This window comes from Triticum dicoccoides, chromosome 2B (assembly GCF_002162155.2).
Source record: "Triticum dicoccoides isolate Atlit2015 ecotype Zavitan chromosome 2B, WEW_v2.0, whole genome shotgun sequence".
NCBI lineage: Eukaryota > Viridiplantae > Streptophyta > Magnoliopsida > Poales > Poaceae > Triticum > Triticum dicoccoides.
Genome location: NC_041383.1, coordinates 369,069,902 through 369,141,990, shown reverse-complemented (window position 1 = coordinate 369,141,990; position 72,089 = coordinate 369,069,902).

The window sequence follows — 72,089 nt, the reverse complement described above, 5'->3', positions numbered from 1 at the left end:
ATTTACAAACTACCTTGTTGCATTCCTCTTTAGAAGAAAGTGAAGATGATTTTATGGATAGATTTTGGGGAGGATTAAACCGTGATATTCAAGTGATACTAATTCATGAAGAGTGTTATCCTATGGACCATTTGTTTCATCTTGCTTGCAAAGCTGAACAGGAAATAAAACGACGTGTTGGCCACGAGGAGAACAAGCGCACGGTGCACATTCCAAGAGTTGATATGATTGTTCCTTCAACTACTAGGCATACTATGACAACCACATCCGTTGTTGTCAGGACTACATCACCTCCACCATGTGACACATCGCCCCCGAGAGTGGCTACATCATCTGAGTTGATCATAAGAGGTAATGACAAAGGTACTGATCTTCCATCTCTACATGAGAATGGTGAATGCCTTGTCAATTTGAATGCACCATCTGATGAGCTACCCACTACTTTGATCACACCACCTATTTTAGAGGACTACGTTGATAATTTGACTTTGCCATGTGATCAAACAACTGAAATACCAACAATTTTGAGTGCACCCATTGAATTAACTATTGATGCAAAAGAACCAATGTTTAATCATTTTGATATGACCTCTAATCTTGGTGATGATTCTGTGTTGAATGAATTATTGCATGTTTGCTTATTTAAGCATGTTGTAGCATGTAAATTTGATGCAAGTAAGGTTTATTCACCAATGTTGGGATGGTTTAATGATGAACATTGTCAATCTTTTGAAATGAATAAGAGCTTCACTTATATGTGCAAACTGAGTTGCAATATTTTCATGCCTTCTACTTCTTGTGCTAATTTTTTGGCTTTAGATTTTATGAACTATGCAAGTTACTCATCTATTCATGTGTCATATATGCAAAAATCAAGGGAAGTAAAAATGGATGACATATACATATACATATACAACATGTACACCTTGTCTCTTTTGTTAGCCACATTTCAGATTAACCAACGCCGAGGACGGCTTTATTTTCAAGAAGGGGAGGATGATGAGGACATGACTACCTTGGATATGACCAAAAATATTGCATATATGCATATTTGTCAGGTGATTTCTAGTGCAAACTATTCAATAATCTATTTATGTTATCCAGAACAAAAATACTTCACACACTTTTGTGTTTTGTCTAATTGCAGGTGTATGGGACATTTGTACAATCCACATATGAAGATAAGGAAGAAAGAGATGTTTATTTGCTGTCCAAAAAGTTCTCTCACGTCACTTTTGGCCCAAGAGAAGATAGAGTCCAAGTCTCTCACGTTCTGGATTCAGATTCGGACTGCACAGACACACCTGACTCAAAACGGACACAAGTTTTTCATACGGACTCCGAATTGGGTGATTCTTTTTTTGTTGGAAACTAGATTTCGTGCACTTTCCAACCCAATTAGAATCACCTTCAAATTCGTCCGGAGCGTTGAGTTGTGGACGAAACAATCTGATGCTGCAGCAGAATCCGAGTCAAACTACAAGTCCAAAGGTGTTACATCACCTCCACTTGGGCCCATTGGCCTTGTACGACCTAGATTTAGTTTTAGGCTGCCTTGGGACGTCCTCCCACCTCCTTGGCCGCCACCCCTTGCTCCTATATAAGTAGATCCATCTAGTAGCTTTTCCTTGGAATTTGTTTAGTTAAAAGTTAGCCATTGCAACTTCGTGTACTTCGTTTGTGTCCAACGACCTGACCAAGACCGCTTACGGATCCCCACCATTATCAATACCTCATATATATTTGCAATATTCAGATTGCTTTATCATATTCTTGCTCGTTCTTCGATTGCTTGCAGGAATAGACCTTCGTGGTCAGGCTGACCGTGCTTCCGGCATCGTCAGTAACCTCAGGAGATTGGTTTAGCGATTGCTAAGGCGCAACGTCGTGCACGTTTGTAGTCGGATCGTCAAAGTCGTCTCCACCAAATCGATAGTTATCATCTCATCGAAAGATCGGGACACCCCGCCTCTATCAAGTGGTATCAGTTTTCAGGTTGCTCGGTGAGAATTTCCAGTTTTTCCTAGATTAGATTTATTTTCTTACCTATTGTCCAAGAAAAATCCACAAAAAAGAGTTAGATCTATTCATCCTTTGTCCAAGCCAGTCTGAGCCTTTGCAATTTTCTTTTCATTGCTTGCATAGTTGAATTATCGGTTGCATCGTCGTGTCGAGTTGCTAGTCTTAGTGTCTAGGTCGTTTAGAGTTTCGAGTTCTGTTCACATTAGTCACGTCGCCGCTGCATCGTTATCCCTTCCGCTGTCCACCACCCATACATCAATTTCCTCCACGTGCTACCCACCGTTCATTGTCATAATCATAGTTGAGATTGTTCCCATCTTCGCTTGATCCAATCTACATCTTATCTAGTTTGTTTTGGAAAGAGGGAGAGAGAAAAAAAGATAGAGAAAAAAACAAGAGAAAAAAAAAGTAAAAAAAAAGTCAGAGAAAAAAAAGAAAGGAAAAGAAAAAAAAGTGTGAGAAAAAAAAGAGAGGAGAAAAAAAAATAAAATTCGGATCTATCTAGACTCAATCTCGTAGTTGAATTCGAATTGGAATCTGTTTTGTGCACTGTTCAGTAAAACAGGCATAACTTCCTCATATGAAGTCTGTTTTGGCTCCGCGAGTACTCAAATGAAAGCTAGCGATGAGACACATCTAAATAGTTGCAGAAGCTAGTTCAGTATTTGGCACCTCAACATCAGCTTCTAAATAGGTCTACTGCTATTGTGATCTTCACTTATATCTTGCTGTCCAGGGCTACTTCATATCCTTTGTTGATGCTAGTTGTGCTACGACGTGACCTCATTAGTGTTCTAGGCTCGCGTCTCTAGTTTGGTCTAGCCTAGGACCAGCACAGTACCGTCGTTGAGCGTTTATTCAACATTGCATCTTTGAATTGATTATTGCTAATCTTTTGCTACCATATATAGCCAACCCAGCTCCACATATTTCTACACCGTGTATACGTACGCTCCCCTGGCAATCGCTTTACTCAATATTCGGAGTTACTTGACACCGCAGGTTGCCGATCACCGCCTGCCGCATGGTAAGAACTTGTAAGACATTGATATTTGCTTTACTGTGAGCGTTTTACCACCACATCCTAGTAGTTATAGGCACATTATTTTTGGATTTTGTTTCTTGTTCTACTAATCATGACAGGATCCAGAGTCAATTCATGGGCTTTGTCGATCACGGGAGACGTGCCACCACCTTTGCAAATACCACAACCGTCACGAGAGGTGCACAAAGATCCAAATGCACATGATCAGGTTAATGTATCTATACCACCATTTAATGGCCGTTTTAAACCTGCTTTATATATTGAATGGGAGTTCGACATAAAAAATATATTTGCTTCCCATAATTTCGATGAACATAAAAAGGTTAAGGTTGCGGTTGGTTCTTTCACTGGTTATGCTTTCGTTTGGTGGAGTGAATATTGTCGGTTACACCCTGATTATATACCTACTACTTGGGATGATTTGAAACTTGCCATGCGACATACTTTCGTCCCTGCTTATTATACTCGTGACATGATTAAGAAGTTGCAACACTTAAAACAAGGTAGTGAAACTGTAACAAAATATTATGATGATTTACAAACTACCTTGTTGCATTCCTCTTTAGAAGAAAGTGAAGATGATTTTATGGATAGATTTTGGGGAGGATTAAACCGGGATATTCAAGAGATACTAATTCATGAAGAGTGTTATCCTATGGACCATTTGTTTCATCTTGCTTGCAAAGCTGAACAGGAAATAAAACGACGTGTTGGCCACGAGGAGAACAAGCGCACGATGCACATTCCAAGAGTTGATATGATTGTTCCTTCAACTACTAGGCATACTATGACAACCACATCCGTTGTTGTCAGGACTACATCATCTCCACCATGTGACACATCGCCCCCGAGAGTGGCTACATCATCTGAGTTGATCATAAGAGGTAATGACAAAGGTACTGATCTTCCATCTCTACATGAGAATGATGAATGCCTTGTCAATTTGAATGCACCATCTGATGAGCTACCCACTACTTTGATCACACCACCTATTTTAGAGGACTACGTTGATAATTTGACTTTGCCATGTGATCAAACAACTGAAATACCAACAATTTTGAGTGCACCCATTGAATTAACTATTGATGCAAAAGAACCAATGTTTAATCATTTTGATATGACCTGTAATCTTGGTGATGATTCTGTGTTGAATGACTTATTGCATGTTTGCTTATTTAAGCATGTTGTAGCATGTAAATTTGATGCAAGTAAGGTTTATTCACCAATGTTGGGATGGTTTAATGATGAACATTGCCAATCTTTTGAAATGAATAAGAGCTTCACTTATATGTGCAAACTGAGTTGCAATATTTTCATGCCTTCTACTTCTTGTGCTAATTTTTTGGCTTTAGATTTTATGAACTATGCAAGTTACTCATCTATTCATGTGTCATATATGCAAAAATCAAGGGAAGTAAAAATGGATGACATATACATATACAACATGTACACCTTGTCTCTTTTGTTAGCCACATTTCAGATTAACCAACGCCGAGGACGGCTTTATTTTCAAGAAGGGGAGGATGATGAGGACATGACTACCTTGGATATGACCAAAAATATTGCATATATGCATATTTGTCAGGTGATTTCTAGTGCAAACTATTCAATAATCTATTTATGTTATCCAGAACAAAAATACTTCACACACTTTTGTGTTTTGTCTAATTGCAGGTGTATGGGACATTTGTACAATCCACATATGAAGATAAGGAAGAAAGAGATGTTTATTTGCTGTCCAAAAAGTTCTCTCACGTCACTTTTGGCCCAAGAGAAGATAGAGTCCAAGTCTCTCACGTTCTGGATTCAGATTCGGACTGCACAGACACACCTGACTCAAAACGGACACAAGTTTTTCATACGGACTCCGAATTGGGTGATTCTTTTTTTGTTGGAAAATAGATTTCGTGCACTTTCCAACCCAATTGGAATCACCTTCAAATCCGTCCGGAGCGTTGAGTTGTGGACGAAACAATCTGATGCTGCAGCAGAATCCGAGTCAAACTACAAGTCCAAAGGTGTTACATCACCTCCACTTGGGCCCATTGGCCTTGTACGACCTAGATTTAGTTTTAGGCTGCCTTGGGACGTCCTCCCACCTCCTTGGCCGCCACCCCTTGCTCCTATATAAGTAGATCCATCTAGTAGCTTTTTCTTGGGATTTGTTTAGTTAAAAGTTAGCCATTGCAACTTCGTGTACTTCGTTTGTGTCCAACGACCAGACCAAGACCGCTTACGGATCCCCACCATTATCAATACCTCATATATATTTGCAATATTCAGATTGCTTTATCATATTCTTGCTCGTTCTTCGATTGCTTGCAGGAATAGACCTTCGTGGTCAGGCTGACCGTGCTTCCGGCATCGTCAGTAACCTCAGGAGATTGGTTTAGCGATTGCTAAGGCGCAACGTCGTGCACGTTTGTAGTCGGATCGTCAAAGTCGTCTCCACCAAATCGATAGTTATCATCTCATCGAAAGATCGGGACACCCCGCCTCTATCAATAGACTTAGGTGTTTAGGTAGGTCGTGGTCTACACCCACGTCGGCTTTCGCTTGAAGTCCGCCGAGCACATGTCGTGTGCAGACGCTAAGTGGTGGAAACATGTATGAAGAAGTACATCCCTGCTGGGTTAACATGATCTATTCGAATAGCCGCGTCCGCGGTAAAGGACTACTTGGTTTCCTATACAGTTCATAGACAAGTAAATGGATACTACTAAAAATCCCAAGATAAGCGTGAGTGCCGAGGATGGCTCTTCCGTAGGATGACGGAGGTGGATCCTCGGTGGTGTATTGAACTGGTGTGTAGTGGACTCGTGTGCGCAAAACCATTTCAAGTTGGTGTCTCGTAGGATAGCTTAGCCAAGAGTCAAAGCTGGCTTGCTGTAATAACCCCACCAACCCTTCTTGATAATGTGCATGTATGTAGGATCTGATGTATGTCTTGCTGAGTACCTTTGTACTCATGTTGCTTTAATTTACATTTTTCAGAAGACGCTGCAACCCCTTCTGATGGGTTCTTCGTAGACGTTGACATCGATGAGTAGACTGAGGCCCAGGTGGTGACCCTGAGCTTGTGAAGGACCACGTAGTATAGCCAGGCTTTCCCAAGCCTCTTTTATTTTACTAGTTGTCTGTACTCAGACAAGTTACTTCCGCTGTTGGCTTGTATATCTGTATGACTTGAATGATGGGTCGTGTGACCCGTACTTGTGTGTATGATATGTATGGCTCTCTGAGCCCTTAAATAAAGTACTTGTGTTGTAGAGTCATGTTGTGATGCCTTGTTGTATTTGCACATATCGAGCATATTGTGTGTATGATTGAAATGCTTGGTATGTGTGGGGTCTAACTACCTAGTTGTTTATTCTTAGTAGCCTCTCTTACCGGGAAATGTCTCCTAGTGTCTCCACTGAGCCTTGGTAGCTTGCTACTGCTCCGGAACACTTAGGCTGGCCGGCATGTGTCCTTCTTCGTTCCTGTGTCTGTCCCTTCGGGGAAATGTCACGCGATGGATACCGGAGTCCTGTTAGCCCGCTACACCCCGGTTTACCAGAGTCCTGCTAGCCCAGTGTTACAGCCCGGATTCACTTGCTGATGACCGACACGTTCGATGCCGGGTCATGGATGCCTGTCCCTGTAAGTCTGTGCCACTTTGGGTTTACGACTAGCCATGTCAGCCCGGGCTCCCTACCATATGGATGCTAGCGACACTATCATATACGTGTGCCAAAAGGCGCAAACGGTCCCGGGCAAAGGTAAGATGACACCCGTGGGAATACCGTGCGTGAGGCCGCAAAGTGATATGAGGTGTTACATGCTAGATCGATGTGGCATCGAGTCGGGGTCCTGACACTGGAGGAAATAAAAGCCCTCTTAGCCACCAACCCAATTCTGGCAGCGCCAAATGTCGGCGAACCCATGTTGCTATACATAGCTGCAACACACCAGGTTGTAAGCGCAGTGCTCATCGTCGAACGAGAGACAGATGGACATAAATTCCCATTACAAAAGCTGGTATACTACGTATCTGTCACACCCTAGCTAGTTCATGCATTAGAGTGTTGCATCATGTTTACCTTTCATCAGAAACTTGAAATGGGGATAACAGAACCCCCAACCCCCCTAAAACCAACTAGGGTTTACTAAAAATAATTTCAATGAACCTGAAATGCCCTTCTAAAATGTCCATCATTTTTGTCTTGGTCCAGAACCTCTGCCAAAATTGGTTCATATTTTTCTACAACACATAAGGTCACTGGATTAAATCATTACAAATTTGCATTTGGGCATTTAAATGCTATAAAATAATTCAAATGCCCAAATAATTCTGGATTTAAGTGAGGGTTGTTAGGAATAATCCCAACAGAGCCCACAATTATTTTCAAGATTCATGGAAACGTTTTAGTATTTAAAAAAAGCCAAATAGTTGTTGAAAATTAGAAAAACAATTTAAATGAAAAAGAGAGAGGGAGAATGATGAGGACATGACTACCTTGGATATGACCAAAAATATTGCATATATGCATATTTGTCAGGTGATTTCTAGTGCAAACTATTCAATAATCTATTTATGTTATCCAGAACAAAAATACTTCACACACTTTTGTGTTTTGTCTAATTGCAGGTGTATGGGACATTTGTACAATCCACATATGAAGATAAGGAAGAAAGAGATCTTTATTTGCTGTCCAAAAAGTTCTCTCACGTCACTTTTGGCCCAAGAGAAGATAGAGTCCAAGTCTCTCACGTTCTGGATTCAGATTCGGACTGCATAGACACACCTGACTCAAAACGCACACAAGTTTTCCATACGGACTCCGAATTGGGTGATTCTTTTTTTGTTGGAAACTAGATTTCGTGCACTTTCCAACCCAATTGGAATCACCTTCAAATTCGTCCGGAGCGTTGAGTTGTGGACGAAACAATCTGATGCTGCAGCAGAATCCGAGTCAAACTACAAGTCCAAAGGTGTTACATCACCTCCACTTGGGCCCATTGGCCTTGTACGACCTAGATTTAGTTTTAGGCTGCCTTGGGAAGTCCTCCCACCTCCTTGGCCGCCACCCCTTGCTCCTATATAAGTAGATCCATCTAGTAGCTTTTCCTTGGGATTTGTTTAGTTAAAAGTTAGCCATTGCAACTTCGTGTACTTCGTTTGTGTCCAACGACCAGACCAAGACCGCTTCCGGATCCCCACCATTATCAATACTTCATATATATTTGCAATATTCAGATTGCTTTATCATATTCTTGCTCGTTCTTCGATTGCTTGCAGGAATAGACCTTCGTGGTCAGGCTGACCGTGCTTCCAGCATCGTCAGTAACCTCAGGAGATTGGTTTAGCGATTGCTAAGGCGCAACGTCGTGCACGTTTGTAGTCGGATTGTCAAAGTCGTCTCCACCAAATCGATAGTTATCATCTCATCGAAAGATCGGGACCCTCGCCTCTATCAAGTGGTATCAGTTTTCAGGTTGCTCGGTGAGAATTTCCAGTTTTTCCTATATTAGATTTTTTTCTTACCTATTGTCCAAGAAAAAGCCACAAAAAAAGTTAGATCTGTTCATCCTTTATCCAAGCCAGTCTGAGCCTTTGCAATTTTCTATTCATTGCTTGCATAGTTGAATTATCGGTTGCATCGTCGTGTCAGTTGCTGGTCTTAGTGTCTAGTTCCTTTAGAGTTTCGAGTTCTGTTCACATTAGTCACGCCGCCGCTGCATCATTATCCTTTCCGCTGTCCACCATCTCATCTATTAATTTCCACCACGTGCTATGCACTGTTCATTGTCATAATCATAGTTGAGGTCATTCACATATTCGCCTGATCCAATCTGCATCTTATCTAGTTTGTCTTGGAAAGAGGGAGAAAAAAAAGATAGAGAAAAAAAAGAGAAAAAAAGGAAAGAAAAAGAGAGAGAAGAAAAAAAAAGAGTGAGAAAAAAAGAGAGAAGAAAAAAAAATTGGATCTATCTAGAATCAATCTCGTACCTGAATTCGGATTGGAATCTGTTTTGCGCACTGTTCAGTAAAACAGGTGTATCTTCCTCATACGAAGTCCGTTTTGGCTCCGTGAGTACTCAAATTGAAGCTAGCGACGAGCCGCATCTAAATAGTTGCATAAGCAAGTTCAATATTTGACACCTCAAAATCGGCTTCTAAATAGGTCTTTTTGCCCTCCGAAGTTCGTGAACACAGCTTGTTCTAATTTTTCAGGCCAGTTTTAGAATTCTTTAACTCCTCATATCAACTCGGAATTGAGTGATTCTTGTTGCATTGGAAAACTTGAGTTAGTAGCATTCTTTGAAAGAATTTATCAGAAAATTGGCTCAAACTTTTCAAGAGGAAAGTTGGAGAGAGTTGTTGTATATCCTGCTTGGCAGTTGTTTTTCATCATTACCTTCACTACCGTTGTGATCTTCACTTATATCTTGCTGTCCGGAGCTCCTTAGTATCCTTGATTGATTCTAGTTGTGCTATGCTGTGACCTCATTAGTGTTCTAGGCTCGCGTCTCTAGTCCGGTCTAGCCTAGGACCAGCACAGTACCGTCGTTGAGCGTTTATTCAACATTGCATCTCTGAATTGATTATTGCTAATCTTTTGCTACCATATATAGCCAACCCAGCTCCACATATTTCTACACCGTGTATACGTACGCTCCCCTGGCAATCGCTTTACTCAATATTCGGAGTTACTTGATACCGCTGGTTGCCGATCACCGCCTGCTGCATGATAAGAACTTGTAAGACACTGATATTTGCTTTACTGTGAGCATTTTACCACCACATCCTAGTAGTTATAGAAACATTATTTTTGGGTTTTGTTTCTTGTTCTACTAATCATGACAGGATCCAGAGTCAATTCATGGGCTTTGTCGATCGCGGGAGACGTGCCACCACCTTTGCAAATACCACAACCGTCACGAGAGGTGCACAAACATCCAAATGCACATGATCAGGTTAATGTATCTATACCACCATTTAATGGCCGTTTTAAACCTGCTTTATATATTGAATGGGAGTTCGACATAAAAAATATATTTGCTTCCCATAATTTCGATGAACATAAAAAGGTTAAGGTTGCGGTTGGTTCTTTCACTGGTTATGCTTTCGTTTGGTGGAGTGAATATTGTCGGTTACACCCTGATTATATACCTACTACTTGGGATGATTTGAAACTTGCCATGCGACATACTTTCGTCCCTGCTTATTATACTCGTGACATGATTAAGAAGTTGCAACACTTAAAACAAGGTAGTGAAACTGTAACAAAATATTATGATGATTTACAAACTACCTTGTTGCATTCCTCTTTAGAAGAAAGTGAAGATGATTTTATGGATAGATTTTGGGGAGGATTAAACCGTGATATTCAAGAGATACTAATTCATGAAGAGTGTTATCCTATGGACCATTTGTTGCATCTTGCTTGCAAAGCTGAACAGGAAATAAAACGACGTGTTGGCCACAAGGAGAACAAGCGCACGGTGCACATTCCAAGAGTTGATATGATTGTTCCTTCAATTACTAGGCATACTATGACAACCACATCCGTTGTTGTCAGGACTACATCACCTCCACCATGTGACACATCGCCCCCGAGAGTGGCTACATCATCTGAGGTGATCATAAGAGGTAATGACAAAGGTACTGATCTTCCATCTCTACATGAGAATGATGAATGCCTTGTCAATTTGAATGCACCATCTGATGAGCTACCCACTACTTTGATCACACCACCTATTTTAAAGGACTACGTTGATAATTTGACTTTGCCATGTGATCAAACAACTGAAATACCAACAATTTTGAGTGCACCCATTGAATTAACTATTGATGCCAAAGAACCAATGTTTAATCATTTTGATATGACCTCTAATCTTGGTGATGATTCTGTGTTGAATGACTTATTGCATGTTTGCTTATTTAAGCATGTTGTAGCATGTAAATTTGATGCAAGTAAGGTTTATTCACCAATGTTGGGATGGTTTAATGATGAACATTGTCAATCTTTTGAAATGAATAAGAGCTTCACTTATATGTGCAAACTGAGTTGCAATATTTTCATGCCTTCTACTTCTTGTGCTAATTTTTTGGCTTTAGATTTTATGAACTATGCAAGTTACTCATCTATTCATGTGTCATATATGCAAAAATCAAGGGAAGTAAAAATGGATGACATATACATATACAACATGTACACCTTGTCTCTTTTGTTAGCCACATTTCATATTAAGCAACGCCGAGGACGGCTTTATTTTCAAGAAGGGGAGGATGATGAGGACATGACTACCTTGGATATGACCAAAAATATTGCATATATGCATATTTGTCAGGTGATTTCTAGTGCAAACTATTCAATAATCTATTTATGTTATCCAGAACAAAAATACTTCACACACTTTTTGTGTTTTGTCTAATTGCAGGTGTATGGGACATTTGTACAATCCACATATGAAGATAAGGAAGAAAGAGATGTTTATTTGCTGTCCAAAAAGTTCTCTCACGTCACTTTTGGCCCAAGAGAAGATAGAGTCCAAGTCTCTCACGTTCTGGATTCAGATTCGGACTGCATAGACACACCTGACTCAAAACGCACACAAGTTTTCCATACGGACTCCGAATTGGGTGATTCTTTTTTTGTTGGAAACTAGATTTCGTGCACTTTCCAACCCAATTGGAATCACCTTCAAATTCGTCCGGAGCGTTGAGTTGTGGACGAAACAATCTGATGCTGCAGCAGAATCCGAGTCAAACTACAAGTCCAAAGGTGTTACATCACCTCCACTTGGGCCCATTGGCCTTGTACGACCTAGATTTAGTTTTAGGCTGCCTTGGGAAGTCCTCCCACCTCCTTGGCCGCCACCCCTTGCTCCTATATAAGTAGATCCATCTAGTAGCTTTTCCTTGGGATTTCTTTAGTTCAAAGTTAGCCATTGCAACTTCGTGTACTTCGTTTGTGTCCAACGACCAGACCAAGACCGCTTCCGGATCCCCACCATTATCAATACTTCATATATATTTGCAATATTCAGATTGCTTTATCATATTCTTGCTCGTTCTTCGATTGCTTGCAGGAATAGACCTTCGTGGTCAGGTTGACCGTGCTTCCAGCATCGTCAGTAACCTCAGGAGATTGGTTTAGCGATTGCTAAGGCGCAACGTCGTGCACGTTTGTAGTCGGATTGTCAAAGTCGTCTCCACCAAATCGATAGTTATCATCTCATCGAAAGATCGGGACCCTCGCCTCTATCAGAGAAAGGCCAGAGGCCACTTACTTGTACTGGGCCGGCCCGCCTGGCCCGCACCAGTCACCACCCACCTTTGCTAGTAGGCAGAGGATGGACACTGCGACGCCGCCGAGCTTGCCACGCCACCTTCCTGCCTACCTGCGTCGCCCGCACCAGCGCGATGCCTCGAAGGGCCTCCTCGGCGCCGCCCCGAGCCCCTGGACATCTCACTCCCCCCTGTCCTCTCTCTCGCTCTCTCCCGCCATGGCCTAAGCAGCTGCCGCCGCACCAACGTTGTAGCCACGCCCACCGTCGTCCTCGCGCCGCCACGAGCTCCGTCTTCGTCCGCTACGCCGAGCCAGCCAAGCACCGAGCGCTCGCACACTCTGCACCGCCTCCATCGACCCCGTCTTTGTCGATCACCACCGGAGATCCACTTCGCCGTCACCACTGCAGCAGCTCGTCTCCGACCCTGCCGTCTGCTCTGCCGTGACCACCGTGAGCCTAGCTACCTCCCCATCTTCTCTGTTCCCTCTCTCGAGCACCGTAGCGACCGCACGAACCTCACCCGCATGCACTATCGCCGAGCTCGTCGCCGACGAGACTCCGGCCACGCAACGGCCACGCCACCCTGCCCGTTAGCCCTACCGCACCTCCAGGAGGCCGCATCACTACTCCATGCTCCTCGCGGTGCCTCCTAGCGACGAGCTCGAGCTCACCCGAGCTCCGGCAGCCGCCAAGGTCGTCGCCAGCGCCGTTTCCGGTGACCCCGAGCCCAACCACCACCAACACTGGACGCGGCTCGTCCCCAGCTACACGTAGATGCCCTTCGCCGCCTTTTTGGTCGCCGGAGCACAAATCCCGCACTGCCCCAGCGCGTTTGGCATCACCGGCGGCTAAACGCCGGTGAGTTTGACCCCGCTGACCGTGTTTGACCCCGGGTGGGCCCAGTTTGACCCCCCTGGGTTAATGACAGGTGGGGGCCAGCCCTGCTAATTAACCTAGGATTAGTACTACCTAAAATTAGTTAGTCTAATGACACTGACATGCGGGACCCACTGGTCAGGTTTGACCTGGACCATCCCCGTTGACTGCTGATGTCACCCTGAGGCAATGTTGACGCAATAATTCATTTACTGGATTTATTCTTATACGGGAAATTCCAGAAAATACTACAAACTTCAAAAATTCATAGAAATTAATCTGTAGCTCCAAATTCAAAGTGTTATATATGAAAAAAGATCAGAAAATTTGAATCTATCCATCTGTACTGGTTTCATGCATGCTTAAGCAAGTTAACCTGCTATTTAGAGCAGAACATGATAAAGCACTATTAAGGGCCATATATGCGATTGGAACTTGAATCTTTGATTCAAAATGGTTCAAGCCCATCTGGTCTTAGTTGCATTAGACCAACACACTCATTTTTACATGTCTCATGTAGCATCATATTGTTGCACATTGTTTGGTGATGATTGTATATCGGTGCTCTCTACGGCAGGTTCTGCCCCCGAAGAGTATCGGGAGTATCCAAACGAGGATCAATACCAGTCCATGGACCCGCAAGGCAAGCAACCAACCATTTGATCATATCGATACAATCCCATGTTCTTGCCTCTGCTCTCTCTTACTGCATTAAGACAATGCGTTGCAAACTGCTGTGTGCTACGGTAGTTGAACCCATTTCCTCTGCATGACCTGTCATTGCCACAATAACTAGATGAAACCCACTAGCATGTGCAGGAGTTGATTGAGCCATGTGTATGTGTTTCCTACCTTGCTATGCCTGCTATGATTAGAGTCGTTTCAGGTCTGGTTCATCTGAGTGATGCGATAGAGTGAAATGATCATCTCGGTAATGAGAGTGATGTGTTGAACATGATTTGGTAAAGGTATCGATGAGAGGCGATGTAGGAGTACATGGTGGGTTGTTTCATTGGAACCGTCCTTAAGCACCGAGATCTGTATACGTGATTTAAGATTCAGCTACTACCATGCATTGGGCCCTGAAATATGACCCTGCTCGACTTCTTATCCACCCTAGTCCTCTGTCCAGGAGTTGCAAGTAGTTTCTGGTGTTTGTAGCTTACTGGAGGTCGTGGGCAGCGCTGACCCACGGGGTGGGCTGTGATGCGGTAGGTACGTGGCATGGTGTACCGGATGCCCGTTTGGTATCTCGGGAACCCTGCACACATCGTTCGGGGCCGTATGTGGAAACCTCGGTCGGACTCCCTGCGGATGGAACCTGGATAGGTGATAAACCTGGACTAGAGACTTAGGTGTTTAGGTAGGTCATGGTCTACACCCACGTCAGCTTTCGCTTGAAGTCTGTCGAGCACATGTCATGTGCAGACGCTAAGTGGTGGAAACATGTATGAAGAAGTACACCCCTGCAGGGTTAACATCATCTGTTCGAATAGCTGCGTCCGCGATAAAGGACTACTTGGTTGCCTATACAGTTCATAGACAAGTAAATGGATACTACTAAAAGCCTCAAGATAAGCGTGAATGCCGAGGATGGCTCTTCCGTAGGATGACGGAGATGGATCCTCGGTAGTGTATTGAAGTGGTGTGTAGTGGACTCGAGTGCGCAAAACCATTTGAAGTTGGAGTCTCGTAATATAGCTAGCCAAGAGTCAAAGCTGGCTTGCTGCAATAACCACACCCACCCTTCTTGATAATGTGCATGTATGTAGGATTTGATGTAAGTCTTGCTGAGTACCTTTGTACTCATGTTGCTTAATTTACATTTTACTGAAGACGCTGCAACCCCTTCTGATGGGTTCTTAATAGACGTCGATGTCGACGAGTAGGCTGAAGCCCAGGTAGTGATCCTGAGCTCACGATGGACCATGTAGTATAGTCAGGCTTTCTCAAGCCTCTTTTATTTCCTAGTTGTCTGTACTCAGATAAGTTACTTCCGTTGTTGGCTTGTATGTTTGTATGACTTGAATGCTGGGTCGTGTGACCCATACTTGTGTGTATGATATGTATGGCTCTCTGAGCCTTTAAATAAAGTACTTGGGTTGTAGATTCATGTTGTGATGCCATGTTGTATTTGCACATATCAAGCATGTTGTGTGTAGGATTGAAATGCTTGGTATGTGTGGGATCTGACTATCTAGTCTTACCGGGAAATGTCTCCTAGTGCTTCCACTGAGCCATGGTAGCTTGCTACTGTTCCGTAACACTTAGGTTGGCCGGCATGTGTCCTTCTTTGTTCCTGTGTCTGTCCCTACGGGGAAATGTCACGCGATGACTACCGGAGTCGTGTTAGCCTGCTACAACCCGGTTTACCGGAGTCCTGCTAGCCTAGTGCTACAGCCCGGATTCACTCGTTGATAACCGACACGTTCGTTGTTGGGTCATGTATGCCTGTCCCTGTAAGTTTGTGCCACTTGGGGTTTATGACTAGCCATGTCAGCCCGGACTCCTTATCATATGGATGCTAGCGACACTATCATATACGTGTGCCAAAATGCGCAAACGGTCCCGGGCAAGGTAAGGAGACACCCGTGGGAATACCGTGCGCGAGGCCGCAAAGTGATATGAGGTGTTACATGCTAGATCGATGTGGCATTGAGTCGGGGTCCTGACAGCGTTGGCATCAGAGCCTGACTGCCTGTAGGTTCTCCAAGCCAAACAGGTCGATGTTGAGTCTAGAAATGCTTTAGTTATATGTAGGGGAATTGATTGTGGGATGGAACGTAAGGTTCTTTTTACTCCTTTACCTCGTGGCATTATGATCTAAGTCAGTCCATTCTTTCCACCGGGGGTTAAGGATTACGATCTCTTCTCTATCAGGTTCACGTGTTACTAATCAGTAGTACCTTATAGGTTTGATGGATACAAGCCTAGTTCAGTTCTACTACCCCACTATGTTGATAAGATGGACCTAGAACCTTGACATGATGTTGTTGAGTGTCTATGCAATCCTTCACAAAGTGTCTCAAAATCTTTTTTGAGCATTTACAGCCGTTATGCTGTCTAATTTCTACTAGAAATTCTAATGCCTTTGCATTACATCGTGTTTCAGATGGCCTCCCGCACCCAGAATCAAGTTGTTCGTCTGACTCGGTGTCTCGATGTACCTGGCCATACTGCTATGTTGGTTCGTGTAATAATTGAGGCTGGTTACTGATGGTATCCCGAGTACACCGTTGAGGAGCAGTATAGAGATTTCAATCAAAGCCAATATCTCTGCACGAACAGGATATTCCCTTCCTATCCTGGATCCACTGAACCCCTCCATTGCTCATATGGACTTGGGGTTACCATCAATATGTCCGTGCAGGACGCTGCTTATTCGATGATGACTATTATGCAGGCTAGAACTGCCTTCCTTCGGAACATTGACTTCCGCTATATGCCAGCGTCACTCCCTGGGGCAGAAGGTTACTTCACAGCTATTTACACTGACTCTTCTCATGAGGATTCGTTGCTCCGCACTACCGCACAGATGCTTGAGGATAAGGACCGCGAAAATCGTGCCTTGCGATTCGAGCTTTTCAACTCCCGCTCTAATCACTGGGACACTTTGACTTGGTTTGCACCTGTTGTGCAGGCTGGGTATATGGATATGCGGGATCTGTACCACGGGCGGTCTAGTCTGTCGGATCGTATGGATTGGCGTGATGTAGGGGGCATCACTCCTCCTCATGGACCTTATCTGCCGCCGTTTGTTGGACCCAGGCCACATCCGAGTCCTTATGGACCGGAGGCTCCACATGATCGACTGTTTCCAGATGATCACGTCCAGCTTCCAGGACATGGGGGTAATCTCTATGAAGATTACTACGGAAATGTCTGAGCTGATGGTAGCACCAATAGTATTGTAATAGTTATATCATCCACTGTCCTGCGTGACTCGTGGGATATGACTTAGTGTGTACCACATTCCGGATGTGTAAAAAATAATGTATAGGAGCTTGGGATGCCTCCGACGAGATGTAATCTTCCTTCCACTGCAGTTGTACTCAGTTTGGTCTTGTATTAAACCTTGTATGGTGTGTATGACGATGGAATAAATGTAGCAGTTTCTGTACTTACCATGTCATACAGATGATCATCTTGCATTCCGAGTTATCCCTTACATTCTGCATTTCTATGTCAGAATCTTATCATTCTGGACTAAACCATTGTCTTGTTTTCCTAGGATGGTCAACACCCGCAACAACCCTGCTCCCCCGGAGCAGGCTGAAGGCAGTGGAGCTAGAGATGTGAACCTGCCTCATACTCCTTCTCTGGCTGAGGTCAAGCTGGAGGCCGAGAGGAACAAACGGGAGACTAACCATTTGCTGGAACACATCGAATAGAACACAGCTCTCCACTAGAGGAATAACTTGGTGTCTCTAAGTGACTTCATCAAGTTACATCCACCCACCTTCCATCACTCCGTCGAGCCCCTCGACGCTGATGATTGGCTTCATAGCATTACCCACAAGCTACATTCTGCACTCATAGCTGAGGCTGATAAGGCCACTTCTGCTGCTTATCATCTTGAAGGCCCCTCCAGTCTCTGGTGGGAGAACTATGAGGCCATGCGCCCAGCTGGCCAGGTCACTACTTGGGCAGAATTGAGTGAGGCTTTCCGTGAACATCACATTCCGGAAGGTCTTATGGATCGTAAGCGTGAGGAGTTCTGCAGTTTCACCCAAGGTAGACTCTCTGTGTGTCAGGACCCCGACTCAATGCCACATCGATCTAGCATGTAACACCTCATATCACTTTGCGGCCTCACGGACGGTATCCCCACGGGTGTTGCCTTACCTTTGCTCAGGACCGTTTGCGCCTTTTGGCATACGTATATGATAGTGTCGCTAGCATCCATATGATAAGGAGTCCGGGCTGACATGGCTAGTCGTAAACCCCAAGTGGCACAAACTTACAGGGACATGCATACATGACCCAGCAACGAATGTGTCGGTCATCAGCGAGTGAATCCGGGCTGTAGCAACTGGGCTAGCAGGACTCCGGTAAACCGGGCTGTAGCAGGCTAACAGGACTCTGGTATTCATCGCGTGACATTTCCCCGAAGGGACAGACACAGGAACGAAGAAGGACACATGCCGGCCAGCCTAAGTGTTCCGGAGCAGTAGCAAGCTACCATGGCTCAGTGGAAGCACTAGGAGACATTTCCCGGTTAGAGAGGCTACTAAGGATAAACAACTAGATAGTCAGATCCCACACATACCAAGCATTTCAATAACATACACACAATATGCTCGATATGTGGAAATACAACTTGGAATCACAACATGACTCTACAACTCAACTATTTTATTCAATAGGCTCCAAGGAGCGAGATATTACAAACATGGGTCTCACGACCCAACATTCAGAGCATACAAGTCAAAGCACAAGCGGAAGCTTAACATGTCTGAGTACAGACATCTAGAAATGAAAAAGGCTGAGAAGCCTGACTATCTATCAGATCCTGCCGAGGGCACAAGATCATAGCTGAGGTATCAAGCTAAACGTCGAAGTCCACGTGGAACTACTAGCGAGACCGAAGTCTCTCTGCAAAAACATAAATTAAGCAACGTGAGTACAAATGTACCCAGCAAGAGGATGGTGGGTTTAACTGCAGCAAGCCAGCTTTGACTCGGTGGCTATCCTGAACTACGACTGCAAGTAACTCTTTTGAGGTGGCGCACACGATTCCACATATTCACCATATCAATACACCACTATGGATTCGCGCCCGTCTCCCTACGAGAACGCCATCCATAGCACTCACGCTTATCTTGCGTACTTTAGAGTATCCACTTTCATTTGTCTATGAACTGTACAGGCAACCCATAAGTCCTTTACCGCGGACACGGCTATTCGAATAGATCATATTAACCCTGCAGGGTTGTACTTCTTCACACACGCTCTCGCCACTTACTGCCATGTACACGTCATGTATCTCGGCAACCTGCAAGCGGAAGCCTGGCGAGGGAGTCGGCCACGACCTGACTAACCACACAAGTCTCTCGTCCAGGTTTATCGCCTATTCGGGTTCCATCCGCAAGGAGATCCAGCCGGGGTGTCGCTCACAGCCCCAAACAATGTGTGCAGGGTTCCCAAGCCCACCTCGACGGATGGATCTACGCTTGGTACACCATGCCATGGTGCCTAGTCTGTCCCAAGCTTACCTGTACTGGGTGCCACTTGGTAGACTACTAACACAACCTACAAATACCAGAAACTAGTTACAACTCCTGGATAGAGATCGGGTTGATTAATAAGTCGAGAGGGGCACTTAAGCATTCCAATGCGTGGTAGTAACTGTTCATGGATCACAAACACAGAACTCAGTTCCTGAGGACGGTTTCAATGAGACAACCCACCATGTACTCCTACACGGCCTCTCACCGCTACCTTTACCAAATCGTGTTCACACACTTAGCTCTCAACAGTAGGGCATGTTCACACACTTCCAATTCATCCCCGATGAATCAGACCTGACTCAACTCTAAGCAGTAGCAGGCATGACAAACAAGCATGAATGAGTAGGCACATCAGGGCTCAAACAACTCCTACTCATTCTAGTGGGTTTCATCTATTTACTGTGGCAATGATAGGTCATGCAGAGGAAAGGGGTTCAACAACCGCACCATGTAACAGTTGAATCGTTGTTGTCCTAATGCAGTAAAAGAGAGCAGGAGCGAGAGAGTGGGATTGTATCAGAATGAACAAGGGGGGTTTGCTTGCCTGGCACTTCTGAAGATAGTATAGTTCTTCATCGGTGTCATCGATCACATCGTCGATACACGTCTATCGAGAGGGGACAAATATCGGCAAACAAAGAAGAACACAATCAATGCAATGCAACAATATGATGCATGATCATGACATGTAATTATGCTGTGGTTTGAGCTAATGCATCTAGCAGCAGGTTAAATGGGGTTGGTTTGAACCCTAGGTTCAAATTCAAACTCCATATGTGAAGGTTTAAATGTCATTCATATGATTTGTCCTAAACAGCAGCTATAAGTTGTTCTAACATGCATGAAAATGGTACAGATGGATAGATTGGATTTTTCTGATCATTTTCCATATATAAATTATTTCATTCTGAGCTATAGTTATTTTTCTATGATTTTTAGAAGTTTGGGGTATTTTCTGAAATTTCCTGAATTAAAATTAATCCAGAAAATGAGTTATGGCGTCAGCAGTGCGTCATGCTTGCATCAGCAAGTCAACAGGGCTGCCCCGGGTCAAACCTGACCAGGGGGTCCCATGAGTCAGTGCCTTAGGGCTCGTTTAGGTCGCTGGCAGGTGGGCCCAGTTAACGACCACGTCAGCATTGTCAGAGCTGACGCGTGGGCCCACTGATTTTATTTAATTAACCTGATTATTTTGTTATCCAGTAAACTAACAAAGCGGGTCCCACTGTCAGCGTCTAGTGTTAAACTAATAGGGTTAGTTAGCCCCTAACCCAATGACGGCCACGTCGGCTAACCGACGATTAGCCGCCGGCGCTAAGCAAGACACGTCGGAGGTCCTCGTCCGGCCGTTTCCGGCGATGAAAGGTCGTGCGGATGGGTTCTGTGGAACCAGCGCGACGAGGCATGTAGGACGGTGGCAGCTGCGGGTGCTGGGGTGGCGTGTAACGGCGGCGGCGACGAGCCGGGCGATGGCCGAAGCTCGGAACACACGGGCGCGATTGCTGCAGTGCGTTAGCGAGCGGGATTAGGTGCTGGGCGGACTCCACATGGCTCCAGTAGCAAGCGAGACTCGATGGTTTGAGCAACGGAGCACAGCAACTAGGTTCCCAGCGGCCATGGCGGTTGGCGGTGCTCGGGCACGCGGGTGAGGATAATACGGCACGGGAATGAGCGAAATGAAAATGGGGAAACGGGAAGGAGCTCACGGTGAGGATGATGAGCAGGTCAGTGGGCACGGGGGAGGCCGGACGGCGTCGGAGCATCTCCGGCGATCTTGGAGCCGAAGGTTGAAGATGACGGCGTCGGCGTCACTACAGGGCTCCCGGCGTCGTTGGGCGCGGTGAGGAGGAAGAGTAGGTCGAGGCGGAGCTTTGGGACGCGTCGGGGAGGTGAGCCAGTGGCCGTGGCCGCGGTGGTACTCATCGGCAACGACAGCTGCGCTCGGTGGTGAGAGGGAGAGAAAGCAGAGGAGGGGAGAAGCACGGGAGAGAGTGAGAGGGGGGCAGTGGGGCTGCATGGCACTCTGTGGCATCATCTAGGAGCACCGGGGAGGAGCCAGGCAGGCAGGCAGGGAGGAGGTGGCCACGGGTGGCTGTGCGCGCCGCACGCAGCTGCTTCTCCTCCTAGCAGAGGAGGAAGACGACAGGAGCTGCGGTGGTGGGCTGGGTTGCCAGAGAGGCCTGGCCAGGTGGGCTGCTACAGTGCCAGGCCAGGTGGGCCTTGCCAGGTAAGTTCCTTTCTTTTTATTAATTCATGTTTTCTATTATTTCTATAACTTCAGGGCTTTATTAAAAATGTCAGGGCATTTCCAAAAATCATAAAACTAATCATGACTACCGTTTGGAATATATCCAACAGTAAACATTTTAGTTTATGATTATTTGAGCATTTAAAATGTTTAATAGCATTTAAATGCCCAAATGCAAATACTATAAGATTTAATTCAGGGCCCAAATATGTCATGGAAAAATGTGCAACACCTCTGGTTATTGCTTCTAGCATTTTCCAGAAATGATGAACATTTTTGAAAGCCATTTGGATTCACTGAAATTATTTTAGTTGAACCTAGTGAATTCCTTTGATGCTAGGGTTTAGGCAATCCCCATTTCAGGTTTAAAAGAAATTTAAACATGATGCAACGCAAGACTAACTAGACCAGAGCATAACCGATCTAGGGATGTGACAGCTCACCCCACTAAATAAGAATCTCGTCCCGAGATTCAATGATAAGAACATGACTACCTTGGATATGACCAAAAATATTGCATATATGCATATTTGTAAGGTGATTTCTAGTGCAAACTATTCAATAATTTATTTATGTTATCCAGAACAAAAATACTTCACACACTTTTGTGTTTTGTCTAATTGCAGGTGTATGGGACATTTGTACAATCCACATATGAAGATAAGGAAGAAAGAGATGTTTATTTGCTGTCCAAAAAGTTCTCTCACGTCACTTTTGGCCCAAGAGAAGATAGAGTCCAAGTCTCTCACGTTCTGGATTCAGATTCGGACTGCACAGACACACCTGACTCAAAACGCACACAAGTTTTTCATATGGACTCGGAATTGGGTGATTCTTTTTTTGTTGGAAACTAGATTTCGTGCACTTTCCAACCCAATTGGAATCACCTTCAAATTCGTCCGGAGCGTTGAGTTGTGGACGAAACAATCTGATGCTGCAGCAGAATCCGAGTCAAACTACAAGTCCAAAAGTGTTACATCACCTCCACTTGGGCCCATTGGCCTTGTACGACCTAGATTTAGTTTTAGGCTGCCTTGGGACGTCCTCCCACCTCCTTGGCCGCCACCCCTTGCTCCTATATAAGTAGATCCATCTAGTAGCTTTTCCTGGGGATTTGTTTAGTTAAAAGTTAGCCATTGCAACTTCATGTACTTCGTTTGTGTCCAACGACCAGACCAAGACCGCTTCCGGATCCCCACCATTATCAATACCTCATATATATTTGCAATATTCAGATTGCTTTATCATATTCTTGCTCGTTCTTCGATTGCTTGCAGGAATAGACCTTCGTGGTCAGGCTGACCGTGCTTTCGGCATCGTCAGTAACCTCAGGAGATTGGTTTAGCGATTGCTAAGGCGCAACGTCATGCACGTTTGTAGTCGGATCGTCAAAGTCGTCTCCACCAAATCGATAGTTATCATCTCATCGAAAGATCGGGACACCCCCGCCTCTATCATTCAAGACGTGAGGTAAGAAGACAGAAGGGGCACGAAGCTAGCACAAACTTCATGATTCAGGTTGCACTTCATAAGAACGTTGATTTGATCCTCATATTAGTCCGGACGTCTTGCTCTGAGAACTCCAACCAACATGACAACGAGAAGAAAGGAAAAACTCTAGAAGAATCGGTCTTCTCGAAGATCGAACAACTCAGGATCAACTCACGGAATGAGACATAGCAACATCTCTCGAGCTGAGACACGAAGCATACGCCCGAAGGGATGGAGTGAAACGGATGACGAAGGTTCACTAGATAGACAACAATTCCACACTTGAGGAGATGGTGAATGGTTTCAAGATAGAGATGAAATAATAGCCATGATTCCATAACGGGGCACCTTAGAGAAGGTGACTCGTAGAATTATTCCCTTAAGTGGCAAAAAGGATTACTTTTGATGCATGGATCATCAAAACTCTCTAAACCAACCCAACGAAAATCACAAACGGTGACTTGAAGGAGTTCAAAAGAATGACATGCTTGGACTAGAATGGATGATGTGGATTACCTTGTTGAAGACAACGCAAGGGATGATTTTGCTTGCGCATTCTCTCAAGAACTTGAGCATTTCCATATTCATCAAGGTTTTACCAACATCCGTGTCAAGGATCCTGGCAACACAACATACTACCGTGATGGATAGTGATGGACGATGCCGATGCATAGGAAGATAACAGCTTCTCAGATTTCACCTTAGCAAGGCCAAGGAAACAAAATCTGGATGATCGACTGAGAGACATTTAGCACTCCCCTTCTAATGTTCTCCTTGATGTGCTAGCGTAATCCATAGATAATTATGGTTTGATATCTAGAACATCAAGTAAAAGGTCGGACTTCGAGAACACAAAAATCATAAGGAATAACTGCGGAAGTAAATTCATATGAAATCCTCATGGGGAGGTGGCCAACTTCCTTAATGAAGATACTACAATAATAGGTCTTCCGGCTGGGTGTGTTGGCCACGACATCCACTTAACCGGTTACAGAGAGACCATTATTATAGTTCTTGGGAAATGTTCCAACCATCATATTTGCCTGAGATTCAGATCTAGTTGGTGTCAGAATAATCCAGACTCATCGAGTCTAGGAAGAAGAATGAAAGTTTGCAACACAAATCGACGAGATGACGTTGCGAGATTATCGGGAAATGAACTACGATAGCAAGCTCCAAAACACGAGTTGGTTCTGCTACAAACCTGTGAACACGTTGTCCCAGACAAGCATGGCCATGTAGTAGTCTTATAGTTAAACGCTACCGAGTTCAGGTGGGGAACCATCATCGAGGATATTCAAGTCCTTGATTAAGCCCGGGTTAGCTCTTAAAGGGAAATCCTTCTCCTGGAACAAATCAGTCAGTGGCTTGGTGTGCTAGGGAATACATATGGAGTGGAGGTAATTAATCTACCAAACCATAGAATACATTCGCACATGCATAACTAACTTGGGATGGTACCAGAGAAAACAAAAACAATCTTTCTCGAACTCACGGCGGCAACTTGCACCAAATGCACGTGAATCAGAGGAAGTCACTTCTTCCATCTAAAATATTCTTCATGAATGGGGCATGAAGAAATTGCTTACACAAGTTTCCAACACCAGCTGGATGTTCAACACGAATCATGGAGGAGATAAAATGCTGCTGATGGGCTCAACAACAAGTCATCGAAATTTCCAAATAGATGAAATTCCACAATTATGTGAACAGGTAATAGCATTGGTCAGAACAGAAGATATAATGGAGTATGCTCGAGGAGGAACCACGAGTAAGACAACATTACGAACATCGTTGGTTCTAACTCGATTTGACAATGGCCCACACTCAAATCAAGGTTTGGGCAAGACGATAGGTTCAACAACTGATCACGAGGACCAATCGATGAAGAAATCATCTTTCTACAACAAACACACAAACACAAGATATCCCTTTGCAAATGAACTAAGTTAGACAAGCTTTTATCTTCCAACTCTCCAAGTTGTTATTTAGCTTAACCAACTAGCTCAGGGGTATCCAACACAGATTCTTGGAGAAGGGGTGGTTTATAAGAAAACCAACTAGATCACGAGCTCAATATAACAGTCAGGGGATAACCTGGTAACACTTCTGAAAAGATATTCGGAAAATCACGAACCACCGATATGCTACTAAGCTCGAGATCAATCTTGCTTCCGAGGCAAGATGATATGATCAAAAGAGCGAGGGATTGACAAGATCCTAACTCACCAACCGAAGAGTGCGCCGGAGATAGGGACTAGGTAGCACGATCAACCTTAGGACGGTGATTCAATAACCAAGACACTAAGGATGATGTTATTGTCCTTTAACTACCAAGCAATAGGGTTGCTAGGAGTATTGATTTCACACATCATAGTTCATCTGTCGGCATCCCGGTTGCAATAACACGGGAGCCGAGAAATGAATAATGAGGGCGAGAAGTATCACTATATCAAGAGTTCATAAGAGGGTGTGGAATTCTCACGACATTCCGGACATAAGACGGTAATACTTTAGGGTAGAACAGAATCAAGGCTGGATTGGCATTTTGATCTGTGGGATACAACTACTTTGACCCAATCCTGGATATGGAAGAGGTACTGGAGTTTGTTTCTCCTAGTCATTCCAGAATAGAATGGCTTGACGGACCACAAGAGTAGTGGGCATCGAGGAACATGAAAGCATAACTACTCCTGTCTATCAATTGATAGACGAGGACCAGAAAACAACGAAAGAGGGACAACTCATAGAACATATAACTTTCTGAGTTGTGGATGCATGGATTAGTATGTCGAACCAACTTCAGCACGTTTCTTCCGGAAAACCCATGCAGGAAGGTATAACTGGCAGAGTCACAATATAGAGTAGAGAACTCATCGAGAACACTCTCGTTGTGATCTTTCAGTTCAACGAGGAACTTCTGCCATGAGCAGTTCATGGTATTTGGAAGAAAGATATGGCACGAACCTCGAGGACTAATGCAAAGGTTGCTAATATCCTAAAGGAACGATCAAACACTATCAACATGTGTAAGTAGGGTGAATCTCGGGTTCAGGAACCCAGGAGTAGAATACCTACTGACTAAATGGCATCACGGGATGCTTTCGAGAATAATGGCCGGAATCATCAGACTGGAAACACAAAACATGGCTAAGTTACTAGGTGATACTCTAGACACCTAGGGTCATAATAATAGCTCCAACATAAATGCTGAGGCAATGAAATACCTCAACACACTAGTTAGTGTGGTTGGTCTGGCACAAAGGATCTTCAGAACGGTAAAAAGGAATTTGCAAATGCATCAGACTATTTAGAAACCTGGGATGACTCGGACAGCATAACGGCTGTAAATTCTCACAAAGATGTGAGACATGCTACAGAATGGTGGCATAACCACTTGATCATCATAATATCAAGGTTCCGGGATCAACAATGAATACACAGAGATAGTAGGAACTGAACTGAGGCTTGAAACCGACAATTCGAAGATTCTACGGATTAGTAACATGTGATCCTGATAGAAAGAAGAGAAAGCCTAGTTCCTTAACCCCGTAGGAAAGATAAGATGACTCGGATCAGAGGGCATGAGGTATAAGGAGTAAAAAGAGCCTTACGTTCCATCCCACAATCAATTCCCCTACATATAACTAAAGCATTTATAGACTCAACTTCGACCAGTTTGGCTTGGTAATCCTACATGCAATCAGGCTCTGATACCAAAGTTGTCAGGACCCCGACTCAATGCCACATCGATCTAGCATGTAACACCTCAAATCACTTTGCGGCCTCACGCACGGTATCCCCACTGGTGTCGCCTTACCTTTGCCCGAGACCGTTTGCGCCTTTTGGCACACGTATATGATAGTGTCGCTAGCATCCATATGATAAGGAGTTTGGCCTGACATGGCTAGTCGTAAACCCCAAGTGGCACAAACTTACAGGGACAGACATACATGACCCAGCAACGAACGTGTCGGTCATCAGCGAGTGAATCCGGGCTGTAGCAACTGGGCTAGCAGGACTTCGATAAACCGGGCTGTAGCAGGCTCACAGGACTCCGGTATTCATCGCATGACATTTCCCCGAAGGGACAGACACATGAACGAAGAAGGACACATGCCCGCCAGCCTAAGTGTTCCGGAGCAGTAGCAAGCTACCATGGCTCGGTGGAAGCACTAGGAGACATTTCCCGGTAAGAGAGCCTACTAAGGATAAACAACTAGATAGTCAGATCCCACACATACCAAGCATTTCAATAACATACACATAATATGCTCGATATGTGCAAATACAACATGGCATCACAACATGACTCTACAACTCAAGTATTTTATTCAATAGGCTCTGAGGAGCGAGATATTACAAACATGGGTCTCACGACCCAACATCCAAAGCATACAAGTCAAAGCACAAGCGGAAGCTTAACATGTCTGAGTACAGACATCTAGAAATGAAAAAGGCTGAGAAGCCTGACTATCTAACAGATCCTGCCGAGGGCACAAGATCGTAGCTGAGGTATCAAGTTAAACATCGAAGTCCACGTGGAACTACTTGCGAGACCGAAGTCTCTCTGCAAAAACATAAATTAAGCAACGTGAGTACAAATGTACCCAACAAGACTTACATCAGATCTAACTACATATGCATCATTATCAACAAAGGGGATGGTGGGGTTTAACTGTAGCAAGCCAGCTTTGACTCGGTGGCTATCCTGAACTACGACTGCAAGTAACTCTTTTGAGGTGGCACACACGAGTCCACATATTCACCATATCAATACACCACTATGGATCCGTGCCCGTCTCCCTATGAGAACGCCATCTGATGAGGACATGACTACCTTGGATATGACCAAAAATATTGCATATATGCATATTTGTCAGGTGATTTCTAGTGCAAACTATTCAATAATCTATTTATGTTATCCAGAACAAAAATACTTCACACACTTTTGTGTTTTGTCTAATTGCAGGTGTATGGGACATTTGTACAATCCACATATGAAGATAAGGAAGAAAGAGATGTTTATTTGCTGTCCAAAAAGTTCTCTCACGTCACTTTTGGCCCAAGAGAAGATAGAGTCCAAGTCTCTCACGTTCTGGATTCAGATTCGGACTGCATAGACATACCTGACTCAAAACGCACACAAGTTTTTCATACGGACTCCGAATTGGGTGATTCTTTTTTTGTTGGAAACTAGATTTCGTGCACTTTCCAACCCAATTGGAATCACCTTCAAATTCGTCCGGAGCGTTGAGTTGTGGACGAAACAATCTGATGCTGCAGCAGAATCCGAGTCAAACTACAAGTCCAAAAGTGTTACATCACCTCCACTTGAGCCCATTGGCCTTGTACGACCTAGATTTAGTTTTAGGCTGCCTTGGGACGTCCTCCCACCTCCTTGGCCGCCACCCCTTGCTCCTATATAAGTAGATCCATCTAGTAGCTTTTCCTTGGGATTTGTTTAGTTAAAAGTTAGCCATTGCAACTTCGTGTACTTCGTTTGTGTCCAACGACCAGACCAAGACCGCTTTCAGATCCCCACCATTATCAATACTTCATATATATTCGCAATATTCAGATTGCTTTATCATATTCTTGCTCGTTCTTCAATTGCTTGCAGGAATAGACCTTCGTGGTCAGATTGATCGTGCTCCAGCGTGGTCAATAACCTCTCGGAGTTGGTTTAGCGATTGCTAAGGCGCAAGGTCGTGCACGTTTGTAGTCGGATCGTCAAAGTCGTCTCCACCAAATCGATAGTTATCATCTCATCGAAAGATCGGGACACCCTCGCCTCTATCAAGTGGTATCAGTTTTCAGGTTGCTCGGTGAGAATTTCCAGTTTTTCCTAGATTAGATTTATTTTCTTACCTGTTGTCCAAGAAAAAGCCACAAAACAAAAGTTAGATCTATTCATCCTTTGTCCTAGCCAGACTGAGCCTTTGCAATTTTCTTTTCATTGTTTGCATTATTGAATTATCGGTTGCATCGCCGTGTTGAGTTGCTGGTCTTAGTGTCTAGTTCCTTTAGAGTTTCGAGTTCTGTTCACATTAGTCACGCAGCCGCTGCATCATTATCCCATCCGCTGTCCACCATCCCATCCACCAATTTCCACCACGTGCTACGCACTGTTTATTGTCATAATCATAGTTGAGGTCACTCACATCTTCGCCTGATCGAATCTGCATCTTATCTAGTTTGTCTTGGAAAGAGGGAGAAAAAGAATATAAAGAAAAAAAAGAGAGAAAAAAGGAAAGAAAAAAAAGAAAAAGAGGGAGAAGAAAAAGAAAAAAAAGCGTGAGAAAAAAAAAAGAGAGAAGAAAAAAAATTGGATCTATCTAGAATCAATCTCGTACCTGAATTCGGATTGGAATCTGTTTTGCGCACTGTTCAGTAAAACAGGTGTATCTTCCTCATACGAAGTCAGTTTTGGCTCCGTGAGTACTCAAATTGAAGATAGCGACAAGCCGCATCTAAATAGTTGCAGAAGCTAGTTCAATATTTGACACCTCAAAATCGGCTTCTAAATAGGTCTTTTTGCCCTCCGAAGTTCGTGAACACAACTTGTTCCAATTTTTCAGGCCAGTTTTAGAATTCTTTGACTCCTCATATCAACTCGGAATTGAGTGATTCTTCTTGCATTGGAAAGCTTGAGTTAGTAGCATTCTTTGAAAGAATTTATCAGATAATTGTCTCAAACTTTTCAAGAGGAAAGTTGGAGAGAGAGTTGTTGTATATCCTGCTTGGTAGTTGTTTTTCATCATTATCTTCACTGCCATTGTGATCTTCACTTATATCTTGCTGTCAAGAGCTACTTAGTATCGTTCATTGATGCTAGTTGTGCTACGCCGTGACCTCATTAGTGTTCTAGGCTCGCGTCTCTAGTCCGGTCTAGCCTAGGACCAGCACAGTACCGTCGTTGAGCGTTTATTCAACATTGCATCTTTGAATTGATTATTGCTAATCTTTTGCTACCATATATAGCCAACCCAGCTCCACATATTTCTACACCGTGTATACGTACGCTCCCCTGGCAATCGCTTTACTCAATATTCAGAGTTACTTGACACCGCTGGTTGCCGATCACCGCCTGCTGCATGGTAAGAACTTGTAAGACATTGATATTTGCTTTACTGTGAGCGTTTTACCACCACATCCTAGTAGTTATAGGAACATTATTTTTGGGTTTTGTTTCTTGTTCTACAAATCATGACAGGATCCAGAGTCAATTCATGGGCTTTGTCGATCGCGGGAGACGTGCCACCACCTTTGCAAATACCACAACCGTCACGAGAGGTGCACAAACATCCAAATGCACATGATCAGGTTAATGTATCTATACCACCATTTAATGGCCGTTTTAAACCTGCTTTATATATTGAATGGGAGTTCGACATAAAAAATATATTTGCTTCCCATAATTTCGATGAACATAAAAAGGTTAAGGTTGCGGTTGGTTCTTTCACTGGTTATGCTTTGGTTTGGTGGAGTGAATATTGTCGGTTACACCCTAATTATATACCTACTACTTGGGATGATTTGAAACTTGCCATGCGACATACTTTCGTCCCTGCTTATTATACTCGTGACATGATTAAGAAGTTGCAACACTTAAAACAAGGTAGTGAAACTGTAACAAAATATTATGATGATTTGCAAACTACCTTGTTGCATTCCTCTTTAGAAGAAAGTGAAGATGATTTTATGGATAGATTTTGGGGAGGATTAAACTGTGATATTCAAGAGATACTAATTCATGAAGAGTGTTATCCTATGGACCATTTGTTTCATCTTGCTTGCAAAGCTGAACAGGAAATAAAACGACGTGTTGGCCACGAGGAGAACAAGCGCACGGTGCACATTCCAACTACTAGGCATACTATGACAACCACATCCGTTGTTGTCAGGACTACATCACCTCCACCATGTGACACATCGCCCCCGAGAGTGGCTACATCATCTGAGTTGATCATAAGAGGTAATGACAAAGGTACTGATCTTCCATCTCTACATGAGAATGATGAATGCCTTGTCAATTTGAATGCACCATCTGATGAGCTACCCACTACTTTGATCACACCACCTATTTTAGAGGACTACGTTGATAATTTGACTTTGCCATGTGATCAAACAACTGAAATACCAACAATTTTGAGTGCACCCATTGAATTAACTATTGATGCAAAAGAACCAATGTTTAATCATTTTGATATGACCTCTAATCTTGGTGATGATTCTGTGTTGAATGACTTATTGCATGTTTGCTTATTTAAGCATGTTGTAGCATGTAAATTTGATGCAAGTAAGGTTTATTCACCAATGTTGGGATGGTTTAATGATGAACATTGTCAATCTTTTGAAATGAATAAGAGCTTCACTTATATGTGCAAACTGAGTTGCAATATTTTCATGCCTTCTACTTCTAGTGCTAATTTTTTGGCTTTAGATTTTATGAACTATGCAAGTTACTCATCTATTCATGTGTCATATATGCAAAAATCAAGGGAAGTAAAAATGGATGACATATACATATACAACATGTACACCTTGTCTCTTTTGTTAGCCACATTTCAGATTAAGCAACGCCGAGGACGGCTTTATTTTCAAGAAGGAGAGGATGATGAGGACATGACTACCTTGGATATGACCAAAAATATTGCATATATGCATATTTGTCAGGTGATTTCTAGTGCAAACTATTCAATAATCTATTTATGTTATCCAGAACCAAAATACTTCACACACTTTTGTGTTTTGTCTAATTGCAGGTGTATGGGACATTTGTACAATCCACATATGAAGATAAGGAAGAAAGAGATGTTTATTTGCTGTCCAAAAAGTTCTCTCACGTCACTTTTGGCCCAAGAGAAGATAGAGTCCAAGTCTCTCACGTTCTGGATTCAGATTCGGACTGCACAGACATACCTGACTCAAAACGCACACAAGTTTTTCATACGGACTCCGAATTGGGTGATTCTTTTTTTGTTGGAAACTAGATTTCGTGCACTTTCCAACCCAATTGTAATCACCTTCAAATTCGTCCGGAGCGTTGAGTTGTGGACGAAACAATCTGATGCTGCAGCAGAATCCGAGTCAAACTACAAGTCCAAAAGTGTTACATCACCTCCACTTGGGCCCATTGGCCTTGTACGACCTAGATTTAGTTTTAGGCTGCCTTGGGACGTCCTCCCACCTCCTTGGCCGCCACCCCTTGCTCCTATATAAGTAGATCCATCTAGTAGCTTTTCCTTGGGATTTGTTTAGTTAAAAGTTAGCCATTGCAACTTCGTGTACTTCGTTTGTGTCCAACGACCAGACCAAGACCGCTTTCGGATCCCCACCATTATCAATACTTCATATATATTCGCAATATTCAGATTGCTTTATCATATTCTTGCTCGTTCTTCAATTGCTTGCAGGAATAGACCTTCGTGGTCAGGTTGATCGTGCTCCAGCGTGGTCAATAACCTCTCGGAGTTGGTTTAGCGATTGCTAAGGCGCAAGGTCGTGCACGTTTGTAGTCGGATCGTCAAAGTCGTCTCCACCAAATCGATAGTTATCATCTCATCGAAAGATCGGGACACCCTCGCCTCTATCACCATCCATAGCACTCACGCTTATCTTGCGTATTTTAGAGTATCCACTTTCACTTGTCTATGAACTATACAGGCAACCCAGAAGTCCTTTACCGCGGACATGGCTATTCGAATAGATCATATTAACCCTGCAGGGGTGTACTTCTTCACACACGCTCTCGCCACTTACCGCCATGTACACGTCATGTATCTCGGCAACCTTCAAGTGGAAGCCTGGCGAGGGAGTCGGCCACGACCTGACTAACCACACAAGTCTCTTGTCCAGGTTTATCACCTATTCGGGTTCCATCCACAAGGAGATCCGGCCGGGGTGTCGCTCACGGCCCCAAACGATGTGTGCAGGGTTCCCGAGCCCACCTTGACGGATGGATCTATGCTTGGTACACCTTGCCATGGTGCCTAGTCTGTCCCAAGCCCACCTGTACTGGGTGGCACTTGGTAGACTACTAACACAACCTACAAACACCAGAAACTAGTTGCAACTCCTGGACAGAGATCGGGTTGATTAATAAGTCGAGAGGGGCACTTAAGCATTCCAATGCATGGTAGTAACTGTTCATGGATCACAAACATAGAACTCAGTTCCTGAGGACGGTTTCAATGAGACAACCCACCATGTACTCCTACACGGCCTCTCACCGCTACCTTTACCAAATCGTGTTCACACACTTAGCTCTCAACAGTAGGACATGTTCACACACTTCCAATTCATCCCCGATGAATCAGACCTAACTCAACTCTAAGCAGTAGCAGGCATGACAAACAAGCATGAATGAGTAGGCACATTAGGGCTCAAACAACCCCTACTCATGTTAGTGGGTTTCATCTATTTACTGTGGCAATGACAGGTCATGCAGAGGAAAGGGGTTCAACTACCGCAGCATGTAACAGTTGAATCGTTGTTGTCCTAATACAATAAAAGAGAGTAGGAGCGAGAGAGTGGGATTGTATATGAATGAACAAGGGGGGTTTGCTTGCCTGGCACTTCTGAAGATAGTATAGTTCTTCATCGGTGTCATCGATCACATCGTCGGTACACGTCTATCGAGAGGGGACAAATACCAGCAAACAAAGAAGAACATAATCAATGCAATGCAACAATATGATGCATGATCATGACATGTGAATATGCTGTGGTTTGAGCTAATGCATCTAGCAGCAGGTTAAATGGGGTTGGTTTGAACCCTAGGTTCAAATTCAAACTCCATATGTGAAGGTTTAAATGTCATTCATATGATTTGTCCAAAACAGCAGCTATAAGTTGTTCTAACATGCACGAAAATGGTACAAATGGATAGATTGGATTTTTTGATCATTTTCCATATATAAATTATTTCATTCTGAGCTACGGTTATTTTTCTATGATTTTTAGAAGTTTGGGGTATTTTCTGAAATTTCCTGAATTAAAATTAATCCAGAAAATGAGTTATGGCGTCAGCACTTGATGAGGACATCAATACAATTGTTACACCCACAGCCCCTGCTGCTATACATACTGGACCAATTACTAGAGCTCGTGCACGCCAACTAAATTTCCAGGTACTTTCGTTTCTTGGTAATGATTCTAATGTTCATGAGAATATGATGCTGCCTAAATTGGATACATTTGTTTTGCTTACAAATGAAGGGCCTAGCTTGGAGAAGGATGAACATTGGAGCAAGAACAAGCATGGAGATGATGGCATGCGCAAGGGGAACAAGAACGGAGTTACAAGTGATGATTTCAGGACTTTGAAGCCACCATAATGGGTGCATGAAGCCTTGGACGAAATATACAAGATGCCACTTCACAAATTTCGTCCCAAGGCTATTTTAGGTGCTGCGTCACCTTATTATTGGGCCAGGCCCATGTAATTTCGAAATACATAAGTATAGGCTATTTTTAGAGTCCGTATGTGTGGGGAAACAAGAGATAGGGTTGATTTCGGACCTCTCCACCAAGGGCCACGAAATTCCCCCCCTCTTCCTCCATATATACAGCCCTTAGGGCATCGTTTAGACTTTGGGTTTTGTTTAGATTAAAAGTTCGCCATAGCTGCAACTTCGCGTACTTCGTTTGTGTTCAACGACCAGACAAAGGCGTCACAGAACCCCACCTTGATCAATAAAGCTTTCATCTTATATTCGCAATATCCAGATTGCAATCTCAGTTTCTTGCTTGTTCTTCGTTTGCTCGCAGGAAACAGACCCTCGTGGTCAGGTTGATCGTGCTCCGGCGTGGTCAATAACCTCTCGGAGTTGGTTTAGCGATTGCTAAGGCGCGACGTCCTCGCACGTTCGTAGTCGGATCGTCAAAGTCGACTTCCAACAAAGCGATATCCATCATCTCATCGAAAGACGGGACACCTTTGCCTCTATCAAGTGGTATTAGATTTCCAGGTTGCTCGGTGAGATTTTACAGTTTTTCGTAGTTTAGATCGAGTCTGTTCTTCATACCTACAGTCCACGAAAAAGCCACACACAAAAAATTAGGGTTAGTTCATCATATCCGAACCAATCTGAGCCTTTGCATAATCTTTGGTTTTGCTTTGTTGAATTTGCGGTTGCATCGTCGGTCTAGTTGCTGGTCTTAGAGTCTAGTCTTTTAGAGTTTCGAGTTCTGGTCATAAGTTGTCACGCCGCCGCCGCACCATCATCATCGCCCCTGCCATCTACCACCACCGCTCCGAATCCGTATCCATATACCACCACCAATACGTGCCTATATACCACCACCGATCCATATCCATATACTACCACCGCTACCACCACCGCTGCCATATACCACCACCATATATCCACCACCAATCCGAGTTCCTTGCTTATTAGGTTTGTTTTCGGGATCCATCTAGATTCCGATTCGTGTTTCCTTGCCGGAGTAGGTTTCGAAAAAAAAAAGAGTCGGGTAGCCACGCTCCGTTTAGGCCCAAAATTTTTCGAAAATGCATTTTTCGAAAAAATTTCTGGCTATCCTATTTTTAGGTGTTTCTGAGTGTTTTGAGACAGGTGCCATTATAGGAAGTTTTTTTTGACCCGTTTCCAGTTTTTGGGTCCGGGCAGTCGAAAAAAAAAATTGGTCGAAAAATTTCGTGCCCATCCTGTCAGTTTGAGCTAGGAAGAGTTTTGAGACACTCGCCATTATAGTGATTTTTCGCAAAAAAAAAAGCAGCGCAAAAAAAAAGAGCGCAAAAAAAAGAGCGAAATAAAAATTCAGAGTGTGCTTTTCCCTTGTTTACGTGCCGCGCCGTGATTTTGTTGGTGTTCTAGGCTCGCGTCTCTAGCACAGTCTAGCCTAGGACCAGCACAGTACCGTCGTTGAGCGTTTATTCAACTTTGCATCTCTGAATTGATTATTGCTGACCCTTTTTGCTACCATACTATAAGCCTTCCCAGCTCCACATACATCTACGTCGTGCGTTTGACTCTCCCTGGTAATCGCTCTATCCAAGCTTTGAGAGTTTTGACTACAACGGTTGCCGATCACCGCCTGTTGCTGGGTAAGAACTGGTAAGAATTTGAGTTTTGCTTGACGGATTTGTGACACCCACCACCACCACTTGTTCGTAGTCTGTAGGATCATATTCTTGTGTGTTTCTATTGCTGCTAACCATGCCAGGATCACAAGCCGACGAGATTGACTAGGAGAATTTATCGAACAAGGAGCTTCATGATAAGTTTCAGCAAATGATGACTGAACAGGTGCAAGATGTGCTGAACAATTTTGAAGAGGCCATGGAGAAGATCACTGGCCTTGAGAAGACGTTCGAAACAAAGCTCGATAATAGATTTAATGAATTGCTCGCGCGTCTTCCACCACCACCACCCGCTGCACCTAACGCACCTCTCCGACAACAACAACAACGACTACCTCCGCGTCGCGAAATAGACCTTCGCCGAGCGAGCCGTGTTCCTCTTGCGTTTGGCCAAACTGTTGGTGCTGCTGTTGATACTTCTGTGGCTCCTGCTACTGCTGTTGCTGGTACCCAGGAGGATGATGAGTATGCGGGCGATTATGAGGATGAGGTTGATCAAAATCAGATCTACGAGCAGCCACCAGCACCACCACCAGCAGGTCGACCTCAGGTATATATTCGTAATGGTAGGCCTGCACCACCACCTCCGGTACGAGATGATGTCCATATTCCTAAACTGAAATTGAATATTCCACCATTTGAGGGTAGATATGTTCCTGATATATATCTTACTTGGGAGTTAGAAACTGAACAACGATTTACATGTTTACAATATCCTGAGGAGAGACGAGTTGCTGCTGCTGTTTGTGCTTTCACTAGTTTTGCATGTGTATGGTGGTCTGAACATTGTAGATTATATCCTATTCCAACTACTTGGGCTGCTTTGAAAACTGCTATGCGTACGCGTTGGGTTCCACCATATTATCAACGTGAATTGCTTCAAAAATTGCAGCGTTTAAGACAAGGAAAAAATTCTGTAGAAGAATATTATCAGGAATTACAAACTGGCATGATTAGATGTGGTATTGTTGAGGAGAATGAAGCTATGCTTGCACGTTTTCTGGGTGGATTAAATAGAGAGATTCAGACCATTCTAGACTATAAGGAGTATACTAATATCACTCGTTTATTCCATCTTGCTTGTAAAGCTGAACGTGAAGTGCAGGATCGACAAGCATTGCGGCGAACTAACTTTCAAAAAGCTAAGGCATATATAAACCATGAGGATTGAGTCGTGACTTAGCTTTTTGACATGTAGTGCAGCGAGCAATAAAACGCTCAACATCCCGTCTCATCTTTGGCCAAAAGAAATGTGTAGCAAGTACGTCCTCCGTCTTCTTCACGCCAAAGTGTCCCATTAATCCTCCTCCATGCGCCTCCTGCAACAACAAAAGACGAACGGAGCTAGCTGGAATGCATAGCTTGTTAGCACGAAACACAAATCCATCGTTAACAACAAACTTGTTCCACATTCTTCCTTCTTTACAATTCTGCATTACATCTTTAAAATCAGCATCATGCACATATTGATCTTTGATGGTCTCCAAACCAAATATTTTGAAGTCAAGTTGTGAAAGCATAGTATAGCGACGAGACAATGCATCAGCAATAACATTTTCTTTTCCCTTCTTGTGTTTAATGACGTAAGGGAAAGTCTCAATGAATTCAACCCATTTAGCATGTCTACGATTCAGTTTAGCTTGACTTTTAATATGTTTCAAAGATTCATGATCAGAATGTATAACAAATTCTTTGGGCCATAAATAATGTTGCCATTTTTCTAAAGTCCGAACAAGAGCATATAATTCTTTATCATAAGTAGAATAATTCAGACTAGGCCCACTCAATTTTTTAGAAAAGTATGCAACAGGTTTGCCATCTTGTAATAACACACCTCCTAATCCAATTCCACTAGCATCACATTCAAGCTCAAAAGTCTTATTAAAATCAGGAAGTTGGAGTAAAGGAGCATGTGTCAACTTATCTTTCAATACCGTGAAGGCTTCTTCCTGTGCGGTACCCCAAAGAAAAGGCACATCTTTCTTTGTAAGCTCATTGAGAGGTGCAGCAATGGTGCTGAAATCTCTCACAAAACGCCTATAGAATCCAGCGAGGCCAAGAAAACTCCTCACCTGTGTGATCGTTTTGGGTTGCGGCCAACTCTCAATAGCTTCAATCTTGGCTTTATCAACTTCAATTCCCTGTGGAGTAACAACATAGCCAAGAAAAGATACTCGGTCGGTGCAAAAGGTGCACTTCCCAAGGTTACCAAACAAACGTGCATCACGTAGAGCAATAAAAACAGCACGTAAATGTTCCAAATGTTCTTCCAAAGATCTGCTATAAATCAATATGTCATCAAAGTAAACTACCACAAATCGTCCAATGAAAGCACGTAAAACTTCGTTCATTAATCTCATGAAAGTACTAGGTGCATTAGTTAACCCAAAAGGCATGACTAACCACTCATATAATCCAAACTTAGTTTTGAATGCTGTTTTCCATTCATCTCCCAATTTCATACGAATTTGATGGTATCCACTACGTAAATCAACTTTGGAGAATATTGTAGAGCCACTCAATTCATCAAGCATATCATCTAGCCTAGGAATAGGATGACGATAACGAATAGTAATATTATTAATGCCTCTACAATCAACACACATACGTGATGTACCATCCTTTTTTGGCACTAGAATAATAGGAACAGCACAAGGACTAAGGGATTCACGTATGTAACCTTTGTCGAGAAGCTCTTGTACTTGACGCATAATCTCCTTCGTCTCCTCTGGATTGGTACGGTATGGTGCACGGTTTGGCAGTGAAGCACCGGGAATTAAGTTAATCTGATGCTCAATCCCTCGAATAGGCGGTAATCTCGGTGGCACGTCTTGTGGAAAGACGTCAGCGAACTCCTGCAAAATGTTAGTGACAGCAGGAGGCAAAGAGGAAGGCACGTCCTCGAATGAAAATAATGCCTCTTTGCACACAAAAGCATAGCAAACAGATTTTCTGAAATCTAGCTCATCAATATCAGATTTGGTGGCAAATAAACATGCACTTTTCAATTTAATTTCAGAAGCAACACTAGATGGTTTATTATTAGGCTTCATTTGTTGCTCAAATTCTTTTGCCACAATCTGATTTTCACTCTTATTCGTCTCCTGTTTTGCTTTATTAGCTCTATTAATATCATCTTTCAAAATGGAATCAGGAGTCATAGGAAGCAAAGTAATATTTTTATCCTTATGAACAAGAGTATAGTGATTGTTTCTACCATGGTGTACAGAATTTTTATCAAATTGCCATGGTCTACCAAGTAATAAGGAACATGCTTGCATAGGTACCACATCACAATCAACATAATCAGCATATGTAGATATACTAAAATGCACACGAACAGTACGTGTTACCTTAACCTTGCCGCTGTTGTTGAACCATTGGATGTAGTAAGGATGTGGATGTTGTCTTGTGGTGAGAGAAAGCTTCTCGACCATCTCCATGCTAGCCAAGTTGTTGCAGCTCCCTCCGTCTATGATGACGCGCACAGAACGTTCCTTCACAACTCCCTTGGTATGGAACAAATTGTGCCTCTGATTTTGCTCAGCTTGTGTGATCTGCACACTCAAAACACGTTGAGCAACTAAACATTCATACCTGTCAGCGTCTTCAGGAGCCATGTATTGCGTCTCATTATCAGAATCATCTCCACCATGTTCTTCACGTGTAATAAGAGCCAAAGTCTCCTCATCATAGTCACTAGCGGACTCATATCCACCATCCGCGGTAGCAATCATCACACGCGGAGATTTGCATTCTCTCGCATAATGACCTCCTCCCTTACAACGACGACAAATAATATCACTTGTGTGCCCTGTTGATGCTATGGAAGAAGAAGAACGCTGTGTAGGCCCCGCAAGTGCGCTCTTGGCAGATAATGGTGGTTGTGCCTGTTTTCTTGTATCACGGCTGGAGGTGGCACCTGATGGAGGTGCTGGTGCAGTTGAAGTAGAAGATGCACGTGGTGTCCATGATGAAGGTCGGCCTGCAGAAAAGTTAGTTCGCCCCAATGCTTGTCGATCCTGCACTTCACGTTCAGCTTTACAAGCAAGATGGAATAAACGAGTGATATTAGTATACTCCTTATAGTCTAGAATGGTCTGAATCTCTCTATTTAATCCACCCAGAAAACGTGCAAGCATAGCTTCATTCTCCTCAGCAATACCACATCTAATCATGCCAGTTTGTAATTCCTGATAATATTCTTCTACAGAATTTTTTCCTTGTCTTAAACGCTGCAATTTTTGAAGCAATTCACGTTGATAATATGGTGGAACCCAACGCGTACGCATAGCAGTTTTCAAAGCAGCCCAAGTAGTTGGAATAGGATATAATCTACAATGTTCAGACCACCATACACATGCAAAACTAGTGAAAGCACAAACAGCAGCAGCAACTCGTCTCTCCTCAGGATATTGTAAACATGTAAATCGTTGTTCAGTTTCTAACTCCCAAGTAAGATATATATCAGGAACATATCTACCCTCAAATGGTGGAATATTCAATTTCAGTTTAGGAATATGGACATCATCTCGTACCTGAGGTGGTGGTGCAGGCCTACCATTACGAATATATACCTGAGGTCGACCTGCTGGTGGTGGTACAGGTGGCTGCACGTAGTGTTGATTTTGATCAACCTCATCCTCATAATCTCCCACATAATCATCCTCCTCCGCATCAGCAGCAGGAGCCACAGAAGTATCAACAGCAGCACCAACAGTTTGGCCAAACGCAAGAGGAAAATGTTATTGCTGATGCATTGTCTCGTCGCTATACTATGCTTTCACAACTTGACTTCAGAATATTTGGTTTGGAGACCATCAAAGATCAATATGTGCATGATGCTGATTTTAAAGATGTAATGCAGAATTGTAAAGAAGGAAGAATGTGGAACAAGTTTGTCGTTAACGATGGATTTGTGTTTCGTGCTAACAAGCTATGCATTCCAGCTAGCTCCGTTCGTCTTTTGTTGTTGCAGGAGGCGCATGGAGGAGGATTAATGGGACACTTTGGCGTGAAGAAGACGGAGGACGTACTTGCTACACATTTCTTTTGGCCAAAGATGAGACGGGATGTTGAGCGTTTTATTGCTCGATGCACTACATGTCAAAAAGCTAAGTCACGACTCAATCCTCATGGTTTATATATGCCTTTGCCTGTACCTAGTGTTCCTTGGGAGGATATATCTATGGACTTTGTTTTAGGTTTACCTCGAACAAAGAAGGGGAGGGATAGCATATTTGTTGTCGTGGATAGATTCTCGAAAATGGCACACTTTATACCATGTCATAAAAGCGATGATGCTGTTAAGGTTACTGATTTGTTCTTTCGTGAAATTATTCGCTTGCATGGTGTGCCAAATACTATTGTTTCAGATCGTGATACTAAATTTCTTAGCCACTTTTGGAGATGTTTATGGGCTAAGTTGGGGACTAAACTGCTTTTTAGTACTACTTGTCACCCCCAAACTGATGGACAAACTGAAGTAGTCAATAGAACGTTGTCTACTATGCTTAGGGCTGTTTTGAAGAATAATAAGAAAATGTGGGAGGAATGCTTGCCTCATATTGAATTTGCTTATAATCGTTCATTGCATTCTACTACTAAGATGTGCCCTTTTGAAGTTGTGTATGGTTTCCTACCTCGTGCACCTATTGATTTGTTGCCTCTTCCATCTTCGGAGAAGGTTAATTTTGATGCTAAACAACGTGCTGAATTGATTTTAAAAATGCATGAGCTAACTAAGGAAAACATTGAGCGCATGAATGCTAAATATAAACTTGCTGGAGATAAGGGTAGAAAACATGTTGTGTTTGCACCTGGAGATCTTGTTTGGTTACATTTGCGTAAGGATAGATTTCCTGATTTGCGCAAATCAAAGTTAATGCCACGTGCTGATGGTCCCTTTAAGGTGTTAGAGAAAATAAATGATAATGCATATAAACTTGAGCTGCCTGCAGATTTTGGGGTTAGTCCCACTTTTAACATTGCAGATTTGAAGCCTTATTTGGGTGAGGAAGATGAACTTCCGTCGAGGACAACTTCATTTCAAGATGGGGAGGATGATGAGGACATCAATACAATTGTTACACCCACAGCCCCTGCTGCTATACATACTGGACCAATTACTAGAGCTCGTGCACGCCAACTAAATTTCCAGGTACTTTCGTTTCTTGGTAATGATTCTAATGTTCATGAGAATATGATGCTGCCTAAATTGGATACATTTGTTTTGCTTACAAATGAAGGGCCTAGCTTGGAGAAGGATGAACATTGGAGCAAGAACAAGCATGGAGATGATGGCATGCGCAAGGGGAACAAGAACGGAGTTACAAGTGATGATTTCAGGACTTTGAAGCCACCATAATGGGTGCATGAAGCCTTGGACGAAATATACAAGATGCCACTTCATAAATTTCGTTCCAAGGCTATTTTAGGTGCTGCGTCACCTTATTATTGGGCCAGGCCCATGTAATTTCGAAATACATAAGTATAGGCTATTTTTAGAGTCCGTATGTGTGGGGAAACAAGAGATAGGGTTGATTTCGGACCTCTCCACCAAGGGCCACGAAATTCCCCCCCTCTTCCTCCATATATACAGCCCTTAGGGCATCGTTTAGACTTTGGGTTTTGTTTAGATTAAAAGTTCGCCATAGCTGCAACTTCGCGTACTTCATTTGTGTTCAACGACCAGACAAAGGCGTCACAGAACCCCACCTTGATCAATAAAGCTTTCATCTTATATTCGCAATATCCAGATTGCAATCTCAGTTTCTTGCTTGTTCTTCGTTTGCTCGCAGGAAACAGACCCTCGTGGTCAGGTTGATCGTGCTCCGGCGTGGTCAATAACCTCTCGGAGTTGGTTTAGCGATTGCTAAGGCGCGACGTCCTCGCACGTTCGTAGTCGGATCGTCAAAGTCGACTTCCAACAAAGCGATATCCATCATCTCATCGAAAGACGGGACACCTTTGCCTCTATCAGCACTGCATCATGCTTGCATCAGCAAGTCAACAGGGCTGCCCCGGGTCAAACCTGACCAGGGGGTCCCATTAGTCAGTGACTTAGGGTTCGTTTAGGTCGCTGGCAGGTGGGCCCAGTCAACGGCCACGTCAGCATGGTTAGAGCTGACGCATGGGCCCACTGATTTTATTTAATTAACCCGATTATTTTGTTATCCAGTAAACTAACAAAGCGGGTCCCACTATCAGCTTCTAGTGTTAAACTAATAGGGTTAGTTAGCCCCTAATCTATTGACGGCCACGTCGGCTAACCGACGATTAGCCGCCGGTGCTAAGCAGGCACGGCGGAGGTCCTCATCCGGCCGTTTCCGGCGATGAGATGTCGTGCGGATGGGTTCTGCGGAACCAGCACGACGAGGCACGTCGGATGGTGGCAGCTGCGGGTGCTGGGGTGGCGTGTAACGGCGGCGGCGACGAGCTGGGCGGTGGCCGGAGCTCGGAACACACGGGCGCGATTGCTGCAATGCGTTAGCGAGCGGGATTAGGTGCTGGGCGGACTCCACATGGCTCCAAGAGCAAGCGGGACTCGATGGTTCGAGCAGCGGAGCATAGTAGCTAGGTTCCCAGCGGCCATGGCGGTCGGCGGTGCTCGGGCACGCGGGTGAGGATGATACGGCACGGGAACGAGCGAAATGAAAAAGGGGAAACGGGAAGGAGCTCACGGTGAGGATGATGAGCAGGCCAGTGGGCTCGGGGGAGGCCGGACGTCGTCGGAGCATCTCCGGCGATCTCGGAGCCGAAGGTTGAAGACGACAACGTCGGCATCACTGCAGGGCTCCCGGTGTCGCTTGGCGCGGTGAGGAGGAAGAGTAGGTCGAGGCGGAGCTTTGGGACGCTTCGGGGAGGTGAGGCGGTGGCTGTGGCCGCGGTGGTACTCATCAGCGGCGACAGTTGCGCTCGGTGGTGAGAGGGAGAGAAAGCAGAGGAGGGGAGAAGCATGGGAGAGAGTGAGAGGGGGCCAGGGGGGCTGCGTGGCACTCCGTGGCATCGTCTAGGAGCACCGGGGAGGAGCCAGGAAGGCAGGGAGGGAGGAGGTGGCCACGGGTGGCTGTGCGCGCCGCACGCAGCTGCTTCTCCTCCTGGCAGAGGAGGAAGACGACAGGAGCTGCGGTGGTGGGTTGGGTTGCCACAGAGGCCTGGCCAGGTGGGCTGCTATAGTGCCAGGCAAGGTAGGCCTTTCCAGGTAAATTCCTTTCTTTTTATTAATTCATGTTTTCTATTATTTCTGTAACTTCAGGGGTTTATTAAAAATGTCAGGGCATTTCCAAAAATCATAAAACTAATCATGACTACTGTTTGGAATATATCCAACAGTAAACATTTTAGTTTATGATTATTTGAGCATTTAAAATGTTTAATAGCATTTAAATGTCCAAATGCAAATACTATAAGATTTAATTCAGAGCCCAAATATGTCATGGAAAAATGTGCAACACCTCTGGTTATTGCTTCTAGCATTTTCCAGAAATGATGAACATTTTTGAAAGCCATTTGGATTCACTGAAATTATTTTAGTTGAACCTAGTGAATTCCTTTGATGCTAGGGTTTAGGCAATCCCCATTACAGGTTTAAAAGAAATTTAAACATGATGCAACGCAAGACTAACTAGACCAGAGCATAACAGATCTAGGGATGTGACACTGTGGATGCGTACAGCAGGGAGTTCGGTAACCTAGCACGTTATGCAACTGAAGTTTCCACCGATGCTAAGAAGTAGGCAAGGTTCCGCAAGGGACTTAGCCCCGAGCTTCGCCGTGATCTCCGTCTGCACGAGTGCGCTTCCTTCCAGAAGCATGTGAACAAGGCCATCAGTGCTGAGACAGGTCAAACTGATTTTGAAGCAACACGCAAGCATGGCCATGACACTGGTTCCTCATCCGATTCCAGCCTCAGACGCGCCGGGTGTGGGTGCCTAACACTGCCCTGCCACCCAGGTTCACACCGAGGCCATCCTATTAGGCGCCTCGTCCAGCTCAGCAGTATGCACCAGCCAAGCCCTATGGTGGTCCAACCAACAATGATCCTCCACGCACCAGTTCTATGACGTGTTTCAAGTGTGGAGAACCGGGCCACTACATGCGAGAGTGTCCCCAGACCAACCCTAACCCCAACTAGCCTGGAAAGGCTGTTGGCTGTGGCAAGCCAACAGGGAAGATGTACTACGCCAATCCGGCTACCGCTGCACGTGGCCATGTGAACTGTGTCTCAGCTGATGAGGCCCAGGAGGATCCTAACGTCGTTCTCGGTATGCTCCTTGTTAATTGCCATCCGGCATCTGTTCTTTTCGATACTGGAGAATCTCATTCATTTATATCCGAGAGCTATGCTCGTCTGCATAACACCACATTTTGTGATATGCCCACCTCCATGGTAATTCAAACCCTGGGATGCAAATGGCAAACTTCTAGAGTAAGCCATGGAAATGAAATTCAAGTTGACAAACTTGTTTTCCTTGCATCATTGATAGCTCTCAAATCTTCAGATATTAATATCATCTTGGGTATGGAATGGATGTCAGCCCATCATGCCAAGATTGATTGCTTCTCTAGGACTGTTCAACTTATCCATCGATCGGGCGGGATAGTCAATGTCTTGACCCGAGTAGCTAAGCGATAGCTATATTCTCTTAATGCCAGTCCCTTGCCAGACCTCGAAGACGTTTCAGTAGTCCGTGACTTTTCGGATGTCTTTCCAGAAGAATTGCCAGGTGTTCCACCTGACAGTTCGTGATAGATCTTATTCCAGGAACTGTCCCAATCTCTAGAAGACCCTATAAGATGGCACCACTAGAACTAGCCAAGCTTAAGAAACAACTCGATGAGTCCTTGAAAAAGGGTTTCATCCGTCCTAGTTCATCTCCATGGGCTTGTCCCGTCCTGTTCATCAAGAAGAAGTATGGTACGGATCGGATGGTTGTAGATTATCGACCCGTCAACTTGGTCACAATAAAGAACAAGTATCCGCTCCCCAGGACCAACGACCTGTATGATCAGCTCGCTGGATCCTTAGTCTTCTCTAAGATGGATTTGAGGTTGGGCTACCATCAAATAAAAATCAAGAACGGGGACATTCCCAAAACGGCCCTTGTTACTCGTTATGGCCAATACGAGTACACCGTCATGTCCTTCAGTTTAACCAACGCCCAAGTCACTTTCTCTCGGTTAATGAACTCAATCTTCATGGAGTATTTTGATAAATTTGTCGTGGTTTACCTCAATGATATACTCATCTACTCCAAGAACGAGGAAGAACATGCCGAACATCTAAGGCTATTGTAGATGAAACTACGAGAGCATCGCCTTTATGCCAAATTTTCTAAATGTGATTTTTGGTTGCTAGAAGTGACCTATCTAGGCCATGTAATCTCTGGGAAGGGTATTGCTGTCAATCCCGAGCGAGTTCAAGCCGTTCTTAATTGGACTCCACCTGAATCGTTCAAGCAAGTTCTCCAAAGTTGCTAAACCTCTAACTGAACTCCTAAAGAAAGATAAAAAGTTTGAGTGGACCCCACAGTGCAAGCACAGTTTTCAGCAACTGAAAAGACGCCTGACATCTGCTCCCGTACTGGTACCACCAGATTTCTCCAAGGACTTTGTTATCTATTGCAACGCCTCGCGACAAGGACTAGGTTGCATTCTCATTCAAGATCGTCAAGTAATTGATTATGCTTCACCGCAATTGCACCCACATGAGGAAAATTATCCTACTCATAATCTAGAGCTTGCAGCTGTAGTCCATGCACTCAAAACCTGGCGACATTACCTCTTCGGTAATCGTTGCGAAATCTTCACCGATCACCAAAGTCTGAAGTATATATTCACCCAACCGGACTTGAATCTCAGGCAAAGACGCTTGGTTGAGTTGATCATAGATTTTGACTTAGGGATAACTTACACCCCAGGAAAAGCCAATGTCATGGCTGATGCACAAAGTCGTAAATCTTATTGTAACAATCTGATGTTACAACAAAGTCAACCACTTCTCCATGAGGAATTTCGAAAGCTTAACCTTCACGTTGTTCCTCAAGGATTCCTTTCCACCTTGGTGGCAAAACCTACTCTTACGGATCAAATCATCGCTGCCCAAAAGCGAGATAAGGGGATATCCCGGATCAAGGAGAACATTGCTAGAGGAGATGCTAAATGTTTCTCTACAAATGATCATGGTGTTGTGTACTTCGAGAACCGTCTAGTGGTTTCCAAGAACCAGCATCTACGGCAGTTGATCCTTAAGGAGGCTCATGAATCTCCTCTCACCATTCATCCCGGAAGTACCAAAATGTATCAGGACCTACGCCAGAGGTTCTGGTGGACTAGGATGAAGAGAGACATTGCTCAATTCGTTGCTAATTGCGGCGTCTGTCGTCGCGTAAAAGTAGAGAATCAACGACCTGCTGGCGCCCTTCAACCCTTAGCTATTCCTGAATGGAAATGGGATAAAATTGGTATGGATTTCATCACCGGTTTTCCTAGGACTAAGAGAGGGAATAATGCTATCTTTGTCGTTATCGATCGTCTTTCCAAAGTGGCCCATTTCTTGCCTGTTTGCAAGAGAATAACTGCTAGCTAGCTAGCAGACTTGTATATCTCCCGAATGTTGTCCCTCCATGGTGTTCCACTGGAAATCAACTCAGATCGAGGAAGTCTCTTCACCTCTCGATTTTGGGAAAGGTTCCAAAATGCTATGGGAACCCGTCTTTCCTTTAGCACCGCCTTTCACCCTCAATCAAGTGGTCTAGTAGAACACGTTAACCAGATTCTAGAAGACATGCTTCGAGCTTCTGTTATCTCATTCGGAATAGATTGGGAGAAATGCCTTCCATTTGCCGATTTGCTTATAACAACAACTATCAATCTAGCTTGGGTAAAGCCCCTTTTGAAGTTCTCTATGGACGAAGGTGTAGAACGCCTCTTAGCTGGTCAGAAATCGGGGAAAGACAATTCTTTGGCCTGGATATGATCTAGGAAGCAGCAGAGCAAGTTCGCATCGTTCATGATAAATTGAAAACAGCCCAATCTCGTCAAAAGAGCCAATATGACCGAAAACATAAGGCTATGACTTTTGAGGTTGACGAGAAGGCTTACCTCCGGGTTACTCCTCTGAAGGGAACCCACGGCTTCGGTATCAAAGGCAAATTGGCTCCTCGCTACATTGGACCCTTTCGCATTCTTGCCAAACGAGGAGAAGTTGCCTACCAATTGGAACTACCTCCGCATCTCTCCAGAGTCCATGATGTCTTCCACGTTTCTAAGCTCAGGCGTTGCTTCTCAGATCCTATCCGTGGAGTGGACCATGAAACGCTTGATCTTCAAGACAATCTCACGTATCGACAATACCCCGTTCGTATCCTCGATCAAGCCGAGCGTACCACTCGACGTCATAATATCAACTTTCTCAAGGTTCAATGGTCGCACCATTCTGAGAAAGAAGCAACTTGGGAAAGCGAGGATCATCTTCGATTCGAGTATCCCACCTTCTTTCCGGAGGATCCTAAATCTCGAGATGAGATTTTTCTGAGTGGGGGTGAGTTGTCACACCCTAGCTAGTTCATGCATTAGAGTGTTGCATCATGTTTACCTTTCATCAGAAACTTGAAATGGGGATGACAGAACCCCCAGCCCCCCTGAAACCAACTAGGGTCTACTAAAAATAATTTCAATGAACCTGAAATGCCCTTCTAAAATGTCCATCATTTTTGTCTTGGTCCAGAACCTCTGCCAAAATTGGTTCACCTTTTTCTAGGACACATAAGGTCGCTAGATTAAATCATTACCTATTTGCATTTGGGCATTTAAATGCTATAAAATAATTCAAATGCCCAAATAATTCTGGATTTAAGTGAGGGCTGTTAGGAATAATCCCGAAAGAGCCCACAATTATTTTCAGGATTTATGGAAATGTTTTAGTATTTAAAAAAAAGCCAAACAATTGCAAAAAAATAGAAAAACAATTTAAATGAAAAAGAGAGAGAGAGAAAGGCTAGAGGCCACTTACCTGTACTGGGCCGTCCCACCTGGCCCGCCCCAGTCACAACCCACCTCTGCCAGTAGGCAGAGGAGGGACACCGCAACGCCGCCAAGCTCGCCACGCCACCTCCCTGCTTGCCTGCGACGCCCGCGCCAGTGCGACGCCTCGAAGGGCCTCCTCGGCGCCGCCCCGAGCCCCTGGACATCTCACTCTCCCCCCTGTCCTCTCTCTCGCTCTCTCCCGCCTTGGCCGAAGCAGCTGCCGTCGCACCGCCATCGTAGCCACGCCCACCGTCGTCCTCGTGATATGTCTCCAACGTATCTATATTTTTTGATTGCTCCATGCTACTTTATCTACTGTTTTGGACTGGATTGGGCTTTATTTTCGACTTTTATATTACTTTTGGGACTAACCTATTAACCGGAGGCCCAACCCAGAATTGCTATTTTTTGCCTTTTTGAGTGTTTCGAAGAAAGGGAATATCAAACGGAGTCCAAACGGAATAAAACCTTCGGGAACGTGATTTTGTCATCAGATAAGATCCAGGAGACTTGGACCCTCTGTCAAGAAAGCCACGAGGCGGTCATGAGGGTGGAGGGCGCCCCCCTGGGCGCGCCCTCCTACCTCGTGGGCCCCTCGAAGCTCCACCGACGTACTCCTTCGTCCTATATATACCTACGTACCCCCGTACGATCAGAAGAAGGATCCAAAAACCTAATTCCACCACCGCAACCTTCTGTATCCATGAGATCCCATCTTGGGGCCTGTTCCGGAGCTCCAGCGGAGGGGGCATCCACCATGGAGGGCTTCTACATCATCACCATAGCCCCTCCGATGAAGTGTGAGTAGTTTACTTCAGACCTTCGGGTCCATAGCTAGTAGCTAGATGGCTTCTTCTCTCTTTTCGGATCTCAATACAATGTTCTCCCCCTCTCTCGTGGAGATCTATTCGATCTAATCTTCTTTTTGCGGTGTATTTGTTGAGACCGATGAATTGTGGGTTTATGATCCAGAATTATCTATGGAAAATATTTGATTCTTCTCTGAATTCTTTTATGTATGATTGAGTTATCTTTGCAAGTCTCTTCGAATTATCTTTTTTGGTTTGGCCAACTAGATTGGTAGTTCTTGCAATGGGAGAAGTGCTTAGCTTTGGGTTCAATCTTGCAGTGTCCTTACCAAGTGACACAAGGGGCAGCAAGGCACGTATTGTATTGTTGCCATCGAGGATAACAAGATGGGGTTTTTATCATATTGCATGAATTTATCCCTCTACATCATGTCATCTTGCTTACGGCGTTACTCTGTTTTTAACTTAATACTCTAGATGCATGCTGGATAGCGGTCGATGAGTGGAGTAATAGTAGTAGATGCAGAATCGTTTCGATCTACTTGTTTTGGACGTGATGCCTATATACATGATCATAACCTAGATAAAATCATAACTATGCTCAATTCTGTCAATTGCTCAACAATAATTTGTTCACCCACCGTAGAATACTTATGCTCTTGAGAGAAGCCACTAGTTAAACCTATGGCCCCGGGGTCTATTCTCATCATATCAATCGCTATCACTTTATTTACTTGCTTTGTTTTTACTTTGCCTTTAGTTTTTTCTTTGCATCTATCTATCAAAAATACCAAAAATATTATTTATCATCTCTATCAGATCTCACTATCGTAAGTGACCGTGAAGCGATTGACAACCCCTAATCGCGTTGGTTGCGAGTTGCTATCATTTTGTGTAGGTACGAGGGACTTGTGCATGGTCTCTTACTGGATTGATACCTTGGTTCTCAAAAACTGAGGGAAATACTTATGCTACTTTGCTGCATAATCCTCTCCTATTCGGGGAAATCCAACGCAGTGCTCAAGAGGTAGCAAGAAGAATTTCTGGCGTTGTTGCCGGGGAGGCTCATGCAAGCAAGTCAACCATACCAAGTACCCATCGCAATCCCTATCTCTCGCATTACATTATTTGCCATTTGCCTCTCGTTTTCCTCTCCCCCACTTCACCCTTGCCGTTTTATTTGCCCTCTCTTTCCCAATCTCCTCCTCTCTTCCCGTTTGCCTTTTTCCGTTTGCCTTTTTGTTTTCTTGTGTGTTGGATTACTTGTTGCCATGGCGCAAGATAATACCAAATTGTGTGATTTCTCGAATACCAATAATAATGATTTCCTTAGTACTCCGATTGCTCCTCTTAATAATGGCGAGTCTTGTGAAATCAATACCGCTTTGTTGAATCTTGTTATGAAAGATCAATTCGCCGGCCTTCCTAGTGAAGATGCCGCTACTCATCTAAACAATATTTTGTTGATTTGTGTGATATGCAAAAGAAAAAAGATACGGATAACAATATTGTCAAATTAAAGTTATTTCCGTTTTCACTTAGAGATCGTGCTAAAGTTTGGTTTTCATCTTTGCCTGAAAATAGTATTGATTCTTGGAACAAGTGCAAAGATGCTTTTATCTGTAAGTATTTTCCTCCCACTAAGATTATCACTCTTAGGAATGACATCATGAATTTTAAACAACTTGATCATGAGCATGTTGCCCAATCTTGGGAAAGAATGAAATTAATGCTTCGCAATTGCCCTACTCATGGTTTGAATTTATGGATGATCATACAAAATTTTTATGCCGGATTGAATTTTGCTTCTAGAAATCTTTTAGATTCGGCCGCGGGAGGCACTTTTATGGAAATTACGTTAGGGGATGCTACCAAATTGCTTGATAATATTATGGCTAATTATTCTCAATGGCACACCGAAAGATCATCTAGTAAAAAAGTGCATGCTATAGAAGAAATCAATGTTTTGAGTGAAAAGATGGATGAACTTATGAAGATGTTTGCTCCTAAAAATACTCCTCTTGATCCCAATGATATGCCTTTATCTACCTTGCTTGAGAATAATAATGAATCTATGGATGTGAATTTTGTTGGTAGGAATAGTTTTGGAAACAACGCGTATAGAGGGAATTTTAATCCTAGGCCTTATCCTAGTAATCCTTCTAATATATATGGAAATTCCTACAACAACTCTTATGGAAATTTTAATAAGATACCCTCTGAATTTGAGAGTACTGTTAAAGAGTTTATGAATTCACAAAAGAATTTTAATGCTTTGCTTGAAGAGAAATTGCTTAAAGTTGATGATTTGGCTAGGAATGTTGATATAATTTGTCTTGAAATTGATTCTTTAAATCTTAGATCTATTCCTCCTAAGCATGATATCAATGAGTCTCTCAAAGCCATGAGAATTTCCATTGATGAGTGCAAGGAAAGAACCGCTAGGATGCGTGCTTCCAAAGATGCCTTTAGTAAAGCGTGTTCTTCCAATTCCTATGAAAATCAAGATGAAGATCTAAAAGTTATTGATGTGTCCCCCATTAAATCTTTGTTTTGCAATATGAATCTTGATGAATCTGAATATGATCTTCCTTTACCTAGAAGGCGTTCTAAGAATTCGGAGTTTCTAGATCTTGATGATGAATTTGATGAAAGTGGGATTGAAATAAATAAAAACCGTGATGTTGCTAAACCCACTATTTTGGATCTCAAGGAATTTAATTATGAAAATTGCTCTTTGATTGGTTGTATTTCCTTGTTGCAATCCGTGCTAGAATCTCCTCATGCTCATAGTCAAAATAAGGCCCTTACCGAACACATTGTTGATGCTTTGATGCAATCTTATGAAGAAAAACTTGAGTTGAAAGTTTCTATCCCTAGAAAACTCTATGATGAGTGGGAACCTACTATTAAAATTAAAATTAAAGATTATGAGTTCCATTCTTTGTGTGATTTGGGTGCTAGTGTCTCTACTATTCCCAAAACTTTATGTGATTTGCTAGATTTCCGTGATTTTGATGATTGCTCTTTAAACTTGCATCTTGCGGATTCCACTATTAAAAAGCCTATGGGAAGAATTAATGATGTTCTTATTGTTGCAAATAGGAATTATGTTCCCGTAGATTTTATCGTTCTTGATATAGATTGCAATCCTTCATGTCCTATAATTCTTGATAGACCTTTCCTTAGAATGATTGGTGCAATTATTGATATGAAGGAAGGGAATATTAGATTCCAATTTCCTTAAAGAAGGGTATGGAACACTTCCCTAGAAATAAAATAAAATTACCATATGAATCTATCATGAGAGCCACTTATGGATTGCCTACCAAAGATGGCAACACCTAGATCTATCCTTGCTTTTATGCCTAGCTAAGGGCGTTAAACGATAGCGCTTGTTGGGAGGAAACCCAATTTTATTTTGTGTTTTTCGTTTTTGCTTCTGTTTAGGAATAAATAATCCATCTACCTTCTGTTTGGATGTAGTTTTATGTTTTAATTAGTGTTTGTGCCAAGTAGAAACTATAGGATAACCTACGATGATAGTTGATTTGATTCTGCTGAAAAACAGAAACTTTGCGCGCACGAATTTAGTTATGATAAATCACAGAAACGTGATTTTGAGTTGATTCTTTTTTTCTTCTCATCAATAAACAAATTGTTCAATACTTCCTATTTTGGTAGAAGTTTTAGAGTTCCATAAGTTTGCGTTAGTTACATATTTCTACAGACTGTTCTGTTTTTGACAGATTCTGTTTTTCGTGTGTTGTTTGCTTATTTTGATGAATCTATGGCTAGTAAAATAGTTTATAAACCATAGAGAAGTTGGAATACAGTAGGTTTAACACCAATATAAATAAAGAATGAGTTAATTACAGTACCTTGAAGTTGTCTTTTGTTTTCTTTCTCTAACGGAGCTCAAGAAATTTCTGTTGAGTTTTGTGTTGTGAAGTTTTCAAGTTTTGGGTGAATTCTTTTGATGGATTATGGAACAAGGAGTGGCAATAGCCTAAGCTTGGGGATGCCCATGGCACCCCCAAGATAATACAAGGACACCAAAAATTGAAAGCTTGGGGATGCCCCGGAAGGCATCCCCTCTTTCGTCCACTTCCATCGGTAATTTACTTGGACCTATATTTTTATTCACCAACATGATATGTGTTTTGCTTGGAGCGTCTTGTATGATTTGTGTATTTGCTTGTTAGTCTACCACAATCATCCTTGCTGTACACACGTTTTGAGAGAGCCATATATGATTTGGAATTTGTTAGAATACTCTATGTGCTTCACTTATATCTTTTGAGCTTGATAGTTTTGCTCATAGTGCTTCACTTATATCTTTTGAGCGTGACAATTTTTGCTCTAGTGCTTCACTTAGATCTTTTAGAGCATGGTGGTGGCTTTGTTTTTCAGAAACTATTGATCTCTCATGCTTCACTTAGATTATTTTGAGAGTCGTTAATAGCATGGTAATTTGCTTAATGTTAATATACTTGGTGTTTAAGATATGTGAAACTTTCTTTTGAGTGAGTTCAATACTAAGATAAGTTTGATGCTTGATAATTGTTTTAAGATATGGAGGTGATAATATCAAAGTCGTGCTAGTTGGGTGATTATGAATTTGAGAAATACTTGTGTCGAAGTTTGCAAGTCCCGTAGAATGCACGTATGGTTAAAGTTGTGTAACAAATTTGAAACATGAAGTGTACCTGGCTTGTGCATCCTTATGAGTGGCTGTCGGGGACGAGCGATGGTCTTTTCCTACCAATCTATCCCCCTAGGAGCATGCGCGTAGTACTTGAATTTTTGATGGCTTCTAAATTTTTGCAATAAGTATATGAGTTCTTTTGACTAATATTGAGTCCATGGATTATACGCACTCTCACCTTTCCGCCTTTGCTAGCCTCTTCGGTACCGTGCATTGCCCTTTCTCACCTTGAGAGTTGGTGCAAACTTCACCGGTGCATCCAAACCCAGTGATACAATATACTCTATCTGATGAGGACATCAATACAATTGTTACACCCACAGCCCCTGCTGCTATACATACTGGACCAATTACTAGAGCTCGTGCACGCCAACTAAATTACCAGGTACTTTCGTTTCTTGGTAATGATTCTAATGTTCATGAGAATATGATGCTGCCTAAATTGGATACATTTGTTTTGCTTACAAATGAAGGGCCTAGCTTGGAGAAGGATGAACATTGGAGCAAGAACAAGCATGGAGATGATGGCATGCGCAAGGGGAACAAGAACGGAGTTACAAGTGATGATTTCAGGACTTTGAGGCCACCATAATGGGTGCATGAAGCCTTGGACGAAATATACAAGATGCCACTTCATAAATTTCGTCCCGAGGCTATTTTAGGTGCTGCGTCACCTTATTATTGGGCCAGGCCCATGTAATTTCGAAATACATAAGTATAGGCTATTTTTAGAGTCCGTATGTGTGGGGAAACAAGAGATAGGGTTGATTTCGGACCCCTCCACCAAGGGCCACGAAATTCCCCCCTCTTCCTCCATATATACAACCCTTAGGGCATCGTTTAGACTTTGGGGTTTTGTTTAGATTAAAAGTTCGTCATAGCTGCAACTTCGCGTACTTCGTTTGTGTTCAACGACCAGACAAAGGCATCACAGAACCCCACCTTGATCAATAAAGCTTTCATCTTATATTCGCAATATCCAGATTGCAATCTCAGTTTCTTGCTTGTTCTTCATTTGCTCGCAGGAAACAGACCCTCGTGGTCAGGTTGATCGTGCTCCGGCGTGGTCAATAACCTCTCGGAGTTGGTTTAGCGATTGCTAAGGCGCGACGTTGATGAGGACATCAATACAATTGTTACACCCACAGCCCCTGCTGCTATACATACTGGACCAATTACTAGAGCTCGTGCACGCCAACTAAATTGCCAGGTACTTTCGTTTCTTGGTAATGATTCTAATGTTCATGAGAATATGATGCTGCCTAAATTGGATACATTTGTTTTGCTTACAAACGAAGGGCCTAGCTTGGAGAAGGATGAACATTGGAGCAAGAACAAGCATGGAGATGATGGCATGCGCAAGGGGAACAAGAACGGAGTTACAAGTGATGATTTCAGGACTTTGAAGCCACCATAATGGGTGCATGAAGCCTTGGACGAAATATACAAGATGCCACTTCATAAATTTCGTCCCGAGGCTATTTTAGGTGCTGCGTCACCTTATTATTGGGCCAGGCCCATGTAATTTCGAAATACATAAGTATAGGCTATTTTTAGAGTCCGTATGTGTGGGGAAACAAGAGATAGGGTTGATTTCGGACCCCTCCACCAAAGGCCACGAAATTCCCCCCTCTTCCTCCATATATACAGCCCTTAGGGCATTGTTTAGACTTTGGGTTTTGTTTAGATTAAAAGTTCGCCATAGCTGCAACTTCGCGTACTTCGTTTGTGTTCAACGACCAGACAAAGGCGTCACAGAACCCCACCTTTATCAATAAAGCTTTCATCTTATATTCGCAATATCCAGATTGCAATCTTAGTTTCTTGCTTGTTCTTCGTTTGCTCGCAGGAAACAGACCCTCGTGGTCAGGTTGATCGTGCTCCGGCGTGGTCAATAACCTCTCGGAGTTGGTTTAGCGATTGTTAAGGCGCGACGTCCTCGCACGTTCGTAGTCGGATCGTCAAAGTCGACTTCCACCAAAGCGAAATCCACCATCTGATCGAAAGACGGGACACCTCCGCCTCTATCAAGTGGTATCAGATTTCCAGGTTGCTCGGTGAGATTTTACAGTTTTTCGTAGTTTAGATCGAGTCTGTTCTTCATACCTATAGTCCACGAAAAAGCCACACAAAAAAATTAGGGTTAGTTCATCATATCCGAACCAATCTGAGCCTTGCATAATCTTTTTAGGGTTTTGCTTTGTTGAATTTGCGATTGCATCGTCGTGTCTAGTTGCTGGTCTTAGAGTCTAGTCTTTTAGAGTTTCGAGTTCTGGTCATAAGTTGTCACGCCGCCGCCGCACCGAATCCGTATCCATATACCACCACCAATCCGTGTCCATATACCACCACCGATCCATATCCATATACTACCACCGCTACCACCACCGCTGCCATATACCACCACCATATATCCACCACCAGTCCGAGTTCTTTGCTTATTAGGTTTGTTTTCGGGATCCATCTAGATTCCGATTCGTGTTTCCTTGCCGGAGTAGGTTTCGGAAAAAAAAATTCGAAAACGCTCCGTTTAGGCCCAAAAATTTTCGAAAACGCATTTTTCGAAAAAATTTCTGGCTATCCTATTTTTAGGTGTTTCTGAGTGTTTTGAGACAGGTGCCATTATAGGAAGTTTTTTTTGACCCATTTCCAGTTTTTGGGTCCGGGCAGTCAAAAAAAAAAACAATTGGTCGAAAAAATTTCGTGCCCATCCTGTCAGTTTGAGCTAGGAAGAGTTTTGAGACACTCGCCATTATAGTGATTTTTCGCAAAAAAAAAAAGAGCGAAAAAAAAATTCAGAGTGTGCTTTTCCCTTGTTTACGTGCCGCGTCTCTAGGCTCGCGTCTCTAGCACAGTCTAGCCTAGGACCAGCACAGTACCGTCGTTGAGCGTTTATTCAACTTTGCATCTCTGAATTGATTATTGCTGACCCTTTTTGCTACCATATTATAAGCCTTCCCAGCTCCACATACATCTACGTCGTGCGTTTGACTCTCCCTGGTAATCGCTCTATCCAAGCTTTGAGAGTTTTTGACTACAACGGTTGCCGATCACCGCCTGCTGCTGGGTAAGAACTGGTAAGAATTTGAGATTTGCTTGACGGATTTGTGACACCCACCACCACCTCTTGTTCGTAATCTGTAGGATCATATTCTTGTGTGTTTCTATTGCTGCTAACCATGCCAGGATCAGAAGCCGACGAGATTGACTGGGAGAATTTATCGAACAAGGAGCTTCATGATAAGTTTCAGCAAATGATGACTGAACAGGTGCAAGATGTGCTGAACAATTTTGAAGAGGCCATGGAGAAGATAGATGGCATGGAGAAGACGTTTGAAACAAAGCTCGATAACAAGTTTAATGAATTGCTCGCGCGTCTTCCACCACCACCACCCGCTGCACCTAACGCACCTCTCCAACAACAACAACAACGACTACCTCCACGTCGCGAAATAGACCTCCGCTGAGCGAGCCGTGTTCCTCTTGAGTTTGGACAAACTGTTGGTGCTGCTGTTGATACTTCTGTGGCTCCTGCTGCTGATGCGGAGGAGGATGATTATGTGGGAGATTACGAGGATGAGGTTGCTCAAAATCAGAACTACGTGCAACCACCAGCACCACCACCAGCAGGTCGACCTCAGGTATATATTCGTAATGGTAGGCCTGCACCACCACCTCAGGTACGAGATGATGTCCATATTCCTAAACCGAAATTGAATATTCCACCATTTGAGGGTAGATATGTTCCTGATATATATCTTACTTGGGAGTTAGAAACTAAACAACGTTTTACATGTTTACAATATCCCGAGGAGAGACGGGTTGCTGCTGCTGTTTGTGCTTTCACTAGTTTTGCATGTGTCTGGTGGTCTGTACATTGTAGATTATATCCTATTCCAACTACTTGGGCTGCTTTGAAAACTGCTATGCGTACGCGTTGGGTTCCACCATATTATCAACGTGAATTGCTTCAAAAATTGCAGCGTTTAAGACAAGGAAAAAATTCTGTAGAAGAATATTATCAGGAATTACAAATTGGCATGATTCGATGTGGTATTCTTGAGGAGAATGAAGCTATGCTTGCACGTTTTCTGGGTGGATTAAATAGAGAGATTCAGACCATTCTAGACTATAAGGAGTATACTAATATCACTCGTTTATTCCATCTTGCTTGTAAAGCTGAACGTGAAATGCAGGATCGACAAGCATTGGCGCGAACTAACTTTTCTGCAGGCCGACCTTCATCATGGACACCGTGTGCATCTTCTACTTCAACTGCACCAGCACCTCAATCAGGTGCCTCCTACAGCCGTGATACAAGAAAACAGGAACAACCACCATTATCTGCCAAGAGCGCACCTGTCGGGCCTGCACAGAGTTCTTCTTCTTCCAGGGCATCAACAGGGCACACAAGTGATATTATTTGTCGTCGTTGTAAGGGAGGAGGTCATTATGCGAGGGAATGCAAATATCCGGGTGTGATGATTGCTACCGAGGGTGGTGGATATGAGTCCGCTAGTGACTATGATGAGGAGACATTGGCTCTTATTACACGTGAAGAACATGGTGGAGATGATTCTGATCATGAGACGCAATACATGGCTCCTGAAGACGCTGACAGGTATGAATGTTTAGTTGCTCAACGTGTTTTGAGTGTGCAGGTCACACAAGCTGAGCAAAATCAGAGGCACAATTTGTTCCATACCAAGGGAGTTGTGAAGGAACGTTCTGTGCGCGTCATAATAGACGGAGGGAGCTGCAACAACTTGGCTAGCATGGAGATGGTGGAGAAGCTTTCTCTCACCACAAGACCACATCCACATCCTTACTACATCCAATGGTTCAACAACAGCGGCAAGGTTAAGGTAACACGTACTGTTCGTGTGCATTTTAGTATCTCTACATATGCTGATTATGTTGATTGTGATGTGGTACCTATGCAAGCATGTTCCTTATTACTTGGTAGACCATGGCAATTTGATAAAAATTCTGTACACCATGGTAGAAACAATCACTATACTCTTGTTCATAAGGATAAAAATATTACTTTGCTTCCTATGACTCCTGATTCCATTTTGAAAGATGATATTAAGAGAGCTAATAAAGCACAACAGGAGAAGAATAAGAGTGAAAATCAGATTGTGGCAAAAGAATTTGAGCAACAAATGAAGCCTAATAATAAACCATCTAGTGTTGCTTCTGAAATTAAATTGAAAAGTGCATGTTTATTTGCCACCAAATCTGATATTGATGAGCTAGATTTCAGCAAATCTGTTTGCTATGCTTTTGTGTGCAAAGAGGCATTATTTTCATTCGAGGACGTGCCTTCCTCCTTGCCTCCTGCTGTCACTAACATTTTGCAGGAGTTCGCTGACGTTTTTCCACAAGACGTGCCACCGGGATTACCGCCTATTCGAGGGATTGAGCATCAGATTGACTTAATTCCCGGTGCTTCACTGCCAAACCGTGCACCATACCGTACCAATCCAGAGGAGACGAAGGAGATTATGCGTCAAGTACAAGAGCTTCTCGACAAAGGTTATATACGCGAATCCCTTAGTCCTTGTGTTGTTCCTATTATTCTAGTGCCGAAAAAGGATGGTACATCACGTATGTGTGTTGATTGTAGAGGCATTAATAATATTACTATTCGTTATCGTCATCCTATTCCTAGGCTAGATGATATGCTTGATGAATTGAGTGGCTCTACAATATTCTCCATAGTTGATTTGCGTAGTGGCTACCATCAAATTCGTATGAAATTGGGAGATGAATGGAAAACAGCATTTAAAACTAAGTTTGGATTATATGAGTGGTTAGTCATGCCTTTTGGGTTAACTAATGCACCTAGTACTTTCATGAGATTAATGAACGAAGTTTTATGTGCTTTCATTGGACGATTTGTGGTAGTTTACTTTGATGACATATTGATTTATAGCAGATCTTTGGAAGAACATTTGGAACATTTACGTGCTGTTTTTATTGCTCTACGTGATGCACGTTTGTTTGGTAACCTTGGGAAGTGCACCTTTTGCACCGACCGAGTATCTTTTCTTGGCTATGTTGTTACTCCACAGGGAATTGAAGTTGATAAAGCCAAGATTGAAGCTATTGAGAGTTGGCCGCAGCCCAAAGCGGTCACACAAGTGAGGAGTTTTCTTGGCCTCGCTGGATTCTATAGGCGTTTTGTGAGAGATTTCAGCACCATTGCTGCACCTCTCAATGAGCTTACAAAGAGAGATGTGCCTTTTCTTTGGGGTACCGCACAGGAAGAAGCCTTCACGGTATTGAAAGATAAGTTGACACATGCTCCTTTACTCCAACTTCCTGATTTTAATAAGACTTTTGAGCTTGAATGTGATGCTAGTGGAATTGGATTAGGAGGTGTGTTATTACAAGATGGCAAACTTGTTGCATACTTTTCTGAAAAATTGAGTGGGCCTAGTCTGAATTATTCTACTTATGATAAAGAATTATATGCTCTTGTTCGGACTTTAGAAACATGGTAACGTTATTTATGGCCCAAAGAATTTGTTATACATTCTGATCATGAATCTTTGAAACATATTAAAAGTCAAGCTAAACTGAATCGTAGACATGCTAAATGGGTTGAATTCATTGAGACTTTCCCTTATGTCATTAAACACAAGAAGGGAAAAGAAAATGTTATTGCTGATGCATTGTCTCGTTGCTATACTATGCTTTCACAACTTGACTTCAAAATATTTGGTTTGGAGACCATCAAAGATCAATATGTGCATGATGCTGATTTTAAAGATGTAATGCAGAATTGTAAAGAAGGAAGAATGTGGAACAAGTTTGTTGTTAACGATGGATTTGTGTTTCGTGCTAACAAGCTATGCATTCCAGCTAGCTCCGTTCGTCTTTTGTTGTTGCAGGAGGCGCATGGAGGAGGATTAATGGGACACTTTGGCGTGAAGAAGACGGAGGACGTACTTGCTACACATTTCTTTTGGCCAAAGATGAGACGGGATGTTGAGCGTTTTATTGCTCGCTGCACTACATGTCAAAAAGCTAAGTCACGACTCAATCCTCATGGTTTGTATATGCCTTTGCCTGTACCTAGTGTTCCTTGGGAGAATATATCTATGGACTTTGTTTTAGGTTTACCTCGAACAAAGAAGGGGAGGGATAGCATATTTGTTGTCGTGGATAGATTCTCGAAAATGGCACACTTTATACCATGTCATAAAAGCGATGATGCTGTTAATGTTGCTGATTTGTTCTTTCGTGAAATTATTCGCTTGCATGGTGTGCCAAATACTATTGTTTCAGATCATGATACTAAATTTCTTAGCCACTTTTGGAGATGTTTATGGGCTAAGTTGGGGACTAAACTGCTTTTTAGTACTACTTGTCACCCCCAAACTGATGGACAAACTGAAGTAGTCAATAGAACGTTGTCTACTATGCTTAGGGCTGTTTTGAAGAATAATAAGAAAATGTGGGAGGAATGCTTGCCTCATATTGAATTTTCTTATAATCGTTCATTGCATTCTACTAATAAGATGTGCCCTTTTGAAGTTGTGTATGGTTTCCTACCTCGTGCACCTATTGATTTGTTGCCTCTTCCATCTTCGGAGAAGGTTAAATTTTAAGCTAAACAACGTGCTGAATTGATTTTAAAAATGCATGAGTTAACTAAGGAAAACATTGAGCGCATGAATGCTAAATATAAACTTGCTAGAGATAAGGGTAGAAAACATGTTGTGTTTGCACCTGGAGATCTTGTTTGGTTACATTTGCGTAAGGATAGATTTCCTGATTTGCGCAAATCAAAGTTAATGCCACGTGCTGATGGTCCCTTTAAGGTGTTAGAGAAAATAAATGATAATGCATATAAACTTGAGCTGCCTGCAGATTTTGGGGTTAGTCCCACTTTTAACATTGCAGATTTGAAGCCTTATTTGGGTGAGGAAGATGAACTTCCGTCGAGGACGACTTCATTTCAAGAAGGGGAGGATGATGAGGACATCAATACAATTGTTACACCCACAGCCCCTGCTGCTATACATACTGGACCAATTACTAGAGCTCGTGTACGCCAACTAAATTACCAGGTACTTTCGTTTCTTGGTAATGATTCTAATGTTCATGAGAATATGATGCTGCCTAAATTGGATACATTTGTTTTGCTTACAAATGAAGGGCCTAGCTTGGAGAAGGATGAACATTGGAGCAAGAACAAGCATGGAGATGATGGCATGCGCAAGGGAAACAAGAACGGAGTTACAAGTGATGATTTCAGGACTTTGAAGCCACCATAATGGGTGCATGAACCCTTGGACGAAATATACAAGACGCCACTTCATAAATTTCGTCCCGAGGCTATTTTAGGTGCTGCGTCACCTTATTATTGGGCCAGGCCCATGTAATTTCGAAATACATAAGTATAGGCTATTTTTAGAGTCCGTATGTGTGGGGAAACAAGAGATAGGGTTGATTTCGGACCCCTCCACCAAGGGCCACGAAATTCCCCCCCTCTTCCTCCATATATACAGCCCTTAGGGCATCGTTTAGACTTTGGGTTTTGTTTAGATTAAAAGTTCGCCATAGCTGCAACTTCGCGTACTTTGTTTGTGTTCAACGACCAGACAAAGGCGTCACAGAACCCCACCTTGATCAATAAAGCTTTCATCTTATATTCGCAATATCCAGATTGCAATCTTAGTTTCTTGCTTGTTCTTCGTTTGCTCGCAGGAAACAGACCCTCGTGGTCAGGTTGATCGTGCTCCGGCGTGGTCAATAACCTCTCGGAGTTGGTTTAGCGATTGCTAAGGCGCGACGTCCTCGCACGTTCGTAGTCGGATCGTGATGAGGACATGACTACCTTGGATATGACCAAAAATATTGCATATATGCATATTTGTCAGGTGATTTCTAGTGCAAACTATTCAATAATCTATTTATGTTATCCAGAACAAAAATACTTCACACACTTTTGTGTTTTGTCTAATTGCAGGTGTATGGGACATTTGTACAATCCACATATGAAGATAAGGAAGAAAGAGATGTTTATTTGCTGTCCAAAAAGTTTTCTCACGTCACTTTTGGCCCAAGAGAAGATAGAGTCCAAGTCTCTCACGTTCTGGATTCAGATTCGGACTGCACAGACACACCTGACTCAAAACGCACACAAGTTTTTCATACGGACTCCGAATTGGGTGATTCTTTTTTTGTTGGAAACTAGATTTCGTGCACTTTCCAACCCAATTGGAATCACCTTCAAATCCGTCCGGAGCGTTGAGTTGTGGATGAAACAATCTGATGCTGCAACTTCAAAGGTGTTACGTCACCTCCACTTGGGCCCATTGGCCTTGTACGACCTAGATTTAGTTTTAGGCTGCCTTGGAACGTCCTCCCACCTCCTTGGCCGCCACCCCTTGCTCCTATATAAGTAGATCCATCTAGTAGCTTTTCCTTGGGTTTTGTTTAGATTAAAAGTTTGCCATAGCTGCAACTTCGCGTACTTCGTTTGTGTTCAACGACCAGACAAAGGCGTCACAGAACCCCACCTTGATCAATAAAGCTTTCATCTTATATTCGCAATATCCAGATTGCAATCTTAGTTTCTTGCTTGTTCTTCGTTTGCTCGCAGGAAACAGACCCTCGTGGTCAGGTTGATCGTGCTCCGGCGTGGTCAATAACCTCTCGGAGTTGGTTTAGCGATTGCTAAGGCGCGACGTCCTCGCACGTTCGTAGTCGGATCGTCAAAGTCGACTTCCACCAAAGCGAAATCCACCATCTCATCGAAAGACGGTACACCTTTGCCTCTATCATTTGGAGACCATCAAAGATCAATATGTGCATGATGCTGATTTTAAAGATGTAATGCAGAATTGTAAAGAAGGAAGAATGTGGAACAAGTTTGTTGTTAACGATGGATTTGTGTTTCGTGCTAACAAGCTATGCATTCCAGCTAGCTCCGTTCGTCTTTTGTTGTTGCAGGAGGCGCATGGAGGAGGATTAATGGGACACTTTGGCGTGAAGAAGACGGAGGACGTACTTGCTACACATTTCTTTTGGCCAAAGATGAGACGGGATGTTGAGCGTTTTATTGCTCGCTGCACTACATGTCAAAAAGCTAAGTCACGACTCAATCCTCATGGTTTATATATGCCTTTGCCTGTACCTAGTGTTCCTTGGGAGGATATATCTATGGACTTTGTTTTAGGTTTACCTCGAACAAAGAAGGGGAGGGATAGCATATTTGTTGTCGTAGATAGATTCTCGAAAATGGCACACTTTATACCATGTCATAAAAGCGATGATGCTGTTAATGTTGCTGATTTGTTCTTTCGTGAAATTATTCGCTTGCATGGTGTGCCAAATACTATTGTTTCAGATCGTGATACTAAATTTCTTAGCCACTTTTTGATAGGGGCAAAGGTGTCCCGTCTTTCGATGAGATGGTGGATTTCGCTTTGGTGGAAGTCGACTTTGATGATCCGACTACGAACGTGCGAGGACGTCGCGCCTTAGCAATCGCTAAACCAACTCCGAGAGGTTATTGACCACGCCGGAGCACGATCAACCTGACCACGAGGGTCTGTTTCCTGCGAGCAAACGAAGAACAAGCAAGAAACTAAGATTGCAATCTGGATATTGCGAATATAAGATGAAAGCTTTATTGATCAAGGTGGGGTTCTGTGACGCCTTTGTCTGGTCGTTGAACACAAACAAAGTACGCGAAGTTGCAGCTATGGCGAACTTTTAATCTAAACAAAACCCAAAGTCTAAACGATGCCCTAAGGGCTGTATATATGGAGGAAGAGGGGGGGAATTTCGTGGCCCTTGGTGGAGGGGTCCGAAATCAACCCTATCTCTTGTTTCCCCACACATACGGACTCTAAAAATAGCCTATACTTATGTATTTCGAAATTACATGGGCCTGGCCCAATAATAAGGTGACGCAGCACCTAAAATAGCCTCGGGACGAAATTTATGAAGTGGCGTCTTGTATATTTCGTCCAAGGGTTCATGCACCCATTATGGTGGCTTCAAAGTCCTGAAATCATCACTTGTAACTCCGTTCTTGTTTCCCTTGCGCATGCCATCATCTCCATGCTTGTTCTTGCTCCAATGTTCATCCTTCTCCAAGCTAGGCCCTTCATTTGTAAGCAAAACAAATGTATCCAATTTAGGCAGCATCATATTCTCATGAACATTAGAATCATTACCAAGAAACGAAAGTACCTGGTAATTTAGTTGGCGTACACGAGCTCTAGTAATTGGTCCAGTATGTATAGCAGCAGGGGCTGTGGGTGTAACAATTGTATTGATGTCCTCATCATCCTCCCCTTCTTGAAATGAAGTCGTCCTCGACGGAAGTTCATCTTCCTCACCCAAATAAGGCTTCAAATCTGCAATGTTAAAAGTGGGACTAACCCCAAAATCTGCAGGCAGCTCAAGTTTATATGCATTATCATTTATTTTCTCTAACACCTTAAAGGGACCATCAGCACGTGGAATTAACTTTGATTTGCGCAAATCAGGAAATCTATCCTTACGCAAATGTAACCAAACAAGATCTCCAGGTGCAAACACAACATGTTTTCTACCCTTATCTCCAGCAAGTTTATATTTAGCATTCATGCGCTCAATGTTTTCCTTAGTTAACTCATGCATTTTTAAAATCAATTCAGCACGTTGTTTAGCATCAAAATTAACCTTCTCCGAAGATGGAAGAGGCAACAAATCAATAGGTGCACGAGGTAGGAAACCATACACAACTTCAAAAGGGCACATCTTAGTAGTAGAATGCAATGAACGATTATAAGCAAATTCAATATGAGGCAAGCATTCCTCCCACATTTTCTTATTATTCTTCAAAACAGCCCTAAGCATAGTAGACATCGTTCTATTGACTACTTCAGTTTGTCCATCAGTTTGGGGGTGACAAGTAGTACTAAAAAGCAGTTTAGTCCCCAACTTAGCCCATAAACATCTCCAAAAGTGGCTAAGAAATTTAGTATCACGATCTGAAACAATAGTATTTGGCGTGCACGCTCCGTTTAGGCGCATAATCTCCTTCGTCTCCTCTGGATTGGTACGGTATGGTGCACGGTTTGGCAGTGAAGCACCGGGAATTAAGTCGATCTGATGCTCAATCCCTCGAATAGGCGGTAATCCCGGTGGCACGTCTTGTGGAAAAACGTCAGCGAACTCCTGCAAAATGTTAGTGACAGCAGGAGGCACAGAGGAAGGCACGTCCTCGAATGAAAATAATGCCTCTTTGCACACAAAAGCATAGCAAACAGATTTGCTGAAATCTAGCTCATCAATATCAGATTTGGTGGCAAATAAACATGCACTTTTCAATTTAATTTCAGAAGCAACACTAGATGTTTTATTATTAGGCTTCATTTGTTGCTCAAATTCTTTTGCCACAATCTGATTTTCACTCTTATTCTTCTCCTGTTTTGCTTTATTAGCTCTATTAATATCATCTTTCAAAATGGAATCAGGAGTCATAGGAAGCAAAGTAATATTTTTACTTTTATGAACAAGAGTATAGTGATTGTTTCTACCATGGTGTACAGAATTTTTATCAAATTGCCATGGTCTACCAAGTAATAAGGAACATGCTTGCATAGGTACCACATCACAATCAACATAATCAGCATATGTAGAGATACTAAAATGCACACGAACAGTACGTGTTACCTTAACCTTGCCGCTGTTGTTGAACCATTGGATGTAGTAAGGATGTGGATGTGGTCTTGTGGTGAGAGAAAGCTTCTCCACCATCTCCATGCTAGCCAAGTTGTTGCAGCTCCCTCCGTCTATGATGACGTGCATAGAACGTTCCTTCACAACTCCCTTGGTATGGAACAAATTGTGCCTCTGATTTTGCTCAGCTTGTGTGACCTGCACACTCAAAACACGTTGAGCAACTAAACATTCATACCTGTCAGCGTCTTCAGGAGCCATGTATTGCGTCTCATGATCAGAATCATCTCCACCATGTTCTTCACGTGTAATAAGAGCCAAAGTCTCCTCATCATAGTCACTAGCGGACTCATATCCACCATCCGCGGTAGCAATCATCACACGCGGAGATTTGCATTCTCTCGCATAATGACCTCCTCCCTTACAACGACGACAAATAATATCACTTGTGTGCCCTGTTGATGCCATGGAAGAAGAAGAACGCTGTGCAGGCCCCGCAGGTGCGCTCTTGGCAGATAATGGTGGTTGTGCCTGTTATCTTGTATCACGGCTGGAGGTGGCACCGGATGGAGGTGCTGGTGCAGTTGAAGTAGAAGATGCACGTGGTGTCCATGATGAAGGTCGGCCTGCAGAAAAGTTAGTTCGCCCCAATGCTTGTCGATCCTGCACTTCACGTTCAGCTTTACAAGCAAGATGGAATAAACGAGTGATATTAGTATACTCCTTATAGTCTAGAATGGTCTGAATCTCTCTATTTAATCCACCCAGAAAACGTGCAAGCATAGCTTCATTCTCCTCAACAATACCACATCTAATCATGCCAGTTTGTAATTCCTGATAATATTCTTCTACAGAATTTTTCCCTTGTCTTAAACGCTGCAATTTTTGAAGCAATTCACGTTGATAATATGGTGGAACCCAACGCGTATGCATAGCAGTTTTCAAAGCAGCCCAAGTAGTTGGAATAGGATATAATCTACAATGTTCAGACCACCATACACATGCAAAACTAGTGAAAGCACAAACGGCAGTAGCAACTCGTCTCTCCTCAGGATATTGTAAACATGTAAATCGTTGTTCAGTTTCTAACTCCCAAGTAAGATATATATCAGGAACATATCTACCCTCAAATGGTGGAATATTCAATTTCAGTTTAGGAATATGGACATCATCTCGTACCTGAGGTGGTGGTGCAGGCCTACCATTACGAATATATACCTGAGGTCGACCTGCTGGTGGTGGTACAGGTGGCTGCACGTAGTGTTGATTTTGATCAACCTCATCCTCATAATCTCCCACATAATCATCCTCCTCCGCATCAGCAGCAGGAGCCACAGAAGTATCAACAGCAGCACCAACAGTTTGGCCAAACGCAAGAGGAACACGGCTTGCTCGGCGGAGGTCTGCTTCGCGACGTGGAGGTAGTCGTCGTTGTTGTTGTTGGAGAGGTGCGTTAGGTGCAGCGGGTGGTGGTGGTGGAAGACGCGTGAGCAATTCATTAAACTTGTTATCGAGCTTTGTTTCGAACGTCTTCTCAAGGCCAGTGATCTTCTCCATGGCCTCTTCAAAATTGTTCAGCACATCTTGCACCTGTTCAGTCATCATTTGCTGAAACTTATCATGAAGCTCCTTGTTCGATAAATTCTCCCAGTCAATCTCGTCGGCTTGTGATCCTGGCATGGTTAGCAGCAATAGAAACACACAAGAATATGATCCTACAGACTACGAACAAGTGGTGGTGGTGGGTGTCACATATCCGTCAAGCAAATCTCAAATTCTTACCAGTTCTTACCCAGCAGCAGGCGGTGATCGGCAACCGTTGTAGTCAAAAACTCTCAAAGCTTGGATAGAGCGATTACCAGGGAGAGTCAAATGCACGACGTAGATGTATGTGGAGCTGGGAAGGCTTATAATATGGTAGCAAAAAGGGTCAGCAATAATCAATTCAGAGATGCAAAGTTGAATAAACGCTCAACGACGGTACTGTGCTGGTCCTAGGCTAGACTGTGCTAGAGACGCGAGCCTAGAACACTAACAAAATCACGGCGCGGCACGTAAACAAGGGAAAAGCACACTCTGAATTTTTTTTTCGCTCTTTTTTTTTTGCGCTCTTTTTTTTTGCGCTGCTTTTTTTTTTGCGAAAAATCACTATAATGGCGAGTGTCTCAAAACTCTTCCTAGCTCAAACTGACAGGATGGGCACGAAATTTTTTCGACCAAATTTTTTTTTTTTCGACTGCCCGGACCCAAAAACTGGAAACGGGTCAAAAAAAACTTCCTATAATGGCACCTGTCTCAAAACACTCAGAAACACCTAAAAATAGGATAGCCAGAAACTTTTTGGAAAAATGCGTTTTCGAAAAATTTTGGGCCTAAACGGAGCGTGGCTACCCGACTCTTTTTTTTCTTTTTTTCTTTTTTTTTCCGAAACCTACTCCGGCAAGGAAACACGAATCGGAATCTAGATGGATCCCGAAAACAAACCTAATAAGCAAGGAACTCGGATTGGTGGTGGATATATGGTGGTGGTATATGGCAGCGGTGGTGGTAGTGGTGGTAGTATATGGATATGGATCGGTGGTGGTATATGGACACGGATTGGTGGTGGTATATGGATACGGATTCGGAGCGGTGGCGGATAAGCGGTGGTGGTAGATGGCAGGGGCGATGATGATGGTGCGGCGGCGGCGTGACAACTTATGACCAGAACTCGAAACTCTAAAAGACTAGACTCTAAGACCAGCAACTAGACACGACGATGCAACCGCAAATTCAACAAAGCAAAACCCTAAAAAGATTATGCAAGGCTCAGATTGGTTCGGATATGATGAACTAACCCTAATTTTTTTGTGTGGCTTTTTCATGGACTATAGGTATGAAGAACAGACTCGATCTAAACTACGAAAAACTGTAAAATCTCACCGAGCAACCAGGAAATCTGATACCACTTGATAGAGGCAAAGGTGTCCCGTCTTTCGATGAGATGGTGGATTTCGCTTTGGTGGAAGTCGACTTTGACGATCTGACTACGAACGTTCGAGGACGTCGCGCCTTAGCAATCGCTAAACCAACTCCGAGAGGTTATTGACCACGCCGGAGCACGATCAACCTGACCACGAGGGTCTGTTTCCTGCGAGCAAACGAAGAACAAGCAAGAAACTAAGATTGCAATCTGGATATTGCGAATATAAGATGGAAGCTTTATTGATCAAGGTGGGGTTCTGTGACGCCTTTGTCTGGTCGTTGAACACAAACGAAGTACGCGAAGTTGCAGCTATGGCGAACTTTTAATCTAAACAAAACCCAAAGTCTAAACGATGCCCTAAGGGCTGTATATATGGAGGAAGAGGGGGGAATTTCGTGGCCCTTGGTGGAGGGGTCCGAAATCAACCCTATCTCTTGTTTCCCCACACATACGGACTCTAAAAATAGCCTATACTTATGTATTTCGAAATTACATGGGCCTGGCCCAATAATAAGGTGACTCAGCACCTAAAATAGCCTCGGGACGAAATTTATGAAGTGGCATCTTGTATATTTCGTCCAAGGCTTCATGCACCCATTATGGTGGCTTCAAAGTCCTGAAATCATCACTTGTAACTCCGTTCTTGTTCCCCTTGCGCATGCCATCATCTCCATGCTTGTTCTTGCTCCAATGTTCATCCTTCTCCAAGCTAGGCCCTTCATTTGTAAGCAAAACAAATGTATCCAATTTAGGCAGCATCATATTCTCATGAACATTAGAATCATTACCAAGAAACGAAAGTACCTGGTAATTTAGTTGGCGTGCACGAGCTCTAGTAATTGGTCCAGTATGTATAGCAGCAGGGGCTGTGGGTGTAACAATTGTATTGATGTCCTCATCAATTGGGGCGAACTAACTTTTCTGCAGGCCGACCTTCATCATGGACACCACGTGCATCTTCTACTTCAACTGCACCAGCACCTCCATCCGGTGCCACCTCCAGCCGTGATACAAGAAAACAGGCACAACCACCATTATCTGCCAAGAGCGCACCTGCGGGGCCTGCACAGCGTTCTTCTTCTTCCATGGCATCAACAGGGCACACAAGTGATATTATTTGTCGTCGTTGTAAGGGAGGAGGTCATTATGCGAGGGAATGCAAATCTCTGCGTGTGATGATTGCTACCGCGGATGGTGGATATGAGTCCGCTAGTGACTATGATGAGGAGACATTGGCTCTTATTACACGTGAAGAACATGGTGGAGATGATTCTGATCATGAGACGCAATACATGGCTCCTGAAGACGCTGACAGGTATGAATGTTTAGTTGCTCAACGTGTTTTGAGTGTGCAGGTCACACAAGCTGAGCAAAATCAGAGGCACAAGTTGTTCCATACCAAGGGAGTTGTGAAGGAACGTTCTGTGCGCGTCATAATAGACGGAGGGAGCTGCAACAACTTGGCTAGCATGGAGATGGTGGAGAAGCTTTCTCTCACCACAAGACCACATCCACATCCTTACTACATCCAATGGTTCAACAACAGCGGCAAGGTTAAGGTAACACGTACTGTTCGTGTGCATTTT